Source organism: Salvelinus sp. IW2-2015, linkage group LG4q.1:29 (assembly GCF_002910315.2).
Source record: "Salvelinus sp. IW2-2015 linkage group LG4q.1:29, ASM291031v2, whole genome shotgun sequence".
In the NCBI taxonomy this organism is placed as follows: Eukaryota; Metazoa; Chordata; class Actinopteri; order Salmoniformes; family Salmonidae; genus Salvelinus; species Salvelinus sp. IW2-2015.
The window spans coordinates 59,407,573-59,464,991 of record NC_036842.1 but is presented as its reverse complement, the minus strand read 5'-3'; the positions used below and the strand labels follow the sequence as shown (position 1 = coordinate 59,464,991).

General features: G+C 40.0%; 2 protein-coding genes across 2 annotated transcripts; one reads left to right on the top strand and one right to left on the bottom strand.

Moving 5' to 3' along the window:
• The first annotated feature begins 6,490 nt into the window (after positions 1 to 6,490).
• Positions 6,491 to 7,314, top strand: LOC111962257 (mesoderm posterior protein 1-like). Its single transcript, XM_023985208.1, has one exon. The coding sequence runs from the start codon at positions 6,526 to 6,528 to the stop codon at positions 7,312 to 7,314; it is 789 nt and encodes a 262-aa protein (XP_023840976.1). The 5' UTR covers positions 6,491 to 6,525.
• Positions 7,315 to 8,175: 861 nt separating this feature from the next.
• LOC111962256 (aminopeptidase Ey) lies at positions 8,176 to 34,928 on the bottom strand. The gene is made up of 40 exons (XM_023985205.2): positions 34,235 to 34,928; positions 33,985 to 34,127; positions 33,730 to 33,878; positions 33,437 to 33,563; positions 33,026 to 33,180; positions 32,660 to 32,773; positions 32,341 to 32,484; positions 32,089 to 32,154; positions 31,802 to 31,867; positions 29,950 to 30,131; positions 29,665 to 29,741; positions 29,332 to 29,465; positions 29,181 to 29,236; positions 28,921 to 29,068; positions 28,700 to 28,791; positions 28,423 to 28,533; positions 27,903 to 28,070; positions 27,530 to 27,670; positions 27,317 to 27,398; positions 27,035 to 27,190; positions 24,476 to 25,011; positions 21,604 to 21,746; positions 20,956 to 21,086; positions 20,604 to 20,730; positions 20,347 to 20,501; positions 20,130 to 20,243; positions 19,816 to 19,959; positions 16,427 to 16,492; positions 16,136 to 16,201; positions 15,510 to 15,685; positions 13,776 to 13,852; positions 13,503 to 13,630; positions 13,362 to 13,417; positions 13,117 to 13,264; positions 12,911 to 13,002; positions 12,703 to 12,813; positions 12,380 to 12,547; positions 11,376 to 11,516; positions 10,667 to 10,748; positions 8,176 to 10,437 (listed from the first exon to the last, which is right to left on the bottom strand). The coding sequence occupies exons 1-40, from the start codon at positions 34,885 to 34,887 to the stop codon at positions 10,285 to 10,287; spliced, it is 5,778 nt and encodes a 1,925-aa protein (XP_023840973.2). The 5' UTR covers positions 34,888 to 34,928; the 3' UTR covers positions 8,176 to 10,284.
• Positions 34,929 to 57,419: the final 22,491 nt, after the last annotated feature.

Here is a 57,419-nt window from a genome sequence, read left to right as displayed (position 1 = left end):
TCACTATGTAATCAACTCTGCATCACTATTGTAAACAGTATAAAACTAGTTAATCAACTATGTAACAGTATCAACTATGTATCAACTATGTAACAGTATCAACTACTTATCAACTATGTATCACATGTATCAACTATGTTATCAACTATGTTAACAGTATCAACTATGTATCAACTTTATAATTGGTAACAGTATAATTATGTATCAACTGTGTAACAGTATCTTACTATGTAACAGCATCAACTATGTATCAACTACGTAAACGTATAACTATGTAACAGTATCAAATATGTATCGAACTATGTATCAACTATGTAACAGTATCAACTATGTAACAGTATAAACTATTTATCAACCATGTAGTCAACTATGTATAACTATGTAAACAGTATCAACTATGTAATATATCAACTATGTATCAGCTATGTAACAGTATCAACTATGTATCACAACTGTAACACGTATCAACTATGTATCACTATGTAGCAGTATCAAACTATCGTATCAACATGTATCAACTATGTATCAACTATGTAACAGTATCAACTATGTATCACTATGTAACAGTATCAACTATGTATCAACTATGTAACAGTATCAACTATGTACAGTATCACACTATATCCCATGTATCAACTATGTAATCACTATGTAACAGTATCAACTATGTAACTATATCAACTATGTAACACTATCAACTATGTATCACGCTATGGATAACCGTATCAATCATGTAACAGTATCAACTATGTATCAACTATGTAACAGTATCAAACTATGTATCCAACTATGTAACAGTAATCATACTATGTATCAACTATGTATAACTATGTAACAGTATCAACTATGTAATCAACTGTGTAATCATGTACAATCACTATGTATCACTATGTAACAGTATCAACTATGTATCAACTGTAACGGATTTCCTCTTCGTCTGAGGAGGAGTAGCAAGGATCGGACCAATGTGCAAGCGTGGTAAGTGTCCATAATGAAGATATTTAATAACTCAACAGAACACTGAACAAAATAACAAAGTACAAACAAACAAACCGAAACCAGTCCCGTATGGTGCAAAACACTAACACAGGAAACAACCCCCACCAACAAATAGAAAACAGGCTACCTAAATATGGCTCCCAATCAGAGACAACGACTGACACCTGCCTCTGATTGAAGATCCATACTAGGCCAAACACATAGAAAATATAACAACAGAACAAAACATAGAAAAAACAACCTAGAAGTGCCACCCAACTCACGCCCTGACAAACTAAAATAAAGACATAAAAAAGGAACTAAGGTCAGAACGTGACATCAACTATGTAACAGTATCAACTGTATAACTATGTATCAACTATGTACAGTATCACTAATGTAACAACATGTAAACTAGTATCAAACTATGTATAACTATGAAGTATCAACTATGTATCAGCTAAAGTAAGCAGTATCAACTATGTATCAACTAAGTCTCAATTATGTATCCATTTTGTAACAGTATCAACTATGTAACACAGTATCAACTATGTATCAACTATGTGTCAACTAAGTTATCAACTATGTATCAGCTTTGTAACGTATCAACTATGTATCAGCTATTTAACAGTATCAACTATTTGTCAACTAATGTATCAACTATGTATCAACTATGTATCAACCATGTTATCAACTATGGTATCAACTATGTAACAGTATAACTACAGTTGAAGTCGGAAGTTTACATACACCTTAGCCAAATACATTTAAACTCAGATTTTCTCAAATTCTTAGGTCAGTAGGATCACCACTTTATTTTAAGATTGTGAAATGTCAGAATAATAGTAGAGAGAATGATTTATTTCAGCTTTTATTTCTTTCCATCACATTCCCAGTGGGTTAGAAGTTTACATACACTCAATTAGTATTTGGTAGCATTGCCTTTAAATTGTTTAACTTAGGTCAAACGTTTTGGGTAGCCTTCCACAAGCTTCCCACAATAATTTGGGTGAATTTTGGCCCATTTCTCCTGACAGAGCTGGTGTAACTGAGCAGGTTTGTAGGCCTCCTTGCCGCACATGCTGTTTCAGTTCTGCCCACAAATATTCTATAGGATTGAGGCAGTAGGATTGAGGCTTTAACAATTCCTGACTGATGTCTGAGATGTTCAATATATCCACATCATTTTTCTTCCTCGTTATGCATCTATTTTGTCCCTCCTGTAACACCAGTACACCAGTCCCTCCTGCAGGAAAAGCACCCCACAAATTATGCTGCCACCCCGTGTTTCACCGTTGGGATGTGTTCTTTGGCTTCCAAGCCTCCCCTTTTTCCTCCAAACATAACGATGGTCATTATGGCCAACAGTTCTATATTTGTTTCATCAGATCAGAGGACATTTCTCCAATAAGTAAGATATTTGTTCCCCATGTACAGTTGCAAAACCGTAGTCTGGCTTTTTTATGGCGGTTTTGGAGCAGTAGCTCCTTCCTTGCTGAGCAGCCTTTCAGGTTAATCGATATAGGACTCGTTTTACTGTGGATATAGATACTTTTGTACCTGTTTCCTCCAGCATCTTCTCAAGGTCCTTTGCTGTTGTTCTGGGATTGATTTGCGCTTTTCGCACAAACGTACATTCATCTCTAGGAGACAGAACGTGTCTCCTTCCTGAGCGTATGACAGGCGTGCGTGGTCCCATGGGGTTTATACTTGCATACTATTGTTTGTACAGAATGAACGTGGTACCTTCAGGCGTTTGGAAATTGCTCCCAGGATGAACCAGACTTTGGAGGTTTACAATTTTTTCTGAGGTCTTGGCTTGATTTCTTTGATTTTCCAATGACGTCAAGCAAAGAGGCACTGAGTGTGAAGGTCGGCCTTGAAATACATCCACAGGTACAACCTCCAATTAACTCAAATGATGGCAATTAGCCTATCAGAAGCTTCTGAAGCCATGAACATCACTTTCTGGAATTTTCCAGGGTGTTTTAAGGCACAGCCAATTTAGTGTATGTAAAACTTCTGACCACTGGAATTGTGATACAGTGAATTATAGTGAAATAATTTGTCTGAACAATTGTTGGAAAAAATTACTTGTGTCCTGCGGAAAGTAGATTTCCTAACCGACTTGCCAAAACTAATAGTTTGTTAACAAGACATTTGTGAGGTGGTTCTAGTGACTCCAACCTAAGTGTATGTAAACTCCGACTTCAACTGTATGTAACAGTATCAACTATTGTAACGCTTTGTAAGCAGTATCAACTATGTATCAACTATGTATTAACTATGTATCAACTATGTATCAGCCTTTGTAAACAGTATCAACTATGTATCAACTATGTATCACCTATGTAACAGTGTCAACTATGTATCAACTATGTAATCAATATGTAAACAATATCAACATATGTATCAACTATGTACAACTATGTATCAACTATGTATCAACTATGTTTAACTATGTAACATATATCAACTATGTATCAACTATGTAACAATATCAACTATGTAACAGTATCAACTATGTATCAACAATGTATCAACTATGTATCAACTATGTATCAACTATGTATCAACTATGTAATAGTATAAACTATGTATCAACTATGCATCAACTATGTAACAGTATCAACTATGTATCAACAATGTATCATCTATGTATCAACTATGTAACAGTATCAACTATGTATCAACTATGTATCAACTATGAAACAGCTAGGTATCAACAGCTATGTTTCAGTATCAACTTCTGAGTGGCGCAGCGGTCTAAGGCACTACATCTCAGTGCAAGAGGCTTCACTACATTCCCTGGTTCAGTTCCAGGCTGTATCACATCCAGCTATGATTGGGAGTCCCTTCGGGCGGCGCACAATTGGCCCAAGTTTGGCCGGGGTAGGACGTCATTGTAAATAAGAATTTGTTCTTAACTGACTTTCCTAGTTAAATAGAAACGATGTAACAGCTAGGAATCAACAGCTATGTATCTGCCATGCATTAGATATTTAGCTATAATCTATGCATCAGCTATGTATCAGTTATGTATCAAGCCGCAGAGAGACAAACTGATCCTCTGGTCAATAGAGACACCGCTTTGGCACCTCTCAGTCTGGAGAGAGAGTATGATCCCTTATCTTAACAACCCTAATGTGAGAGAGGATGAGCTAGGATATGCATATCACTGGAGAGGTGAGGTGTTGGATATCTGAGGAATTAAAATGAAGCGCCTGTTTCATCAGCTTGCCAAGGGCATTTGATGTGTTAATAGAAAGCTTAAACCAGCCAAACACACCAACAAAGGAAAATAATTAGACTTATGTTGTTTACCTGAAATATACAATTCACCATGCAAGCTGGAAATAAAACTAGTTCACGTTGATTTGCTAATCAACCTAAGATCATAAAGATGGCAAGATTTTCTTATGCTTATCCCTTATTCTGATTAAAGGGGCCATCATCACATGTTAGAAATCTCCTTTAGAGTTGAGAAGTATATACAAGAAAATAAAATAAAACATACAAGAATATACAAAGCAGAGATATGATTATTACGTGTCACTCCTTAATATTTCATCATTCAAAATTGATAATACAAAAAGTTATGAGTGTTAGAAAATGTAACACACACACTCACAAAGTCATGGCAAAGAACTATGTCTCATATTTTGGCTTCACTAACCTCAATGAACTAGCCAGTAGCTAAACACTCATAATATTACAATTGCAATACATTCAGAAGGGTCAGATTTAGAGTTTATGCTGAGGTTATGAGATGAGACGGGAATGTTACCTTCTGACCTGTTCTTCAGTGCATCTGTCAGTTCTGTCAGTGCCACAGAGGTGTCTCCTCAATCACCATGCTTCCTTTCAAAAACAGAATGAAATCAGTCAGTAGAGAGTCAACTACTCGAGTAGTTTTAATTCTACCCATTCTCCTTTTTTTATTACCAAATGTGGCTCTACTGTGGAATGCGGGCATTATGTTATATTATATATATTATACTCACTGTAGAAATTAATAAGAACCATTGGTTGTGTTGCTGTGAGACACACTGTGTGTGTGTGTGTGTGTGTGTGTGTGTGTGTGTGTGTGTGTGTGTGTGTGTGTGTGTGTGTGTGTGTGTGTGTGTGTGTGTGTGTGTATTCTGGCCATGTTTTAGGTCTCATCATCACAGCTCTACACCTATGAGGGAAGGGGATAAATGTGACTCTCTTCTGTGGGAACATTCTCTTATGACCAGTTCCACAACCACTGCAATCCACACTCCCGGGGTGGGAAAGGTAGAGGTGCCAAATAGCACCTCAGGCCCAGAAACACAGCTAAGACCACAAAAACACAATGTTATTTCTGTGCACAGGGTTTATGAATATGGAAAAGGAGTTAGAGGTTGTTTATGATAAAATTACTCTTTCCAAAAGTTATCATTAGAGCCCAGTTTCAAGTTTTGTATACAGACAATTACTATCGACTAGTTTTCACCCACATGTGTGATATCACATTGAGACATCCCCAGACAATTATTTATTTTTGCATTCAGTGACTAATTCAATTGCTGCATAGAAAGTCACCCATCACCTTGATCTTGGCAGAGCCAATCTCTTCAGAACAACGACTCACCATAAATTGTGATACGACATTTAATGTACTCAGCATGAAGGGAGAAAAAACAACAATATGGTTGGCAAATAATAATCAAAACAGCTATATTCCCTCTGTTTCCCAAGGCAGTGTAGGAGTTGTCTGCCTGTCTAAACAGAGGAGAGGTGTGAACTTCACACATTACAGCTGGCACACTTCTTTAACCAGTGAGGGCTGCTGAGAGCCATGGGACTATTGGTCATTGAGAATGATAAGATTCTGCTGAAGGCCGGCAATGTGTTGTGTAGATATAGGATAGTATTTGGGTTTTTATATTTATTTGCATAATCTCCATTCCAAAACACAAATATAATAATTATAACTGTTTTTAACAGTTCCCACCCACTGGGCACAGACGTCAGTTCAACGTCTAGTTTTGATTTACATTTGGTTGCGTTTCACTGTGAAATCAACAACAAAAAATGTAAGTTGGTTGAAAAAAAAAGGCTTTTTGCAAATCCAATCAGTTTTCCACATTGATTCAGCGTCATCACATTGCTTTTTTTTATGGTGTGGAAACAACCTTCAGTCAACCAGTTTTTGTCCTCTGTGCATATTCAAAAGCTGCCCAAAATTGTAATAATCAATACATTCCTATCCGATACTGCCCAATTTAGTGAATTGTTCAAAACAATAATCTCTCCCACCATGAATTCTTGAACTTGATGCAGATTTCATTCTAATCTGCCTGCCACCTAACACCTGGCTCTAGGATGGTGTTTCCCAGGGACCCCGTAAGTCTAGTGTGATCTGTACTTGGGCACTTTGAAGTCCAGGCACCCTGAAGGTGCCATATCACACCTGCCTGTAGGATAAATTGGGGAGCAGCTCTGGGGTCCTCCAGTACTCCTCACAACCTCTCCAAGGACAGACAGACTGAAGATATTCATAGGTCAGAAAACACTGCAGTAATGGATTCCGTTGATTTCTCTAAACTCTTGTTTCTCCAGGCTGGAGAGCATCTGCTGGACAGTGATGGCTTTCTGAAGCCGAGCTGTCCCAGCTCCGACTCTGGTTATTACAGTGCCTGTAGTAGCCTGTCACCTGCCTCCTCCATTGACTCCTTCTGCCTCTCTCCCCCTTGTTTACAGTGGGGAGGTGGTCAGGAGAAGGACGATTCCAACGCTTCAGGCTGCATCAGCCATGTTGCCAAAAGAAAGAGGATAGAAAAACTCCCAGCTCAGGAGAAGAGGTCTAGGTCCAAGTTCCCTGGGAAGAAGCGGGAAAGCGCCAGCGAGAGGGAGAAGCTGAGGATGAGAGACCTGACCAAAGCCCTCAACCACCTCAGGACCTACCTGCCCCCGTCTGTGGCTCCGGCTGGACAGACTCTGACCAAGATCGAGACCCTGCGCCTCACCATCAGGTACATCTCCCACCTTTCAGCCCAGCTAGAGCTCAGCGAGAAGGAGCCATGTCTGAAAAGAGAGATGGAAACCACACCACGCCAGTATATGCCACAATGCCCTCAGGGAAGCTCCATGTCTGGACAATGGTATCAGGAGAGACTACAGGGGAACATCCAGAGCAATGATCAATACTGTCTGCCACTGGTCACATCATGTACCAACAACACAGAGCCACAACCAGACTACCTGACGTCAGCAGTCTCCTATCAGGACATGACCTTATATCCGGTAAATATGCCTCTATATCACCTCTATAATAGTGTCTGTAATCTTCTTATTGATATTATCCAATAGCAAACCATTGCTTCTGTTGAGAAAGAGCAATTTATAAAGCAGATAGTTTGTATCCCATGTCCTCTTTGAATTCTACATTTTGTCTGAAACTAATAAGAATGTACTCTCTTCTACAGATGTACAACCAGGTGTTCCAAAGTGACATCAAGTCAATTGATATGGCCTACTACCAATAATGAGTGAAGAGGTGAACACACCTGAAGATACAGTGCCTAGATCAGAGACATTATGGACACAAACATTTACCTAAATATCTATTTATAAACTGTGATACTGACAATTGTTGATTGTTTCAATGAAAGTGATGATATGTATGTAGCTATTTATGAGATTATATTTTTTCTAAATCTAATTTATGTGTGTCTTGGATCCTATTTTTAATAAAAACAGACAATAATATTGCTGTGTATTTTATTAATTGAATAACTAAACAAACTCGAACATGTTTTGGCCTTCAGTAAGCATAATTACAATTTATGAAATTTATCCATTGACTGATGAATATGATGAATAGTTCAAATGTGGCTGAGATTAGTAAACAGGCCTACAACATTGTTTGTTTCGACTTTGTAAACGAGTGATATACCTTGAACCTTGATGCAAATGCTTGATGATGAGGATAAAACATCTGATAAAGTTAACTCTAACACATTAGGCCACCAATCCCGTGCAAGGACTAACCTAAGGTAGGCTAATTCTGCACAAATATTATGCCATTTGTAATCGTATAGTATCCCTGAATCATCCTGCATCGCCAAACAACCTTCGCGCTCAGCTCACCTCAGCCTTGCCCAATCTATTAAAAAAAAAAAAAAAACATTACTGTAGCCAAATATTCGATGAAAATGCTTTGCCTTCATCCTGCTTTCTCAATAGATTGTTTTATTTAGGACATATATGATTTTCATTGCAAACCAGAGATGAGATCTTTGCCAGCTGGGATCCCATGTGGTGCAGTGGTCTAAGGCACTGCATCTCAGTGCAATGAGTCATTACAGTAGCTGGTTCAAGCCCAAGCTGCATCACATCCGGTTGTGCTTGGGAGGCGCACAATTGGCCCAACCTCGTCCGGGTTTGGCGGTCATTGTAAATAACAATGTGTTCTTAACTGACTTGCCTAGTTATTTAAAGGTTGAATCATTTTTTAAATGAGAGATGCTTTTTTTATACAGTAGGCCATATTCCTATTGTATCCGACAAAAAAAAAGGCGCCCGGTAAGATGAAAATAAACTTGAGTTAACTATTGACAGATCTGCATATTAGGCTACAGCAGGTCGCATAAACCTAACGTAGCAGTCGCAAAAGAAAACGCCTGACCCTAGTTTTTGGTTTTCAGCGGAAAAGGAACCTAGGTTGAATTAGCTGTATCCCTGAAAAACGAATACATCCGGTTGTTGGAAACTAATTGTAACTGCGTTTCTTCCTCAAGCGTTGAAGACGGAACGAAGCTGACGTATCACTAGACGTTGGAGAGCGCCGCCTTATGGCACTCCCCATCACGGCCGGATGTGATACAGCCTAACATCAATAGCTATACAAAATATATACAATAGTATCTAGTCATGGTACAAAAGTCAAATTTGCTATATTATTCTATCACTCCCCTCACAACCTTTTTAGTATGTGTATGTAAAATGTTAAAAGGCCTAACTAATAACTTTGTGTACTGGATGGTAGATCAAACACATATTCAATCTTCCTTACACAGGGGTGTTAATTGAACCATCATAGGACTTGTAAGGGTTTCAGAGGATTATCAGGGGCTGGAAGTTGAGCTAATTGACAATAAACTTCATTTCTTCCTGGCCTGAGTAAACAAATGAGACCTATAAGCCCAGCAAAAGCCCTCTTTTGTTATTCATTCGGGTACAGACAGCACCATGTTTACTCAAATGAGTAGCTTTTTCTGGGTGAAATATCTTCGTTTCAGATTCCACAAGACTGATCTACAGTAGCCTACATTAATCCAATATCAAGATGGCAGTCATGAGGTATGTTTTTCTGTGCACAGCCATTATATACTGTAAATTGCTTGTAGAGTAAACCTTAAAGAAGGGGTGGGTGGTCAGACTAGGCAGGTGAAGCTTAAATCCCTGCATGTGCTGTGGGTGAGTCAAGGTGACAGCTAGTCCCCCTGCTGTCCATGTGTCCTGATTCCCAGACAGTCAGTGGCAGAATGTCACACTCTGCATCTGTCTCTTTCCCATCTACTTGCTCTTGCCAACACTTTGAAGGCCATTAACATGACAGCTTGACAACCGTTTTGTAATGGACAGGTTGATTGTTTTTCAACAAAATAGCATACAATAGAAATTATTTATCTGAAACTCTAAAATAATAGAAGTTCATAGACACTCATAACATTATTGTGCTCTGGGAAATTGCAGTATGGTCCACAGAGAAAATGATGGTATATTGACTAAATGTTATCACCAGGAAGTTGCTGACCTTACCCCAACTGATTTCTGATTTAAAAGCCCAGTGCAGTCAAAAACGTGATTTCCCTGTGTTTTATATATCTTTCCACACTATGACGTTGGAATAATTCTGTGAAATTGTGAAAATTATGACAATGCCCTTTTAGTGTAAGAGCTGTTTAATAAAAAGACCGCCTGAAACTTCTGCCTGTTTTGGTGGGAGGCGGTACATTAGTTAACAGACCAATTAGAGAGTTACAAACCTCCCTGCCAACAGCTAGTTTTCAGTATTCCCATCACCACTCCGAGCACACTGTCAGTCCTAGCAAAATTCTTGCTTGGGAAATTGCTCTTATTTTTGACCATTTTAATTGAAAACAATCACAGCAACGTACTTAATTGTGACCCAGAAATGATTTGTTATTTAGATAAAAACTACTGCATTAGATGTTTAACATACAATTAAAACCCAGCAAATAATCCAAGCACTTTGTCTGCCATAGTAAAATAACATATTTAAGTCTGTTGGACAACCAAAGCATTGAGGAGTTTTTAGGCAATCTCACTCAAAAACCAGTCCCACACTTTCTTCTTGTTCTCATCCACCCATTTGATATTGGCTGTAGTTCTCTCAATGGCCTGCTCCAAAGCCAAGGTCCCTGAGCCAAAACCAATCTTAGAGTTGTCCTCCTTGAATTTCTGGAGCTGACATCATGAAAAACAAAATTACATTTTAGTCTTAGTAACTATTCCCCAGGTCATTGGTGTGAATGAGAATGTGTTCTCAATCAACTTACCTGGTAAAATAAGGGTTGAATTAAATAAATACAAATGTAGTCAGTATAATTCTTAATAAAGTAAGCTATTTATTAACAGTACAGCTAAAGAAAGTACTGTATACCCAGTCATTGAAACACTTCAATTAAAACATTACCTGCTCAAGTTCAGCTTTAGTTGAGAATCTCATTGTCACACCACTTATAAGATTGGCAAATGAGAAGGATCCAACACCATACCTAGGAAATATGACAATTACAAGTTAATAATGTCCATACACAAACCAAGTATACACTGAGTGTACAAAACATTAAGAACACCTGCTCTTTCCATGACATAGACTGACGAGGTGAAAACTATGATCCCTTATTGATGTCACTTGTTAAATCCACTCCAATCAGTGCAGATGAAGGGGAGGAGACAAGTTATAGAAGGATTTTTAAGACTTCAGACAACTGAGACATGGGTTGTGTATGTGTGCCATTCAGAGGGTGAATGGGCAAGACAAAATATGTAAGTGCCTTTGAACGGGGTTTGTTAGTAGGTGCCAGGTGCACCGGTTTGTGTCAAGAACTGCAACACTGCTGGGTTTTTCACGCTCAACAGTTTTGTGTGTGTATCAAGAATGGTCCACCACCCAAAGGGCATCCAGCCAACTTCAAACAACTGGGACACATTGGAGTCAACATGGGCCAGCATCCCTGTGGAACGCTTTGGACACCTTGTAGAGTCCATACCCAGACGAAATGAGGCTGTTCTGAGGGCAAAATAAGGGGCAACTCAATATTAGGAAGGTGTTCCTAATGTTTTGTATACACCCTGTATTTGATTTACTGATATAAGTGCCTTTTGGGGGTACAACTTACTGTGTGAACATGTACTCCCAGTTCTGTGTCACAAAGTCCCAAGCCAATGTTTGGCCTTCAACATTACTGGAGATGTACACGATGACAGACGTTGCATCCTGCTTACGGATTTTGTCTGAATCCAAAGTGTATCTCAGGTACCTGAATTGAGTCCATAGAGTATTGATACGTTTAGACAGATTGTTATAATTGACTGTATTTGTCAATATGAAGACAATGGAAAGCAAAAACAACAGTTCAATATGATACAGTGCATTCGGAAAGTATTCAGACCCCTTGACTTTTTCCAAATTTTGTTACAATACAGCCTTATTCTAAAATGGATTAAATAAATACAATTCCTCAGCAATCTACACACAATAGCCCATAATGACAAGGCGAAAACATTTTTTATTTTTTTTTACAACTTGATTGGAGTCCACCTCTGGTAAAGTCAATTGATTTGACATGATTAGGAAAGGCGCACACATCTGTCTATATAACATCTCACAGTTCACAGTGCATGTCAGAGCAAAAGCCAAGCCATGAGGTCTAACCAGAGCCCAGACTTGAACCCGATCGAACATCTCTGAAGAGACCTGAAAATAGCTGTGCAGTGACGCTCCCCATCCAACCTGACAGAGCTTGAGAGGATCTGCAGAGAATAATGGGAGAAACTCCCCAAATACAAGTGTGCCAAGCTTGTAGCATCATACCGAAGAAGACTCGAGGCTGTAATCGCTGCCAAAAGTGCTTCAAAAAAGTACTGAGTAAAGCATCTGAATACTTATGTAAATGTGATATTTTTATTTTGAATACATTTGCAAACATTTCTAAAAAAAACAATTTTGGCTTTGTCATTGTAGGGTTTTGTGTGTTGATTGATGAGGGGAAATAAACATTTAATCAATTTTAGAATAAGGATGTAACGTAACAAAATGTTGAAAGAATCAAGTGGTCTGAATACTTTCCGAATGCACCGTATGTCTAATAGTATCCTCACAAAATAACCAGATGTAACCTACTTATTCAGAAGTTCATGGTCCTTAGTACATGCCAGAGATGACATCAGTTTGTCTGCATTGCTGGCAATAGTGGCAGTCTTGAACATGTTCCAACCAAAATCCCACTCTGCAGCCCCGCCTGCTGCAATGGCACTGCAGTACACTGTCATCCTCAAATTAGGATGTATCCTGGTATCAAATGTTTTACATTGTTGTTACAGGGTAGTATTCTTTGTTGTTGAAAACCACACAAAAATTCCAGATATACGGTAGTATAGGCTAAATTATTGATACCAGACACTTCCTATAGTTCATAAATTAATGGATAACCAATATGAACTCACAGATTGTTGTCAGGGTCAGCCATCCATTGACTGAACCAGCTTTTAGTCAGATTCTGACACTCAACCAGTCCACTGCTACAGGCAATCCTAATGGCATTCACCTGGTTGTACCTGGAAGTGAAAGGTATTCCTTGTTATTATAAAGCCTTATACTCCTTTCAGACCACATCAAATACACCATATCAATGCTCTGGGTCATTCCACTCACTGCTCATTATGCCCATCAGGAACCTTACTCCAGTCTGCAGTAATAGTCTTGAAGTGTTGAAAAAGGGGTGTCACTAGATTCCTCACATAATGCTATGACAAGGACAGAGAATAAGATGCTACGTATGTATTAAAGTGAGATCAGTATATCTATATAAGTCTCGAAATATCTCATGTGTAATTGTCACCAATTAAATGACATTCTACCTGCATAGTCCCATAGACCTCAGTGCGATCAAACATGAGGTAAAAATAATCCAAGTTGTTCAGAGCCGACTCCCACGGTATATATTCAATTTCTTTGGAGAGGTATTTTGTCGTTTTCAGAGCTAATGTTGTGGTAATGAACTTTGCCCTGTGTAGGAAATAAGGTTTAGAAATACAATCACCAAAATATGATGCACACAACACTTTGTGACATTGTGGTGGTTCAAAAACGTCGAAACTCCAACCTTGCTAGATTAAAAGCATCATCCACAAGTTGTGCCCTGTTGATAACTGGTATGACCTGGAAGAAAATAAATCAGACTCTTATCAATGTTTTATTGAAGCAAAATAACAGTAACATGTGATGAGTCAGTTTTTCATTTTACCTGGTGATTGGTGCTCAGTTGGACGATGAGACGCTGCCAGTTGCCACGGTCATAGTTAACCCTGTAGTATCCAGTCACATTGATGTTTGCTAGTACCCAGTGACCACTTTTCAATTTATTGTTTAGTGCTGGGGGAGGAAATGAATTCATGACAGTGAAGCTACGGAGAGTACATCAAATCTGCATGTTATTTCATAGGACTATTTTATGTGTTCATATTCGTCCACAGTTTTCTACAGACGGCACTAGTTAAGAGGTTTTCTGTATCCGTACCCTCTTTCTCAAGCAGCCATATCTCTTTCTGAAGCACTCCTGCTTCCATCCATTTGATTGGTACTATCCACTCGTACCTAGGCACCAAAATGAACTGGGCTTTTTTATTATATTATATATAATATTCTTCATATGTAATACATAAAAATGCAATGACCAATCATTACATATACAGTGCTTTCGGAAAGTATTCAAACCCCTTGACTTTTTTTTAGGTTACAGCCTTATTCTAAAATGTGTTTTTCTCCCTCATCAATCTACACACAATATATCATAATGATGAAGCAAAAATGAAATATCATATTTACAGAAGTATTCAGACCCTTTACTCAGTACTTTGTTGAAGAACCTTTGGCAGCGATTACAGCCTCAAGTCTTCTTGGGTATGATGCTACAAGCTTGGCACAATGGTATTTGGGGAGATTCTCCCATTTTTCTGCACAGATCCTCTAAAGCTCTGTCAGGTTGGATGGGGAGCGTTGCTGCACAGCTATTTCCAGGTCTCCCCAAAGATGTTCGATCGGGTTCAAGTCTGAGCTATGGCTGGGCCACTCAAGGACATTCAGAGACTTGTCCTGAAGCCACTCCTGCGTTGTCTTGGCTGTGTGCTTAGGGTCGTCCTGTTGGAAGGTGAACCTTTGCCCCAGTCTGAGGTCCTGAGCGCTCTGGAGCAGGTTTTCATCAAGAATCTCTCTTTACTTTAATCCGTTCATCTTTGCCTCAATCCTGACTAGTCTCCCAGTCCCTGCCGCTGAAAAACATCCCCACGGCATGATGCTGCCACCACCATGCTTCACCGTAGGGATGGTGCCAGGTTTCCTCCAGACGTGACGCTTGGCATTCAGGTTTCATCAGACCAGAGAATCTTGTTTCTCATGGTCTGAGAGTCTTTAGGTGCCTTTTGGCAAACTCCAAGTGGGCTGTCATGTGCCTTTTACTGAGAAGTGGCTTCTGTCTGGCCACTCTACCATAAAGGCCTGATTGGTGGAGTGCTGCAGGGATGGTTGTCCTTCTGGAAGGTTTTCACATCTCCACAGAGGAACTCTAAAGCTTTGTCAGAGTGACCATCGCCTTCTTGGTTACCTCCCTGACCAAGGCCCATCAACACTGCTTGCTCAATTTGGCCGTGTTGCCAGCTCTAGAAAGAGTCTTGGTGGTTCCAAACTTCTTCCATTTAAGAATGATAGATGATACTGTGTTCTTGGGGACCTTCAATGCTGCATAAATGTTTTGGTTCCCTTTCCCAGACCTGTGCCTCGACACAATCCTGTCTCGTAGCTCTACGGACAATTCATTCGACCTCATGGCTTGGTTTTTGCTCTGACATGCACTGTCAACTGTGAGACCTTATATAGACAGGTGTGTACCTTTACAAATAATGTCTAATCAATTGAGTTTACCACAGGTGGACTCCAATCAATTTGTAGAAACAGCTCAAGGATGATCAATGGAAGCAGGATGCACCTGAGCTCAATTTTGAGTCTCATAGCAAAGGGTCTGAATATTTATGTAAATAAGTTATTTCTTTTTTTTGTGTTCTATACATTTAACCAACATTTCTAAAAACCTGTTTTTCCTTTGTTATTATGGGGTATTGTGTGTAGATTTCTGAGGAAATTGTTTTATTTAATCCATTTTAGAATAAAGCTGTAACATAACAAACTATGGAAAAAGTCAAGTGGTCTGAATACTTTCTGAAGGCACTGTATGTCTCTCCAGACCAGTCAGACGTACTTGAAGTCAGATGGTGGTACACTCCCCACGGAATCAGGGTCCAGTAAGAAGTGCTGCTGGGTGATCAGTCCAGTGGCTGTGTTTATGGTGACCACTGGAAAGCCCATCTGAAGGACCCAGCGGTTCATGATGTCATGCACTGTACCAGGAAGTTCCATGTCACTGGCGTCTACTGCCTAGAGAGGGAGACACACAGGAGAACGATTAGAGATAGTATTATGTTCCCTGAACCATAGGAGGGCAGCATTTTCATAAAACTACAATTCAGAAGTCCACATTCTCATTGATATGACTGTAAATAGAATGTGAGCTCGGTCAGTATCATTTGCTGCTGTAAAGGCACACATAATATCCAGGCTGTATCACATCTGGCCGTGACTGGGAGTCCCGTAGGGTGGCGCACAATTGGCCCAGCGTCGCCGGGTTTGGCCGAGGTAAGCCATCATTGTAAATAAGAATTTGTTCTTAACTGACTTGCCTTGTTAAATAAATAAATACATATTCGCCACATTCTGACGGAATGTGTAGTACTGCCACAGATGAATCATTAATTCCAACAGTACAAAGTAACTAGCTGAAAATAGGACTAGCCAATGCACGCTATTGATTGTTTCTAAGGGACTTACTCGTTGTAGATGATCCCAAAGGTCTGTCCCCACTGTGTTGTTGTAGGCAAAGTGATTCAGGTAGCTCTAGAGAAAAATATGTATTCTGCACTTAGAACCATTAATCATAGGCAATATATTCTACAGTTAATAATGAGAAATTGACTTCCAAGGGATCTACTCACTTGTTTTCCTCTCACACACTACACAAACAGCTCTCCTTAATGCTTAACATAACTATGATAAATGTGTATCATATCAAGAGAAGATCCTGGGCTGTAGCAGTGCCTTGGGACAGTAAGAAATACATACACTTAGTCCTTGGACGAAGACTGGTTCAGTTAGAAAATCTGACAGCATTCTCAACACTGATGCCCCCTGTAGAGAGAGTACAAATGGCTGAAAACTAAAATGCTTTCAAAACAGAAATAATTAAACAGAAATTGAAGAGTATAGGTTGTAGAACACTATCATTCACAACACTACATTAACACATTTATTTTATTTAACCTTTATTTAAAAAAAAAATGTATTCGCACCCCTTTAATTTTTCTACATTTGTTGTGTTACAGCCTGAATTATTTTTTGTGTGATTTTTTTGTGACTGGCAAAAGTCAGATGGTGGTACACTCCCACATATTCAGAGTCCAGTAGGAAATGCTTGTGTGTGTGTGTTTATGGTGACCACTGGGAAGCCCATCTGAAGGACCCAGTGGATCATGATGTCATGCACTGTACCAGGAAGTTCCATGCCACTGGCATCTACTGCATAAATCCACAATGTCAAAGTGGAATTATGTTTTCAGAATTTTTTCAATTCAATTAAAAATGAAAAGCTGAAATGTCTTGAGTAAATAATAATTCAACCCCTTTGTCATGGTAAGCCTAAATAAGTTCAGGAGTAAAAATGTGCTTAACAAGTCACATAATAAGTTGCATCCACTCACTCTGTGTGTGGTAATAGTGTTTAACATGATTTTTGAATGACTACCTCAACTCTGTACCCCACACATGCAAATATCGTGCATTCAGAAAGTATTCAGACGCCTGGACTTTTTCCACATTTTGTTACATTACAGCCTTATTCTAAAATGGATTTAAAAAATAATAATTCTCCTCAATCTACACACAATACCCCATAAGGACAAAGCAAAAACAGGTTTTAGAAATTTTAGCAAATGTATTAAAAATAGAAAACAGAAATATCACATTTACATAATTATTCAGACTCTTTACTCAGTACTTTGTTGAAGAACCTTTGGCAGTGATTACAGACTCGAGTCTTCTTTGGTATGATGCTAAAAGCTTGGCACACTGGTATTTGGGGGAGTTTCTCCCATTCTTCTCTGCAGATCCTCTCAAGCACTGTCAGGTTGGAAGGGGAGCGTTGCTGCACAGCTATTTTCAGGTCTCTCCAGAGATGTTAGATCGGGTTCTGGCTGTGCCACTCAAGGACATTCAGAGACTTGTCCCGAAGCCACTCCTGTGTTGTCTTGGCTGTGTGCTTAGGGTCGTTGTCCTGTTGGAAGGTGAACCTTCGCCCCAGTCTGAGGTCCTGAGCGCTCGGGAGCACGTTTTCATCAAGGATCTCTCAACTTTGCTCCGTTCATCTTTCCCTCGATCCTGACTAGTCTCCCAGTCCCTGCCTCTGAAAAACATCCCCACAGCATGATGCTGCCACCACCATGCTTCACCGTAGGGATGGTGCCAGATTTCCTCCAGATGTGACGCTTGGCATTCAGGCCAAGGAGTTCAATCTTAGTTTCATCAGACCAGAGAATCTTGTTTCTCATGGTCTGAGAGTCCTTTAGGTGCCTTTTGGCAAATTCCAAGCGGGCTGTCATGTGCCTGTTACTGAGGAGTGGCTTCCGTCTGGCCACTCTACCATAACAGCCTGATTGGTGGAGTGCTGCAGAGATGGTTGTCCTTCTGGAAGGTTCTCCCATCTTCACAGAGGAGCTCTGGAGCTCTGTCAGAGTGACTATCGAGTTCTTAGTCACCTCCCTGACCAAGGCCCTTCTACCCCGATTGGTCAGTTTGGCCAGGCGGCCAGCTCTAGGAAGTGTCTTGGTGGTTACAAACTTCTTCCATTTAAGAATGATGGAGGCCACTGTGTTCTTGGGGATCTTAAATACTGCAGACATTTTTTGGTACCTTTCCCCAGATCTGTGCCTCGACACAATCCTGTCTCGGAGTTCTACGGACAATTCCTTTGACCTCATGGCTTGTTATTTGCTCTGACAACTGTGGGATCTTATATAGACATGCTAACCTTTCCAAATCATGTCCAATCAATTGAATTTACCACAGGTGGACTCCAATCAAATTCTAGAAACATCTCAAGGATGATCAATGGAAACAGGATGCACCTGAGCTCAATTTTGAGTCTCATAACGAAGGGTCTGAATACTTATGTAAATAAGGTATTTCTGTTTTTTATAAATTTGCAAACATTCTAAAAACCTGTTTTCGCTTAGTTTAAAAAAATAAATAAAAATTAAATATCCATTATAGAATAAGGCTGTAGCGTAACAAAATGTGGAAAAAGGGAAGGGGTCTGAATACTTTCCGAATGCACTGTATCTGTAAGGTCCCTCAGTTGAGCAGTGAATTTCAAACACAGGTTCAACCACAAAGACCAATACCTTGCAAAGAAGGGTAACTATTGGTAGATGGGTAAAAAATAGCAGACATTGAATATTCCTTTGAGCATGGTGAAGTTATTAATTACACTTTGGATGGTGTATCAATACACCCAGTCACTACAAAGATACAGGTGTCCATCCTAACTCAGTTGGCCAATGGTGACGTTAAAACAGTTTCAGCGTTTAATGGCTGTGATAGGAGAAAACTGCGAATGGATCAATAACATTGTAGTTACTCCACAATACTAACCTAAATAACAAAGTGAAAAGAAGGAAGCCTGTACAGAATACAAATATTCTAAAACATGCCACCTGTTTGCAACAAGGCACTAAAGTAATACTGCAAAAAATGTGACAAGGCATTTCACATTTTGTCCTGATTAGAACGTGCTGTGTTTGGGGCAAATCCAATACCACACATTACTGACTACCACTCTTCATATTTTCAAGCATAGTGGTGGCTGCATCATGCTAAGGGTATGCTTGTAATCGTTAATGACTGATAGGTTTTTCAGGATAAAAAAGAAACGTAATGGAGCTAAACACAGGCAAAATCCTAAAGGAAAACCTGGTTTCGTCTGCTTTCCACCAGAAACTGGGAGATGAATAAACATTTCATCAGGACAATAATCTAAAACACAAGGCCAAATCTACACTGGAGTTGCTTACCAAGAAGACAGGGAATGTTCCTGAGTGGCAGAGATACAGTTTTGACTTAAATCTACTTGAAAATCTATGGAAAGATGGTTATCTAGCAATTTCCAACAGCCAATGTGACAGAGCTTGAAGAAATTTGGAAAGAATAATGTGCAAATGTTGCACAATCCAGGTGTGGAAACTCTTAGAGACTAACCAAGAAAGACTCACAGCTGTAATCTCTGATTTTCACTTTGTCATTATGGGGTATTGTGTGTAGATGGGTGAGAGTTTTTTAATGTAATTCATTTTGAATTCAGGCTCGAACACAAAATGTGGATTAAGTAAAGTGGTATGAACACTTTTCTGAGGGCACTGTACATTAATGTTTTGACTGAGTTCGTATTGTCTTATGTTTACCTTGCTGTAAGAGATGACATCAAACTGTTCACTGATTTGCTCAGGCTTCTGGATGTCATCGTCTTTGGAGGACAGGGGGTGAGAGGAAGCCAGGGCATCCACTGCAAACACCCTGTGCACATCATCAAGAACTATGAGATCTTTCTGTGGAGGAGAAAGATAGGGCTGTAGTATACTGTACATGTTGTGACTTTCAGTGACTGCTTGTACACAGAAAGGTAGATTACTAGTCACATTTGGCACCACTATCACCTTTTTATCAAATGCTAACGGGAGTGGATGGATGTGTGTCTTGTCTTAATGGGAAACCTTACCACGTTCCAAGTGGATTCAGCGTAATCAGCCCCAAGATATGACACGTAGGATGCAAAGCCCTCATTCAGCCAGACTTCATTCCACCATCTCAGAGTCACTAGATTTCCAAACCACTGACAAAAAGAAAGACCATGACAGATAAAAATGAAATTAATGTTTGAATTCATCTTTTTAAGAACGAGCAATGATAGTCTGATTCCCTGGACTGTATCCTACCATGTGTGCAAGTTCATGTGCAATGATGGTGGCTGTTCTCTCCTTGTTTCCATTGGAGGATGTTAAAGGATCGTAAAGCAGATTTGTTTCCCTGTAGGTAACTAGTCCCCAATTCTCCATGGCCCCAAAATAGAAGTCCGGAAGGGCAATCTGGTCTATACAGGGATGTTTGAAAAGAAATTCAAAAATTATTTTATTTTCCAAAACAAATCATGATGATATCATTTGCAAATCATGTGGTCAATTTAAAATCTTACCTGATTTGGAGAGAGGGTAGGTGGTATTGTAATAAACCTCAAAAAAGGACAGGATTGGTCCTGTTAGATTGAGCGCATATTCTCCATGTCCTTTACTGATGGCTTTTCTACGAGCCCAGATCCGAATCTGCGCGGACAGGCCAGGAGATTTATTCCATTCACAACTTACTGATGTAAACACTTACAGTACACTTTGTACTGCAAACACCCACCCAACATGGACAAGAACCATCACTGGTTAGATTACTGTTGAGAAAGTACACAATACATCCACAGACTCAACAAGAGCGTACCTTGTATGATTGTTGTTACTGCAGTTGAAATTATGCAAAAATTGAGTTGATTTCATTACCAGAATATCTCCCTCCTGAGCGCTGATAAATGAATAGTCACAGACAATCAGGGCCAGTAGGTAGGTTGACATGCTCTTGGTTGGCTCAAATCTGGTCTGTGTGACAGCCTCTGTGTATACGGTGGTGTTAACTATTTTTAAAGAAGATCAGAAACAGATTGTCAGGACAATATGATCCCTTGAAAGAAGGGCTGTCAAATGGTTTCAGTATAAACAGTAACATAATACAGTATTTAGTTTAAAGGTGCAATATGAAGAAATCACTCCGCCATTTCCTGGTTGCTAAAATTTGAATAGTTTGCCGAATTTCAGTTTATGTGACGAACAAGCAATGCATAGTGTAGAGAATCATTGCACCATCTAAACCGCTGTGAAATATATTTTCATTAACCAAAAATATTAGATTTTCAGCTGTTTGAAGCTGGTGTACAAAACCGAAAGTAAAAGACGCAAAAATGAAATTTAAGATTGGAAGCATAGAAACAGCACGCATAGAACATATCTACAGCTTTTTAGACCTGCTTTCATAACTTATATTTCTATGTGAATTTGGTCAGGTCGCCCAAAAAGTTACATTTTGCAGCTTTAAATACTTTGATTCCTGGAAACTAGGGCTATGTTTGGATGCATATAGCCGTTTCAACTAACCTTGCTCCTTGCCGTTTGACAGGGCCACAGTCCCACGGGGATGGAGGAGTGTGATGTGGAAGACGGCTTTCCTCGCAGGCTCATCAAAACAGGGGAAAGTTTTCCTGGTGTGAGTAGGGTGCATCTGAGAGGTAGCCACAACCCTGTGAAGGACAAACATAGTTTGATTATTACTGAGTCTGTGCATGGAAAAATCAAGAGTATAAGGTGTACCACCATTGAGGTTATACCATTTAGACATACATTCATATTGAAGACAAGATTCATGATATGCATAATATTACGTAGCTGAGTATCTGTGTATTGTTGTTCAAAGGTTGGTAAACAAACAGCGTCTGGGACATTTTAAAGGGAAGACTAATCACTCACTCCTCTAAAGCTACTTCCTGTTTGACTGTGGGAGAAAAACTTCAGGTTCCTGTTTTTCAGTGGAGACCCACCTCTTGATTTGTACATATTTACGATACACAATTTTGCTGAATGTAAATGATTAGAAACGATTGAGTTTATTTAACCTATTAGAGTTTTCAATGCAGTATGACACTCAGTGCTGAAAAGTTTTGTGAGAAATGGAAGAAAATATTAAACATTTAAGTCATGTAGCAGATGCTCTTATCCAGAGTGACTTACAGGAGGGGAGGGGAGGGGGGGTTACTAAGCTATATGGAATTGTTTTAAGAAAGTCATACCAAGGATCATTTAGCTATTTGATTATGAATGTTAAGACCCCTTGAAGTATCAATTTATTTTTGGCCTTACTGCTATTAGCCCATAGAAACACATTGAATAACAGATAACAGTCCCAAAAAATATCAAAAGGAAGTTTGTTCTGAAGTGTCTCTCCTATATCTGAGAGACGTGAGATAGATCAGGAAACATTTGTTTGTTTTTTACATGTATTTAACCCCATATTTTTGGCATTAAACAGTCTCAATATATACAGTGCCTTCGGAAAGTACTCAGACCCTTTGACTTTTTCCACATTTTACAGCCTTATTTAAAATAATAATAATAATTTAAAAAAATGTAATACTCAGCAATCTACACACAACACCCCATAATGATAAAGTGAAAAACTGTTTTGTACAACTGTAAAACAAATGTTTTAAAAATAAAAACAGATAAACCTTATTTACATAAGTATTCAGACCGTTTGCTATGAGACTCAAAATTGAGCTCAGGTGCATCTGGTTTCCATTGATCATCCATGAGATGTTTCTACAACCTGATTGGACATGATTTGGAAAGGCACACACCTGTCTATACAAGGTCCCACAGTTGACAGTTCATGTCAGAGCAAAAACCAAGCCATGAGGTCAAAGGAATTGTCCGTAGAGCTCCAAGACAGGATTGTGTCGAGGCACATATCTGGAGAAGGGTACCAAAAAATGTCTGCTGCATTGAAGGTCTCCAAGAACACAGTGGCCTCCATCATTCTTAAATGGAAGAAGTTTAGAACCACCAAGACTCTTCCTAGAGCTGGCAGCCCGGCCAAATTGAGCAATCGGGGGAGAAGGACCTTGGTCAGGGAGGTGACCAAGAACCTGATGGTCACTCTGACAGAGCTCTAGAGTTCCGCTGTGGAGATGGGAGAACCTTCCAGAAGGACAACCATCTCTACAGCACTCCACCAATCAGGCCTTTATGGTAGATTGGCAAGACGGAAGCCACTCCTCAGTAAAAGGCCCACTTGGAGTTTGCCAAGTCACCTTAAGACTCTCAGACCATGAGAAACAAGATTCTTTGGTCTGATGAAACCAAGATGGAATTATTTGGCCTGAATGCCAAGCGTCACATCTGGAGGAAACTGGCACCATCCCTACAGTGAAGCATGTATTTTTAATACTTTCGCAAAAATTTATAAAAACCTGTTTTTGCTTTGTCATTATGGGGTATTGTGTGTTTATTGTGTGTGTAAAAAACGATTTAATCAATTTTAGAATAAGGCTGTAACGCAACAAAATGTGGAAAAAGTCAAGGGGTCTGAATACTTTTCGAAGACACTGTACTTCCATTCATTTTTTCAGACCTTCAGATGAGTCTTGTGAGGCCTGTGGGCAACCTAGAGCAAAACAACTGACATGTCACCTTTGCACAGAGGGGTCATATTAATGTGTAGCCCAAACGGTTTGGACGCTACAGACAGAAGTTGGCAGACCGGTTGTACCGACTCCTGATACTTGTGGAGGTCGTAGAGCAAAACAGAGAACACCATCGTGTTCGAGAGAGTCTCGGCTTTCCATAGATGGGTCATAATAGTTTGTAGGCCAAACCAGACGCTACAGACAATTTTGTGAGAAGACCGATTTCCGGGATGTCTCATGGTCTGACAAGCACCGTTCTAACTCTGTCACCTTTCACCACATATTTTATTTTTATTTTACCTGTATTTAACTAGGCAAGTCAGTTAAGAACAAATTCTTATTTACAATGACGGCCTAGGAACAGTGAGTTAACTGCCTTGTTCAGGGGCAGAACGACAGATTTTTAACTTGTCAGCTCGGGATTCAATTCAGCAACCTTTTGGTTACTAGTCCAACGCTCTAACCACTAGGCTACCTGCCGCCCCAATGCAGAAGATGCAGAAGTGCGACATAGATGGATGCGGTCGATTGAGACAAAAATGCAAAAATTTCTATAGCTTAAACTGACAGATTTTTATGTTGATTGTTGTATTATGCTAATGAGATTTTCGTGCAGGCGCAGACATCAACCTTAGGGGTTTAAGTGTCTTGCTCAAGAGCACATCGGCATACATTTAATCTAGTTGGCCCCGGGATTAGAAACCAGTGACCTTTCGGTTACTGGCCCAACACTCTGACCCACTAGGCTACCTGCTGCTATTATCATAATGAAGATTCAATTGACTCACTTTTTAACTCCATCTTCTTCATATTCACTCCTATAGAAACCTGCTAGGTCATCAGCCAGCTCCCCAACAAACACTGTGTCCAGCTGGTAGGATTCTCCAACAGCTAACTTGCCATTCAGTTCCAATACCAGGAACTGAGTTGTTGGCTGTAGCCAGGATTTCTTTATGGTTGGTGCGGGTGTGCTACCGAGAGCAGACAGTTTAGCCAGATGGTCATCACCCCACTTGGTGTAGTTCAGCTTGTTGGAGTGTATGAGGATCAGGTCTGTCTCCTTCACACATTGGAAGACCACATAGGATTTCCCTGTGAAGATGTAGAGGCCTTGTGCGTTGACGGTGAGTCGAGGCCACAGGGTTAGGTTGTAGTGYTCAGGCTTCAGGGTGTCTGGGAGACGGTATTTGTCCCATGGAGCGACGACCTCTACGCTCTCTGTCAGTGCAATAGCCCACAATGTAACGATGGTCGCCACAGAGAGGACTCCCAGCACAATGCAGAGAATAAAGAACTTGCTGATTTTGCAGGATTTCTCCATGTCCTAGAGGAGTCTCAGCACGCACTCAGTGAGAGGGCTGAGCGGATACCAGTGCTTCCCTTCAAAATGAATGGATGATCTATTTAGTAGTAGCTTTTGTGGGTGGGGAGTTGCTGAAAGAAGATGATAAGAGAGAAAAATGGGCGGTAATAACTTTTTATTGTGTTGTTCCATAAGCAACTGGCATTTTTACACATTCATCGATCACCATTTCAGGGATGACCAGGGTTTGGTAGGTTATTTTCTAAATGTAATCTGTTACTAGTTACCTGTCCAAAATTGTAATCAGTAACGTAACCTTTGGATTACCAAAACTCTAATGTAATCTGATTACATTCAGTTACTTTTAGATTACTTTCCCTTTAAGAGGCACTAGAAGAAGATAAAAATGTATGTTACCAATTGAACGACATCTATTGCAGGATAAATCAATGTTAAAGTTTACATAGCTGGCCATATATGGATGTTACATTTTACTTTATGGGTTGGTTATGTAGGCTTCTTCTAACCCATAGCTTTCTACTACATTAAATGATATCTTTACATTAATATATGTATAATTTATAAGTCCAAAAATGGATGTAGCAACTACAGATTGCCCCTTTTAGTCTATCAAAAGTGTGTGAGTTTGAGCATGTGTCCATTAGGCCTATGGATGTATTTTTTATCAGCATGAATTAGATTGAGTAACAAAAACCCTACATTTATTCCAAAGGCTGGGATCCGCACTATGCAGCTGTTGCAAGAGTTCATTTTTTGCTCTCCACTGGTTTCAAAACCAATGATTGATAGGCAGCTTAAGCTTCTTGAATTCAACCATTATTGGGTTCAAATACACATTTTGATTTGTGAACCGCCATCCACAACAATCACGATCCAACCAAAGGCGCAAATAGCTAAATCAGAGAGTAGCAGTGTGATTTATATCAATGCGCTATGTACAGTACCATTCAAAAGATTGGACACACCTACACATTCAAGGGTTTTTCTTAATTTTTACTATTTTCTACATTGTAGAATGATAGTGAAGACACAAAATGGTGAAATAACACATGAAATTATGTAGTAACCAAAAAAGTGTTAACCAATTTAAAATATATTTTATATTTGAGATTCTTCAAAGTAGCCACCCTTTGCCTTGATGACAGCTTTGCACACTCACAGACATACTGTCACAGATCCCTACGGAACTGTGTCATTACGCACACCTGGTCCCCATTTCCCTGATTGTAATTGTATAAATATGCCCTTTGGTTCACCATTGGGCTGTCGATTAGTGTTCCAATGTCCGTTGGTCGTGTGAGTACCTGTGCCTTGTTGTTTTGACTTTCTTGCCGCTTGTATTGTGCAGATGATTACGGGTCTTGTCCCGTGTGGTATCATTGTGCGCTGGTGTTATTTATTCGAGGTACTCCTCGCTCTTTTGTTTGGGTTTCAACCCTGTTTTGTCTACGTGTTTGTTTGGTCTTCGTCCCCGTGCCTTTAAATGGCACGATGTAATTTGGGAATAAAAAAAAAAATACTATTACGCATTCCTGCACCTGTCTCTCGATCCTTCATACCAGCGTGACACACAATAGTTTTGTAGGAAAAGTGCAAAATACTTCTAGGCAACCCATTGATTTTTTTTTTTTACACACTTTCTATTACTATTTCCTTGTAAGGAGAACCGTTTATTTCCACTAATGCAAAATTACATAAGATGCAGTGTAAAACAAGTATATTATTTCCACAACAACAAACCAGTGTTTTTATAACAAATCAACATTGTAGATAGTTACTGTCTTCAAATATTGACTTAAGCAAAATATACTATGATAAAAAATAAACTTCCCCAAAAAGTTATGCAGGCATGTATCAAAATGTCTTTAGTCTTTGCTAGAAAAATAACATTTCAATTCATACATAGTATTTCTGATTAAACGGCAGGATAGCTGTAGAATCAAAATGGTCCTTAACCGTTAAAGAGATATAAAACATTGAACATAGCTTTTGGATAGGTGTTTGTTTCTCCATGTAACCCTTATTCTTTAGGAACCTCTGTTTTAAACCATGCCTGCACTGAGTCCTTGTTCTCCGCCACCCATTTGATGTTAGCTGTTGTCCTCTCAATGGACTGTGAAACTGCCAAGGTACCTGAGCCAAAGCCAACCTCAGAGTTGTCCGCCTGGAATTGCTTGAGCTGTGGCAGCGAAGAGAAACATGAACTTGTATTGTGTAGAAACCTCAATATTCAAGGTCGACATAGTGTCCAATACAAATATGTTGAGCAGTACGTGCTGAAAAATCCCCTAAACTTTAATTTTACCTGTTTGAGCTCAAATTCTGTTGAGAACCTCTTGGTCACACCATTGATGAGGTTGGAGAAGGAGAAAGATCCACCACCGTACCTATGACAGAATAAGAGGTAAAGCTAAAGATCAACATCTAGTGAAGAGTTAAATCAAATATCAATGTGACAAATAATTACTTTGAAAATGAAACAATCAAAACAATGTGTGTTTTAAAAGCTCAAACTCACTGAGTAAAGATGTAACTCCATCGGTCTCTCATAAAGTCCCAGGCCAGAGACTGGCCCACCACATTGCTTGCAATGTAAACAATGGTAGAGGTAGCATCCTGCTTGCGAATTTTGGTTGCATCCAGGGTGTATTCCAGGTACCTAAATGTGGCATGGAGGTACAAAGACAATATGAGGCATTGAAGCACCTCATATTCATGTCAAACACACAAGTCTCTTTCACGCATTGTTTTAATATTTCTCCTTTTGATGCCAGACAGAATCAAGGATTTGCTGCTTATTGAATACTCTGACACTTACAGGAGGGCTAATAACAGATTGCAATTTTAGGTTAACATTACTATATTTAGTCTGGCCTGAAACTTGAACTCACTTGTTGAGTAGCCATGGCTGCTTGGTACAGGCCAGGGCAGATCGAAGCTTGTCTGCCTCAATAGCGATGGTGGCAGCCTTGAACTGATCCCAACCAAATTCCCACTCCGCAGCCCCCCCTGCAGCAATAGCACTGCAGTACACTGTCGTCCTCAAGTTGGGGTGTATCCTAATAGGAAAGAAAATATCTAAATATTTCAGCATCTATCATGTTGTGTGGTACTCAATGTTTGATATTTACTGTTACAGGTGTAGGATCTTAATTTGTAATGAAGGAAAAACATTTATAATTAAAACATTTACWAATTTACACATTTAAAACACTAAATGCTTCTGAAGTTTGTCATTTCCATTTTGAAATTTCAGATGTCATTTTCCCTTAGGAAAAATGTATCAACCCCTACAAAAATTATAATCCACATAATTTACATTTCCTGTTGCTGCAGGATTATTTTCCTACTGTAGAAAACTGGCTCAGATTAAGATCCTACATCTGTAAGGGTATTCAGAAATGAACTCACGGATTGTTTGCAGAGTCTTTCATCCACTGACTGTACCAGCCTTTAGTCAGAGTCTGGCACTCTTCCATACCAGTGCTGCAGGCCACCCTGATGGCATTCACCTGGTTGTACCTGAGGGTGTAAAAATACAAGTAAGGGGATTGTCTTGGCCTTCATATAGTTAGGTAAGCCATAGTGATATTGTGAAAATGATACTTTTGTTTGGACATGGCTGGGTAAAAGCAAAAATAAAATTGTATATTATAATCAAGAAATGTAAGGCTATTGATCTACTCACTGGTCCATATGTCCAGTGGGTACTTCTGTCCAGTTTCCAGTGATATTCCCAAAGTGCTTAAAAAGTGGTTCTATTTGATATTTTAGGTAAGTCTAAATGATCAAAACAAACATGAGAAAAAGTGTAATTTCCAATATTTTTTTGTTTAGTATACTGCCCATAATATTATTTGTAACATGCTTTTTATTTTTTAGCATTGCTTTTCTAGATAATAAACCAACCTGCATATCCCCATAGATTTCACTCCGATCAAACATGAGGTAGAAAAAGTCCAAGTTGTCAAGAGCTGACTCCCACGGCATATATTCCCTTTCACTTCTGAGATACTTCGTTGTTCGCAGCGCTAATGTTGTGTCGATATATTTTGCCCTTGACAGAGAAAATATACAACTGAATTGAGAATCCTTTTAGGCCTACTATTTATGAATCAAATGCCAAGTATTACTATTTAAACCCCGCATACAGTCAACTATGTACTCACCTTGCAAGGTTAAAAGCATCATCCACCAATTGAGCTCTGTTGATAACTGGAATAGACTATGCAAAGACATTACCATCAACATTAGCATGAATGACTGTTTCTGTAATTTGATGTTTATTTGGAGAATAGATAGTTTTCATCAATGGCTGACCTCATGATTGCTGCTCAGTACAACGAGGAGACGTTCCCAGTTGGCGTTATCATAATTAACCCTATAGTATCCAGAGACGTTAAGGTTGGCCAGTATCCAGTTGTTCTCAGTGACTGTCATTTCAGGCTTATTAGCTTAATATTTAGGGACAAAAGCAACATGTCAGTTTCCAAATCATCATATTATTTCTAAATAATGCTATTTGATAAGATTCTCTTGGCTGTACTGTAATCCCTAGCTTTTGCTCATCTCCATCCATTAACTGTTTATTGCTTTAAATATACCACAATACATTTGACAGGTTCCCAAATCGTCAGTGGTTGTAATGCATACCAGTTTTGTCCTCTAGCCATATCTGTTGATGTACAACTCCTGTGGTCATCCACCTGATTGGTACTATCCACGTATAACTGGGGAAAGACATTATCATTAGGTTATTGTGCGCTATACAGTTTTTCTATTAGTATTGATTAAGGTTATGAATGATACTGTGACACTCATAAAGGTGTTATGACTGGTTCAGAAAGGTGTTATGTATACCCCCCTATAGTAAAGTGCTACCTTTTGTTTAATCCTCAACTTAGTTTGCAATTATTCATCATTTTCATTCAGACGTACTTGAAGTCAGATGGTGGTACACTCCCTGCAGTGGCAGGGTCCAGAAGGAAGTGCTGCTGGGTGATCAGTCCAGTGGCTGTGTTTATGGTGACCACTGGGAAGCCCATCTGAAGGACCCAGCGGTTCATGATGCTGTGCACAGTTTGGCCTGTGGGAAGTGACGTGCCAGTGGAATTTACTGCCTAGAGACAAAGGAAAGAAACGTTAAGGTTAAAACAAATACATACAGTACCAGTCAAGTGTGGACACACCTACTCATTCCAAGGATTTTCTCTATTTTTACTATTTTCTATATTGTAGAATAATAGTGAAGACATCAAAACGATGAATTAACACATGGAATCATGTCGTAACCAAAAAAGTGTTAACCAATTTAAAATATAATATATTTGAAATTCTTTAAAGTAGCCACCCTTTGCCTTGATGACAGCTTTGTACACTCTTGGCATTCTCTCAACCAGCTTCATGAGGTAGTCAAGTGTGCCTTGTTAAAAGTTAATTTGTGGAAGTTATTTCCTTAATGCGTTTGAGCCAATCAGTTGTGTTGTGACAAGGTCGGGGTGGTATACAGAAGGCCCTATTTGGTAAAAGACAAAGTCCATATGGCAAGAACAGCTCAAATAAGCAAAGAGAAATGACAGTCCATCATTACTTTAAGACATGAAGGTCAGTCAATTTGGAAAATTTCAAGAACTTTGAAAGTTTCTTTAAGTGCAGTCGCAAAAACCATCAAGGACTATGATGAAACTGGCTCTTATGATGTTCGCCACAGGAAAGGAAGACCCAGAGTTACCTCTGCTGCAGAGGATAAGTTCATTAGAGTTAATTGCACCTCAGATTGCAGCCCAAATAAATGCTTCACAGAGTTCAAGTAACAAATGCATCTCAACATCAACTGTTCAGAGGAGACTGTGTGAATCAAGCCTTCATGGTCGAATTGCTGCAAAGAAACCACAGCTAAAGGACACAAATAAGAAGAGATTTGCTTGGGCCAAGAAACACAAGCAATGGATATTAGACCGATGGAAATCTGTCCTTTGGTCTGAGGAGTCAAAATGTGAGAATTTTCCAACAGCCATGTCTTTGTGAGATGCAGAGTAGGTGAACAGATGATCTCCACATGTGTGGTTCCCACCGTGAAGCATGGAGGAGGAGGTGTGGGGGTGCTTTACTGGTGACACTGTCAGTGATTTATTTAGATTTCAAGGCACACTTAACCAGCATGGCTACCACAGCGTTCTGCAGCGATACGCCATCCCATCTGGTTTACGCTCAGTTTGACTCATTTGTTTTTTAACAGGACAATGACCCAACACACCTCCAGGCTGTGTAAGGTCTATTTGACCAAGAAGGAGAGTGATGGAGTGCTGCATCAGATGACCTGGCCTCCACAATCACCTGACCTCAATCCAATTGAGATGGTTTGGGATGAGTTGGACCGCAGAGTGAAAGATAAGCAGCCAACAAGTGCTCAGCATATGTGGGCACTCCTTCAAGACTGCTGAAAAATCATTCCAGGTGAAGCTGGTTGAGAGAATGCCAAGCGTGTGCCAAGCTGTCATCAAGACGAAGGGTGGCTACTTTGAAGAATTTAAAATATAATTTGATTTGGTTAACACTTTTTCGTTTTACTACATGATTCCATATGTGTTATTTCATATTTGTGATGTCTTCACTATTATACAATGTAGAAAATAGTAAAACTAAAGAAAAACCCTTGAATGTGTCCAAACTTTTGAATGGTACTGTATATATATGTATGTGTATATATATATATTATTGTTGATAGGAGTTTCATCAAGTTATCACTACTGTTTCAGCGTTTGATTATGTAATAAGAGAGAAAACGTACCATTTGGAGGTGATCCCAGAGGTCAGTATACACTGTGTTATCATAGGCAAACGTGTTCAGGTATGTCTGTGGGAGAATAGGGGAAAGAATATACAGAAAGGTTATTCAGCAACACAATAAACATACATAATTGCTTTGAACTTATAGATGCATTGACACATTTTACTACATCTACCCTGTACTTACTCTTCTCTTATGACAGCCAGAGACAACCATTTTTGTTCTACCACCTGCAGTACAGTGTTACTCAGGATTATATTAATAATATGATAATATACTGTACATACTCCGAGTCCTTTGGAGAAGACCTCTTCAGACAGGAAATCAGAGAGCATTCTCAACACTGATGCTCCCTGTGGAACGCCACAGAATTCAAATGACGATACATGATATAGCTACAACTAAAACAAATATATATTAATCATGGATAGATATTTAATATCTGCAACACAATTAGTCACAATTTATGATTTTATTTATGTTGATATCAATGTTATTTGTTCTTCAAAGATCATGGCAGAGAAAATACTTGAGTGTACCTTGCTGTAAGAGATGGCATCAAACAGTTCACTGATTTGCTCAGGCTTTTGGATGTCCTCCTCTTTGGAGGACAGGGGGTGAGATGAGGCAAGAGCGTCTACTGCAAACACCCTGTGCACATCACCCAGAACTATCAGGTCTTTCTGTGGAGGGAAAATACATGATTATACAATGAGGGAGACCTCTCCAGTCCACTCCATGTGGACAATTGATATGCATTGTCTTCATAATTTGTTCAGCCAAAGAAAATAATATTAATGACAGAAAGCTGTCCAAATGAAGGTCTGAGATGAATAGAAAAATAGTTGAAACACTTACAATGTTCCAGTCAGGCTCTGCTTCATTTGCCCCAAGATATTCTACGTAAGATGCAAAGCCCTCGTTTAGCCACAGGTCATTCCACCACCTCAGTGTCACAAGGTTCCCAAACCACTGAAGAGAAGAGATTCATGTTACTTACAAGACCATTCAAAATAAAACAGGTTGACTTCAATCCAAAGTAATCAGCTAACATAAGACAAGATAATATACAGTAGGTTATGAATTGCTAAAACATACAGTAACTGCATTTACTTACAAATGTCTAATCAAGTTAGCCAAAGTACATGACCCAGTTAATCGTTTTATGAAAACACAGGGAGGTACAGTATATTGTATGTACAATACTGTATGTAGTTCACATACCATGTGGGCCAGTTCATGAGCAATAATGGTGGCGATCCTTTCTTTGTTTGAATTGGAGGACATCTTAGGGTCGTACAAGAGGGCTGTTTCTCTGTATGTAATGAGTCCCCAGTTCTCCATTGCTCCAGCATTAAAGTCAGGCAAAGCAATCTGGTCTGGAAGAAAGAATCAGCAAACAAAAAGGATGACACATTCTCAGCCATATACGGTACTATAGAGCTACAATAACTCCATGAATAAAGAGTTAACAGATGCCATATAAGAGTTAAGAACAAAATAGTTATTACGTTTTAACAGTAAGTAATTGACAGCATACGGCTTCCCATAAAGAAGTGTCTGAAACCTATAAAGAAATCTATCATCTAAAACCTTATCAAGATGTAAGAAATTCAACTTCTATAAAACCCTTACCTGACTTTGGCAGAGGGTAGGTGGCATTGTAATATTTTTCGAAGAATTTCAGGATGGGTCCTGTTTTGTTGAGGGCGTACTCGCCTTGTCCATCAGCGATAGCTTTTTTGCGGGCATAGATCCGGATCTGAAAACAATTTAGCAGCATTGCACTTCATACTGTATATCACAAACACAGTTATATCCACATAGACTTTATGACACTTGAACATTATGAGCTTTTTCCTTGAATGTGACAAACGGCAACATGGGACTGAACTTAGTTATTCTAAAGAATAGGTCAAATACATTACCAGAACATTGTCTTTTGTGCTGTTAATATAGTCGTAGTCACTGACAATAAACGCCAACAAGTATGTTGACATTTTTTTTGTTTCGTCGAAAGATGTCCTCCAAACTCTCACAGACCCCTCGGGCCCCATCTCATTGACTTCAACAGGAGCTGAGCAAGAATTAGGAAAACAAGAGCGGACAATAAGATGTTTTGATAAGAGTCATAATGCAGCATTTCTGAACCAAAGCGTTCTTTAAACATTCACAGTACAGACCATGCTCCATGCCGTTGGACAGGGCCACTGTCATCGGGGGGTGGAGGAGTGTGATGTGGAAGATGGCTTTCATTGCAGGCTCATCAAAACAGGGGAAGGCTTTCCTGGCATCTGTGGGCTGCATTTGAGTTGTCGCAACAACTCTGAGACAAACAGTACAATGGTTCAGAATTGTTTCGTCAAATATAGGTGTAATCCATCAAGTCAATCTACATCAGCATTACAGAGTTTAAGCTTCATTACAACTTACTTTTCCTCTCCTTCCTCTGTATATACACTCCTATAAAAGCCTCCCAGGTCATCAGCCAGCTCCCCAACAAACACTGTYTCCAGCTGGTAGGATTCTCCAACAGCTAACTTGCCATTCAGTTCCAATACCAGGAACTGAGTTGTTGGCTGTAGCCAGGATTTCTTTATGGTTGGTGCGGGTGTGCTACCGAGAGCAGACAGTTTAGCCAGATGGTCATCACCCKAKTTGGTGTAGTTCAGCTTGTTGGAGTGTATGAGGATCAGGTCTGTCTCCTTCACACATTGGAAGACCACATAGGATTTCCCTGTGAAGATGTAGAGGCCTTGTGCGTTGACGGTGAGTCGAGGCCACAGGGTTAGGTTGTAGTGYTCAGGCTTCAGGGTGTCTGGGAGACGGTATTTGTCCCATGGTTCATTTGAGGGCGCAGTTGTGGGTATGACAGGTGTGGTGACCTGTGGCTTGACAGTTGACCCTCCAGGTGTGGTGACCGGTGGCTTGACAGTGGAACCTCCATTAGTCGGACTGACAGCCTCGTTTTTGGCTACCTCTTGAGAATAAACGACTGCCAACGCAATGATGGTGGCCACTGCCCCTGCACCAAACACAATGCCCACCACCCCAACAAACTTACTGATATAGAAGCCTCCCCCCATGTCCAACTGGCGTAAAACTACACAGCAAAAGAGATGATGTGGTGTCTGTGCAGTTATTTATATAGCGGTACACCAGTGGACTCTCCTCCTACCAGGACTAATGGCTCAACCATTAACACGACATAGCTCTGGTGGGCAGAGACACACAGTTACTTCTAGGGGTCACAGATCTAGGTTCATTTTATTTATTTAACCAGGATTGTCCTCTTAGTAACAATTGCCACTGCTTGACAGGAGGTCTTAAAAAAAGGTGGAAAAAGAGAATTGAAGGCAAATTTTGAGACAGTACACTATTCATGTAATAGCAACACCATTTAATACGGTCTAACAAAATATTACACATTGTAAATAAACCACTTAATCCAATTCATCATACATAGAAATGCAGTCTTTTAGATGTTGAAAGCACGTTGTTGTGGGTATTAGGTGTCTTTAGACATGCTTGGTGGTAGTTTCTTTGCACAATCAAGCTATATTACCTCACCAGGTAAAGTCTTTACCACAGCTTCAGTAAAACTACATTTGATTGGTATGAAGCCAGAATACATAATAAAACTGTTAAAGGATAACTTGTTATTCGTTACATGCACAAGTATTATCTTGTATTGTTAGTAATAGAATTATCCTCACGTGGAAGGCCTCCGACAAATGTCATAACAGTCCTTGTTCGTCAAGTTTTGACATAATCATTACAGAACGTCATATGCAGTGAGTTGATTAGATAAAGAGCGGAAAAGCTTAGCCAAGTCTCAGACCTGGATAGAACTCGAGGAGACTAGCTACTACTAGTGATGTGTATGTGTTTCATTTGTTTCATTTGTTCAACTGTGCAATCAAGGCTCATAAGCACTATACAGGCCTTTGTTTTCTCATAAGATAGAAGTATTAGAACAAATGAAACACCATGCAATCAAACCAGCTCAAGGACAATCTGTACAACACATCTTTATGATGCATTCTATGGTGCCTTATCTCACAATAGTTTCAGATATTAAAGTCAGGTTATTCCAGAGTCCATAAAACCTCACCTTGGGTATCGTTTAATATCTACCTTGGGTGTTACCCATCTCAGCATTAATTTGATAAAGGGAATTTCAAAATACAAAGAGATCTAATTGTCCAGGAAACATGTTTAGACAGGAAGCCCAATTCTGACCAATCAGATCAGCTCTGAAAAAGAGCTGATGTGAAAAGATCTGATGTGATTGGTCAAAAAAAACAATTGGGGGTAAAAATATCAGAATTGGGCTGCCTGTCCCTTACGGAAAATCCACATGAAGTAATTTAATGAGCTAAATGTAAAAATAACTTGATTTCACAGGTTATAAAAGGAACGATATAATGATTGTATCTAATGCTGCAGTCAACCATGTGCGAAGTGGGAATTTACCACTTACAACTGGGAAAACGCCACTTGAACGGCTCTCCAACTGGTAATTACTAGTGGGAAATGTATCATCCCTGACTTCTCCCACATGCTAACCTAACCTCAACAGCAGTTTCAGAAGTTAAATGTAACAAAACATTTGTAAAAAGTTATGTTTTTCTTAACTCTTTAATTGGTTTACATGCATGATATCTGTACTTTTAGTATGTTTGACGCAGCTTGTTGGCCAATTCCCAACGATTTCAGAGGACGTGAATGCATCCAACAAGTATTTATCACTTCAACTGGTAATTTCCCATATTGTTACGAACGCAGCTTTATATATATACACACTATATTCGGTAGAAAAATGTACTATTATATTAGATTATCCACACATGTACTCTAAAAAGGTATCGACCAGTATCATGTGAGTTTCTGTGTACCTCTGAAGGTACGTGTACCCGTCACAGTTTAATATGAACCCCTTTTAACGCCACCCAGCACAGGATTTAATGTTCGAGCACACAACCAACACAGAAGACCAGGACAGGTAAGTATGCGCAAGGTAAGTTTTATTTTAAATTCGTGGGCATAACATGGATCAGACCCCGTTACCCCACCTCCCACAGCAGACCGTATGATTTCCCGGACTTTGTCGACACAGAGCTTCCCCTCAGGTAGGTTACCCTCCCCCTTAATCCCTCAGGTAAGTATCAGGCATGCGAAAGTGACCCTGCAACACACAGAATTATTCTGATACAGCACTGCAACAATATGATAAAAAGCACTACAAATCTCACTCACACTGAATTCGGAATTATCCGAATTATTCTGATAGTTATTCGAAGGGAAGGCACTGCAAACAATAATGTGAAAGGCACTACAATTTCACTCTAGTGCTGCACACAATATGGGACCAACCCTTGGCCGTGCTCTACTCCGCCAACCCCTCTAAAGGACCCTCTACTGCTATGGGACAAAACAGGCAGGGAGAAAGACCGACAACATATAAAGAGGCTGGGGATAGGTTATTGATTTCTTCTTTTTTTTGTGGTATCCAATTGGTAGTAGTTACAGTCTTGTCTCATCGCTGCAACTCCCTTTCGGACTCGGGAGAGGCGAAGGTCGAGAGCCATGCGTCCTCCGAAACACAACCCAACCAAGCCGCACTGCTTCTTGACACAATGCACATCCAACCTGGAAGCCAGCCGCACCAATGTGTCGGAGGAAACACCGTACACCTGGCGACCTGGTCAGCGTGCACTGCGCCCGGCCCGCCACAGGAGTCGCTAGTGCGTGACGAGACAAGGATATCGCTGCCGGCCAAACCCTCCCTAACCAGGACAACGTTGGGCCAATTGTGCGCCACCCCATGGGCCTCCCGGTCGCGGCCGGGTGCGACAGAGCCTGGGCTCGAACCCAAAGTCTCTGGTGGCACAGCAGCCTTAGACCACTGCGCCACCCGGGAGGCCCCTGGTTATTGATTTCTAGGGCCCAACGAGAACCATATCCCCACAAAAATAAAATACATGTCTTTGTCTGGAGATATCCAGATCCGCACAGCTCCCTGTCCTGGAACGTTCCCATGTCTGAGACTCTGCTCGGCGACATCACCGATGGCCCCGCTGAACGATTGGGAGACAGACGCCAGGGAAACCTGCCGACATTAGTGGCTTTCAGTGGCATGGCAAAATGGCCGAGAGACAGAGTAGTGTAAGGGGAACACAGGAAGAATCACGTCCCTTACTTGGCGGAGCTAAAGCTACTAGATGTGCATTGTACCAATGCCCCTCTCGGTCCTCTGCTCTCGGATCAGCACTCAGCTCCGCAGCCCCAGTTCGTCGTCAGCCCAGCCGCCCACTTCCTCACTCAAATTCGTCAGTAAGACTTCTCATCCTGCAGACAATGGTCCAGTGCAATCACACCCAAGACATGGCAACTTATATAGGGGCCCAATCCCAACGGAGAGACATTCTCTGCTCAAGTCCCAGCAGACAAACAACACAGAACAGGGCTTTTGAAGGAAATGACAGCCAATCCCCAGCTACCTGTGTGATTAGCTAACTCCCTGAAGGTACATTTGATCACACCAGTTCCGCCACCCACTTATCCACTGATCTACCAATCCATCTCGTGACATATCTTAGACCTTTTTTACATACCAGGGAACGACACTGTACGATAACCATACTCTTATTTTTGAGAGTATTTGGATATATGTTCTTGGTAAAAAATAAATATATAACATCTGGAGGCACTGCTAAGCCATTAATGCACTCCAGACCAAAAGCTCGCAAGTTTAAATCCCGAGAACATTTATAAACACTTAGGGCTTGATTCTATCATATCTGCGCTAGCGGACACCTCTATAGTGGTTGTTTCGGAGGTAGAACTGCATTAGAGCAGTCAAATCTACAAGTGTCTCCCGACATTATACCTGAAGCGGAAAATGCCATTAGCTGCACGAAGCTGCATTAAGAGAAATCCAATGCAGCCTGGTTTAAAAGTTGGAACACTGTCATGTGATATGTAATCTACACCTCGATAAGACTGATAGAAATCCACATTATTTTCTTAAATGATTTTCAACAGTATTGTAGTTATCTGTATCAACTCATAGTTACAATGCAATAACAAGATGTACCTAGTAGTAATTCTGTGTAACAACAAATTCTTGTTACCACGCTTGTGACGAATGGGCAAGTTTCCACTAAATTCACCAACATATTGTTTTGCTTCTTCTCAGCTGCATCCAATTCATTAACAACTGTGACAAAGGTTGGGATCCCTTGTGAATGTGCTGGGTGTCTGAGAGATTATAGCCTATGCTCAATAGGCTCTAATTACTTACCCATGGATGTGCACTGTTCAAAATATATCTCCAGTCAACTTTATTAGCACTTGCCCCCAAATTAAAGTGTACCATCTGGGTTAACATGGTTAAGCTTACAAAAACAGATCTATTTAATACGAGTGTCATCCCAGATGTGGAATAAGACACTATTGTAAAGCATAGTACATGTAATGTTTGCTTAAGTACAATGTAAATACTAGTTGTTACACAGGATTTAGCTAGGATTTGGTTAAAGTGAAGTGTATCTTCAGGGGTACTTACTTGTTTCAAGCTTCGGAAGTGCGATCCAAGTGGGAGAATAAATACACTAGTACACCAGAGTACATGTAATATCTGCATAAGTACAATGTAATTACTAGGTGTTACAAAGGATTTAGCTGGTTAAAGTGAAGTGTATATTCAGGGGTACTTACTTGTAATTATAGCAGTGGCGGTAGGTGCATGGCCTTATTTCTATTACAGCATATTGGATGACTGTCATTCATATTCCATTCACCCAGCTCAATGTAACGTTGATAGGTTTAGGCTACTACATGATACTTTCCCTATACCCATCAGGAAGTTGCTACAACCTAGCCTATGAATGAAAGTTTACAACGTACGCTAGGTGCACAGGTAGAGAGACATTTGAGTAACCAAGGTGACAGACATTGACACATTCAATGCGCGTCGCGCACTCTTGCCTGCATCTAGCTGATCTAGGGTGTCATACAGTTACAAATGAGAGTTTCTATTGGACAAATTCAGAGATGTTTATCCCCGTTTCGTTCCATTTGCTTTCGTTTAATGAATGTTTTTCAACAGAATTGGTGGAATGAATACACCCCCGATCACACGCAAGCACTGTTCACTTTCATAGCAGCCACATACAGACAGCATGAACCATTTAATCATTGTATAATTTTCTCGCATTTACGCTCTCTTCCTCTCACCTTTTTCCTTCACTTGTGGACTTCAGTGCACAACGCATCAGCTGTTTTAGACCGGGCAACAACAGCAAAAAATCCAAGCCAAACCTTCATCGTGAGAACCACGAGCCTCCTAGGTTTTGTATTGAAGTCAATGTACCCAGAGGAGGACGGAAGCTAGCTGTCCTCCCGGCTACACCATGGTGCTACCTACCCTACAGAGTGCTGTTGAGGCCTTGTGTTTTAATAAATTATTTGGTGACGTAAATATATTTGATATACTTTTATCTAAAAAGGATATTTTTTTAAATGTTTCTGGAATTCTCTGGGGAAGATGGTCCTCCCATTCCTTTCTATATAGTTACTACTCTTTACCAAATGAAAATACCTACAAACAATAGATGAGCTTCTTCTTCAGTCAGCTTTATTGCTACATGTAAAAAATACTTTACATTTCTTACTAAATATTTAGGATTTTTATTGTTCGATTAATAATTTGATAAATTAAACAAAGATATAACATAAAAATAACTATTCTAGTGGTGACTCAAGTCTATAGCCTATAGAATGGTGAGTAACCTAATAGCTCATTTAGAAAAACGAGATTGTCTTTTTCTCGCTTTTTTAACATTACAGGTAACATGGAAATCGACAACTCTGTCTCTGTCTTAATCTGTTTATTTCTGGTAAACATTTTCCCGTCCTAGAGTCTGAGACCTTGTAGAAATATGTGGTAGAGAAGAAGAATGTATGACAATTTAGCATTAGACAGTACATTACCCTATACTAGTTATCATCATCATGCTTTCAATAGTTTAGGCCAATATTTAGCTAGGCCTAGCAAGCTAACAAGCTAGTTATTGTGTTATCCAGCTAGCTATAAAAGTGCATGTTAACACCAAAGATTTTTATAACTAACTCAAATCTGTTAGGGAACGCCTACTCTGAAGTGCGTGTGGGCAATAACTCAGTTCGCCCTTGCACTCCTTGTAAACAACGCAATTTTTTAAAACTTTGGCAAAGAGGAAACAAAACGCAGTCCACTTTGTTTGTTACAGATTCTAGTTTGAGAACATAACTATATTGAGATCAAATGTTTAATATTCCACTGTTGTGGTTAATCGTTATTGTGGCTAGCTTCACACATACACTACATGACCAAAAGTATGTGGACACCTGCTCGTCGAACATCTCATTCCAAAATCATGGGCATTAATATGAAGTTGGTCTCCCCTTTGCTGCTATAACAGCCTCCACTCTTCTGGGAAGGCTTGCCACTAGATGTTGAAACATTGCTGCGGGGACTTGCTTCCATTCAGCCACGAGCATTAGTAAGGCCAGGCACTAATGTTGGGTGATTTGGCCTGGATTGCAGTCGGTGTTCCAAATCATCCCAAAGATGTTCGATGGGGTTGAGGTCAGGGCTCTGTGCAGGCCAGTCAAGTTCTTCCACACCGATCTCGACAAACCATTTCTGTATGGACCTCACTTTGTGCACGGGGGCATTGTCATGCTGAACCAGGAAAGGGCTTTCCCCAAACTGTTGCCACAAAGTTGGAAGCACAGAATCATCTAGAATGTCATTGTATGCTGTAGCGTTCAGATTTCCCTTCACTGGAACTATTGGGCCTAGCCCGAACCATGAAAACAGCACCAGACTATTATTCCTCCTCCACCAAACTTTACTGTTGGCACTATGCATTAGTCCATGGAAACCCATTTCATGAAGCTCTAGACAAACAGTTATTGTGCTGACATTGCTTCCAGAGGCAGTTTGGAACTCGGTAGTGAGTGTTGCAACCGAGGACAGACGATTTTTACGCGCTTCAACACTCGTGTAGCCTACCACTTAGTGGCTGAGCTGCTGTTGCTCCTAGACGTTTCCACTTCACAATAACAGTACTGACAGTTGCCCGGGGAAGTTATAGCAGGGCAGAAATTTACCAAACTGACTTGTAGGAAAGGTGGCACCCTATGACGGTGCCACGTTGAAAGTCACTGAGCTCTTTAGTAAGGCCATTTTACTGCCAATGTTTGTCTATGTAGATTGCATGGCTGTGTGCTCGATTGTACACATCTGCCAGCATTGGTTGTGGCTGAAATAGCCAAACTTTTGTAAATAGCCGTACTTTTGTATATATAGTGTAGGTGAGACCGACTAGTTGGCTAGCGAGTAGCGACCATATCATAGCTATTTGTCAGCTTTAGGTTAGGTAACTTAGCTAGCTAGTCAAGGTTAGAAAACTAGCTAGCTAGCGTGCTAGCTAATCTAATAAAGAAACTACAGAAAATCTATTCTGTAGAATGTGCTATGGTAGCTAGCTAACTAGCCAGCTTAGTTGGTAGGCATAACAAAAATGACAGCTAATGTTTGCTAGCTAGATAGCTACATTTGCTAGTTACAGTTTGCCAGAGCCATATATCTCCAACACTAGGCTAGGTAGCTGGCAAATGCTAGCTAAATAGCTAACTACTTAAGCTAAATTGTCCAGCAGAATTCATGTATCCCCAAAAAATAGCTAAACAAATTGTATGGAAAACGTCATTTCTCTCTCCTGTCTTGACGTTTTTGTTTTGTCTACGAACACTTTGTTTTTATTTTGCAGCAATCTCTCATGTCTGGATTTTGCACACTGACCTTTGGAGTTTAACAGTGGTTGGCATCCAATACGTTGCATTACCGCCCACATACTTCTCTGCAGCTGCCACCACAAGACCTACTTTCTGTGATTTACATTTTCTGCGGTACAGTTGATAACCATTGCTATGAATGCTAAGATCCAACTTTACTGAAGCATATATCACTTGTTGGCCTATTCCTCTACTACTCACAGGGATCCTCCCAGGATCCCTCACCCTTTGACCCATCGTCCTCTACTTTCTTCACTGCCTCAGCATACGACACCTTCTCTGACTCTAGCCACCTCAACCTGCCTTTATTGCACCGGACACTTCCCATCCCCAGCAACATGGGCACCCCTACAGTTGACACACACAACTTTATCCACCAAAACGACACAGTCCTCTATCCCATATCCTCCTGCACACTTCCCACATCATAGAATCTTCCTCTTACAAACTGCTGCTACATGACCATAAATGTGGCACCTGAAACACCACAGTGGATTTGGCACAGAAGCTTTAACAGGATAACTGATATATTTTAACATTACTTTTTTGGGTAAAGACTGCATCAAAACTCAATAGGACTAACAGTGATTCCTCTGTTTCACCATGCTCACCACCGGGTCTGCGTCGCCAAAAACGGCGGGCATCACAAACACCAGGAATCTTCAACTTCAATTACTCCATTTCCACACTTAATGCTACCCCAGAAAGCACTAATTTCAATGGTGCCCTGTTCCTAAGAGCAAAGCAAGAAACAGACCTTGACCCAAGTTGCGTGACATGAAGCGCCTGCTCCCTCTGGTCAGAAGAAACACAAATAAATATCACAAGTCCACTACAGGTCACCTTCACTGATTCAACTGCACCCAACTCCTTTCTCACCCACCCCAAAACCACAAATCCACTTTCTCCTAAAATGTCACTAATACTGGACCAGATTCTTCTTTATCATGTCCATTGATGCCATGCTCAGGTTCCGAGCTTTTCAACACACCTTCCACCTCACTTAACTCATTCACTTCCATTTCACCTCAAGAATTCTGTCTGGTGCTCGGCTTACTCTGTTTGCACTTGACACCAATCTTCTTCGACACCCCATCTCCTTTTTTATCTCCATCTTCCTCAAATTAAAATCCAACCTCTGCTCTCCTCATTCTTTTCGACTTCTTCGTATTTTTTCCCTTAAATTCCTCCTCAGAAATGCATCTTTCTGTGTGCCTTTCCCAATATTCTTCTTCTCCCGACTTTTCTTGTGGCCTGGTGACATCTCGAGGTAACTCCATCTCATAATCATCCTGCTCACCTCGGAAACTTGTCTTCTCCGGGCACTGACATTTTGAGAGCCTTCTGTCCACTTGCAACTTTCAACAACAAACGGCCAACTAAAAATCATAAATCCGTCCACACTGACTTTGTTCTCGACCCTGTTCTTTGTGAATTGTCACATGAAATCAGTGTCAACACAAGGGGACATGCCTTAATTTTTTGTCATTATGCCTTAATAAATAATTGCACCAATGCAAGAGTGTGCAAAGTTGTCATTAAGGCAAAGTGTGGCTACTATGAAAAATCAAAAATATATTTTGATTTATTTAACCTTTTTTTGGTTACTACATGATTCCATGTGTGTTATTTCATAGTTTCGATGTCTTCACTATTATTCTACAATGTAGAACATAGTGAAAATAAAGGAAAACCCTTGAATGAGTATGTGTGTCCAAACTTTTGACTGGTACTGTATATATGTGAACCATTAACAAACTAGTTTTTGCCATTGTGTTCATAGCTTCCATTAATTTGAAATTAAATCTTTACCTTGCCCTGGGCATCAGACTCCAGAACTCTTTATTGCAGAGTTGTGTCAATGAGGTGATCGGTTCTTAGTTGGGTTACACATAATGTTGTTTGTGCAGGCTGAAAATGGTGTGTTGGGATGCTATCAGCAGTTGTGTAAACTAAAGTACCAGTACTTAAAGATGCACTCCAGGATCTTAACCGCAACAAATTTGTAACATATAGTACAAATTGGATACCTAACATATTATACGAATTGCACAACAAACAACATTTCTTTTTTTATCTAACCACTCTCTCAATTATTTGTTTTGCAATACGTAACATATCATACGCAATGGATGACGTAGTACACAATTTGATGATGTAGTACACAAAAAATGGGGACCACTTTTGTCTCATGAGCATCAATTTAAAAACTAGCTGAAATTATACAAAAGTTTGAGAGTGCATCTTCAAGTAATTTTTTTGTTGGTATATGTACTTTACTTTCCTATTTATATTTTTGACAACTTCCACTACATTTCTATAGAAAATAATGTACTTTTTACTCCATACATTTTCCCTGACACCCATAAGTACTCATTACATTTCGAATGCTTAGCAGGAAAGGAAAATGGTCTAATTCACAGACTTATCAAGAGAACATCCCTGGTTATCCCTACTGCCTCTGATCTGGCATTTGTTGCAGTGGCTCTCCATAAATTAGAAAAATAAGAAAATTGTGCCGTTTGGTTGAATGTGAAATTATTTATACTGGGTGACTAACTTTTACTTCAGTAATTTTCTATTAAGGTATCTTTACTTTTCCTCAAGGATGACAATTGGGTGATTTTTCCTCCACTGGCTTTCGGTACACTATAATTACAAGTACCCCTCAAGATACACTTAATTTTAACTAGCAAATCCTTTGTAACACCTAGTAATTACATTGTACTTATGCAGATATTACATGTACTCTGGTGTACTAATGTATTTATTCTCCCACTTGGATCGCACTTCCGAAGCTTGAAAACAAGTAAGTACCCCTGAAGATACACTTCACTTTAACCAGCTAAATCCTGTGTAACAACTAGTATTTACATTGTACTTAGGCAAACATTACATGTACTATGCTTTACAATGGTGTCTTATTCCACATCTGGGATGACACTCGTATTAAATAGATCTGTTTTTGTAAGCTTAACCATGTTAACCCAGATGGTACACTTTATTTTGGGGGCAAGTGCTAATAAAGTTGACTGGAGATATATTTTGAACAGTGCATATTTTGAACAGTGCACATTTACGGGTAAGTCTTTAGAGCCTACTGAGCATAGGCTATAAACTCTCAGACACACAGCGGATCAACAAGGGATGCCAACCTTTGTCCCAGTTGTTAATGAATCGGATGCAGCTGAGAAGAAGCGAAACACCAAGTTGGTAAATTTAGTAGAAACCTGCCCATTTGTAACAAGCATGGTAACACGCATTCGTTGTTACACTTCTGTAATTACTGACCGCAACTACTACCAGGTACATCTTGTTATTACATTGTAACTATGAGTTGTTACAGTTAACTACAATTTTTGTTACAGTGCATTACACATGTAATAAGGACCACTTACAAGGAAGTGTTACCATGTAGGTATTTTCTTGCCAATAAATCTGTGGCCGATCTCTGTCATGGCCACAGCCCTGGTAACAAAGCAGGACATTCAGGTTGATGTCATCTAAGTGTGCTAACCAATGTTGAGGAAATTTCAGGTACAGTTAATTTTAAAAAGAAACCTAATTCCTAATTATCCTGACTACAGTATGATGTTGTATATTTACTGACAAAATACAGTTCAGCTGTAGAAATACATTAAAAGTTATTTTCACTATGTTCACCCCAACCCGGTAGCCGGTAACTTACTATAAAATTACAAGAACATGTGAAAACGTGTTTTTGGAACACTTCACATGTGACTGCGTGTTTTTGAAACACAAACGTGCAATAAATGTATTATCGCTGTTCAGCTAAAATATGATCACGTGAAGTGTTCCAAAAACACATGGTTTCACATGATTTCACATGCGCAAAACATGTTGAAATGTCACATGAAACATGTGATTTTCCACATGTGAAATCAGGTGTTTTTTCCGTAAGGGGTGTGAACGCAGGCAAGAGCGTTGGAGTGTGGTACATCGGAAAACGCTTACAGAAGGTCGATTGTTTTATGAGAATTCTTTCCTGTATGACTCTGCACATTTAATCTAACCACTCTCTCGACCTTTGATATCTTTAAAGATAGATACCCATATCTATTTTTGTATCACAGGAAGACCGGGAAGATCATCATGGACTTGTCACTTTGCTGATCCTATATAACTACTGATGTACACACCTTTTCTGTTCATATACTGTCTGTACACTCCATTATTTGTATATACATATTTATATATATTATATGTATAGTGCCTTCAGAAAGTATTCACACCCCTTGACTTTTTAAAAATGTTGTGTTACCGCCTGATTTTAAAATGGATTAAATTGAGATTTTGTGTCACTGGCCTAAACACAATACTCTATAATGTCAAAGTGGAATTATGTTTTTACACATTTTTACAAATTAATAAAAAATGAAAAGCTGAATTGTCTCAAATCAATAAGTATTCAATCCATTTGTTATGGCAGTCATAAGTAAGTTCAGGAGTAAAAATGTGCTTAACAAGTAACATAATAAGTTGAATGGACTCACTGTGTGCAAGAATAGCATTTAACATGACCTTTTAATGACCACCTCATCTCTGTACCCCACACATACAATTATCTGTAAGGTCCCTCAGTCGAGCAGTGAATTTCAAACACAGTTTCAACCACAAAGACCAGGGAGGTTTTCAAGTGCCTCGCAAAGGGCAACTCTAGGTAGATGGGTAAAAAAAATAAAAGCAGACATTGAATATTCCTTTGAGCATGGTGAAGTTATTAATTACTCTTTGTATGGTGTATCAATACACCCAGTCAATTCACCGATACAGGCATCCTTCCTAAATCAGTTGCCAGCGAGGAAGAAAACCGCACAGAGTGTAATACCTGTGATTGGAGAAATCTGAGGATGGATCAACAACATTGTAGTTACTCCACAATACTAACCTAATTGACAGAGTGAAAAGAAGGGGTAAAAGAAGCCTGTACAGAATAAAAATATTCCAAAACATGTATCCTGTTTGCAATAAGACACTAAAGTAAAACTGCAAAAAATGTGGCAATGTGTTATGTTTGGGGAAAATCCAACACAATACATCACTGAGTGGTGGTGGCTGCATCATGCTATGGGTATGCTTGTCATCGGCACGGACTAGGGAGCTTTTTAGGATAAAAAAAATTATGAAATAGAGCTAAGCACAGGAAAAATCCTAGAGGAAATCCTGGTTCAGTCTGCTTTCCAACAGACACTGGGAAACACAGTCACCTTTTAGCAGGACAATAACCTAAAACACAAGGCCAAATATACACTGGAGTTGCCTAGTTACAGTTTTGATTTAAATCGACTTGAAAATCTATGGCAAGACTTAAATGGCTGTCTAGCAATAATCAACAACCAACTTGACAGAACTTTTGTAAGGGTGTGAACTGGCGGCAGAGAAGTCAGACGAAGGAGAGAAATAACTGTGTTTCCAATGGCGCAGTTTATTTACAAAAAACCCACCGGAAAACATAATAAAAATCAATGGGTAACATAACCCGACGCACACCAGTACAGACGTACACATACACTTACAATAAACAATCACTGACAAGGACATGAGGGGAAACAGAGGGTTAAATACACAACATGTAATTGATGGGATTGGAACCAGGTGTGATGGAAGACAAGACAAAACCAATGGAAAATTAAAAATGGATCAGTGATGGCTAGAAGGTCGGTGACGTCGACCGCCGAACACCGCCCGAACAAGGAGAGGGACCAACTTCGGCGGAAGTCGTGACAGCTTTATGAATTCTAAAAAGAATAATTGGCAAATATTGTGTGTGCAAAACTCTTACCCAGAAAGACTCAAGGTTGTAATTGCTGCCAAAGGTGATTCTAATATGTATTGACTCAGGGGTGTGAATACTTATGCAAATGAGATATTTCTGTATTTAATTTTTTATAAACTTTGATTTGATACGAAGATATGGTGGGAAGATATGTACAGTATCAGTGCTACATGAGATTAGATATTTACCTTTCAAAATAAACCTTTAACATATTTTCTTTTGGGAGGGGATTTGACCTGGTCATAAGGTATGGGCTTTCAGATCATGGAAACGGTTTCTCAAGTTACGTAAATGCCTATAATTCTGTGTAACCTTAGGCCAAATGATGTCAAAGCTGGATAAAACGTGAAAACTCTATTGCCCTCCTCCCTCCCCACCCTGAAACAGTGTATTAGTACATAGAAGGAGAGGGGAATATTTTCTACAATGTTACTCTTTACTGCTTGTTGTCAAGGGAAATCTGTATGGAAGATGTAAGGTCTGACGTTCAAATTCCGTATTATCTTCAATAGCAACAGGGACCTGACTGGGTGAAAAGGCACTGCAGCACTAAATGATGTGCTAATGATGAGCTATGACATCATCTCTTTCAATGTAGCACTCAGCTGTATACATTCAAAGGTCTGAGGATAATGGTTAATATTTTGTCTATTATATGTAATGACTTAAAAAAAAAACCTGTACACACATCAAAGTGTTGCTGAATAACAACTCTTAAAGTTAGCTATAGAGTTTCACAATCACATACATACACACATACTCACACACCATTAATAGAGTAAGCACAAGTAAAAACATGAAATGTATCATACAGTCCCTATCTTCATAGGTGCCAACTCACACCATTTGCAGACCTTTGGCACTGGGAGTGAAGGCGGTCCCCCTCAGATAGATGTGGACAGGAACAATGCTGTCAAAGTTTGATGCTCTGTTCCCAAGGGGTTAAATGTACTTCCAAACTATTGAGAAATGCCACTATCAGTAAGATGACTGCACAGCCACTGACTACAGCACTGATTGCCCTTGTTTGGGTAACAGACTGGACCAAAATGTGGTCATTGCGTCAAATTGCTATGTTTCTAATAACCATTTGCAGTAAATGACTTTGGCTGTTGCCCTTAGCCTGCCAGGAGCTCAATAACAAATAGCCTTTAATACAACTGTAGGACATCCATTAGACCTGCTGTAGCCCCAAATGTGGGTCGGGCAAAGCTAAGCTTCAGTTGATTACAATTACACCCATGCCGTATGAAAACGTGTGTTTAACAACATCAATGCTGCATTGTAAATGACTTTTCACCAATCATGATAAAATATGCGTAACGATATTCTTGGTCCTCCTCTGACAAGGAGTAAGAAATGTCGGTCCAAGATGCAGCGTGGTGAGTATTCATATTTATTAGAATACTTGAAACAAACAAAACAAAATAACGAATAACCTAACGAACACAAAACAGTCCCGTATGGTACAGAAACAGGAACAATCACCCACAACCCACAATACAAAACAGGCTACCTAAATATGGCTCCCAATCAGAGACAACGACAAACACCTGCCTCTGATTGAGAACCATATCAGGCCAAACACATAGAAATAGACAAACTAGACAAACAACATAGAATGCCCACTCAGATCACACCCTGACCAAACAAAACATAGAAACATACAAAGCAAACTATGGTCAGGGCGTGACAATATGTCAAAAGTATGTTCCATTCCCAGTAACAACTTTTCTGTCTGAATTTTCATGGGCTGCTTTGTTCACATATTGCATATCATGTCAATGTTAACATAAGATCAACTTAATTGTAAGCAAAGAGAAGCTTGGCAATTTGATGTTGATGTCACCAGAGGATTTCAGAGGAAGGCCCAAGAAATTGTCAAACACTCCAGCCACCAAAGCCAGTGCTACCGTACAACAAGTTGTACCAGTGCACCAAGTCTGGAGCCAACAACACCCTGAACAGCTTCTACTCCCAAGCCAAGCCATAAGACTGCTAAATAGCCAACCAAATGGCTACCCGGGCTACCTGCATTGACCCTTTTTTTAACAAACTCTCTTGCACTGACTCTATGCACACACACTCACACATACTTACACTGACAACCCAACTCACACACACACACACACACACACACACACACACACACACACACACACACACACACACACACACACACACACACACACACACATACATACTACATACGTCCACACAAAAAGTTTTTATAAAAATGTATCTCCAATTTCGATCTTGTCTCATCGCTATAACTCCCCAACGGGCTCGGGAGACGAATGTCGAGTCATGTAATGTCCGAAACATGACCCGCCAAACCGCACTTCTTAACACCAGCCAGCTTAACCCGGAAGCCAGCCGCACCAATGTGTCGAAGGAAACACTGTTCAATTGATCACCGATGTCAGCCTGCAGGCACCCAGCCCGCCACAAGGAGTCGCTAGAGAGCGATGAACCAAGTAAATCCCCCCCGGCCAAACCCTCCCCTAACCCGGACGTCGCTGGGCCATTTGTGCGCCGCCCTATGGGACTCTCGATCACGGCCGGTTGTGATACAGCTCGGGATCAAACCGGGGCTGTAGTGACACCTGTAGCACTGCGATGCAGTGTCTTAGACCGCTGCTCCACTCTGGAGCCCCTACGCCCACACAAACTTAACATGTGCACACAGGCATACTGGCGCCACTCCCACTCTTTCCCACTCACCACATACACTGCTGCTACTGCTCCACATACTGTATGCTGCTGCTACAGCTCAGTCTATTACCTATCCTGTTGCCGAGTCACTTTACCCCTACCTACGTATACATAGCTACCTCAATTACCTTGTACCCCTGCACATCGACTCAGTACTGCTACTCCCTATATATCCATGTTATTTTTACTCCTTATTGTTATTCGTTATTCACTGTATATTTATTCCCTGTGTCACTATTTCTATTTTATTTTATATTTCTTTATCTTTAGCTCTGTATTGTTGGAAAAGGACCCGTAAGTAAGCATTTCACTGTTAGTTTAAACCTGTTGTTTACGAAGCATGTGACGAATAACATTTTATTTAATTTGATGATTTGACCAATATTGCTCTTGCGAAGGAATTCTGGAAGCTTCATGTTCTCCACTGCAGACACTGTTAAGGATGGGGCATCTGATCATCCCTTGAGAAACAGAAAACACTCTAGAAAGTTCATTGGCATCATTTTTGCAAAAGGGACATTTGCTTACGCACATAACCAGAAGACAATGAATATAAAAGAGAGGCATAGTAGATGTTTGTCATTCAACAAGAGATTACTGTAAGGCACTGTGACCTTTGACGCACTAAAGGTTTTATGGCTTTCTGGAACTTCAATTTGTTGTCCAGTAATGTGATACTGACTGTATAATGCAGCAGCATCACATCACGGGCCCACCTGGTCTTATGATCACAATACTCTAGCTGCGCATGTACCAAACAGGCTAAAGAGGTGTGTCAAGGTCCACATCTGTTCTGCACGATTTCAGCAATGAAAAGCCAAGGCCAAGAGGCACAACAGCATATATAACTAAATAACTGAACTTTGCAACCCTTGTTTTATTATCTCGACCATGAGTTCAAAAACAAGCACCTATGTTGTTCTTTCAAAAGTGTGAAAACAGTATGATCAGTGTACTTTGTACTAATTGACTTTACCCAATTGGTGTTCTGTTAGCCCTCCTTATTATCTCTGGTTACTGTAAATTGTATAGTGATCACTGCACAGTAGATATGTACACTCAACTCCTGATAAATGCAATGTCTTGGGACGCTAGTGGATGTAAGCACTAAATTGGAGCATGCAGATATCCAAAGTAATTATAAAGAATGTACTAAAATTGACAGGACATACAGTTCCTTCAGAAAATATTCATACCCCTTGACTTATTCCACAATTTGTTGTGTTACAGACTGAATTCCAAATGGATAAAGTTGACGTTTTAGTAACATAATAAAGTGAAAACATGTTTTTAGAAATGTTCGCAAATTGATTGAAAATTAAATACAGAAATATCTAATTAATGTAAGTATTCACACCCCTGAGTCAATACTTTGTAGAAACACATTTCACAGCGATTTGCATGATAGCATGTTTGCAGCCACCACTATGCTTGAAAATATGGAGAGTGGTACTCAACAATGTGTTTTATTGGATTTGTCCCAAACATAGCACGTTGTATTCAGGACAAAAAAAGTGAACTGTTTTGCCACATTTTTTGCAGTATTACTTTAGTGCCTTATTGCAAACAGGATGAATGTTTTTGAATATTTGTATTCTGTACAGGCTTCCTTCTTTTCACTCTGCTATTTAGGTTAGTATTGTGAAATAACTACAATGTTGTTGATCCATCCTCAGTTTTATTCTATCACAGCCAATAAACTCTGTAACTGTTTTAAAGTCACGTGGCCTCATTGTGAAATCCTTGAGCGGTTTCCTTCCTCTCCGGCAACTGAGTTAGGAAGGAGGCCTGTATCTTTGTAGTGACTGGGTGTATTGACACATCATCCAAAGAGTGAGCCCATGCAACTTATTATGTGACTTGTTAAGCAAATGTTTACTCTTTAACTGTTTTAGTCTTGCCATAACAAAGGGCTTGAACACTTATGTTTCAAGACATTTCAGCTTTAAATTTTTATTAATTTGTAAACATTTCGAAAAACACTTTTCCACTTTGACATTATGGGGTAATGTCTGTAGGCCAGTGAAGAAAAAAACCTCTTCAATCCATTTTAAGTTCAGGCTGCAACACAACAAAACGTGGAAAAAGTCAAGGGGTGTGAATACTTTCTGAAGGCACTGTAGGTTATAATCTTCATTGAGTTATTCATCATTTGAAGATTACCTTTCTACATTAAAACCTCTACGGGATCAGTGTCCACCCCGCGGGACGGTTGAGCTAACGTAGGCTAATGTGATTAGCATGAGGTTGTAAGTAACAAGACCATTTCCCAGGACATAGACATATCTGATATGGGCAGAAAACTTAAATTATTTTTCATCTAACTGCACTGTCCAATTTACAGTAGCTTGTTTGAGGAGAGTGCACAGTTATGAACTTGGAAATGTATTAATAAACCAATAAGGCACATTTGGGCAGCCTTGATAGTGGCCAAAATCTAAATTGCGCCTAACCTGGAGTAGTACATTATGGCCTTTCTCTTGCATTTCAAAGATGCATGTTTTTTTCTTTGTATTATCTTTTACCAGATCTAATGTGTTATGTTCTCCTACATTAATTTCACATTTCCACAAACTTCAAAGTGTTTCCTTTCAAATGGTATCAAGAATATTCATATCCTTGCTTCAGGTCCTGAGCTACAGGCAGTTAGATGTTTTAGTCTTTATCAACTGTCTCCATAAAACCTGATGAGTTAAGCAGGGATGTAAAGATCACTCTCCAGAAAGTTCATCTCCTGTTCATAATTTTGCCTAATAGTGACAGACTATTGGGGGTAGGGACACAGTATATTGAAGATTAAACAGCTATGAATATCAATGCAATGTTATCTACCAGTAATATTTATTATAAAATGGCACTGAATAGTGACACCAATAGACAATTGTAGTTGATACAGTTAGACAATAGTTATATCTTTAATTAACCAAATGCAGCACCTTGATACTGACTGGTGTTTTTAGTGTTTTTAGAAAACTGTAGGAATAAAAAWTTTTAATCACTCTTACAAATGTTCCAGTATGCCAAAACTTTATTTATGAAACATTGGTTAGACTTTATTATGATAATAATAGACTACACTTGTGTAATATCACACTGTAATAAAATGAAACAGAAGGTTAAAAAACATCAAGTTGTCTAACGTAGTGGGGCCTAGCTTTAGTATTTGTGTAAAGACTTCTCCAATCCATTTAATTTGCACTTTTACAAATGAAACCCGAGTCAGAGGAGTAACATTTCTGTCTGCTGGACATTACACATTCCTAAGGCTTTTGCACCACCTGGTGGGAGTTGACGCTTTCTGCACAGAACCCAATAATTTGTCGTCAATTATCAATCAGTGCCATTGAGTAAACTAAACATTTTCTTTTAGCTAAATCGTGACTGAAAATTGTATTTTGTTGCGAACAGATTAGGCTGTGTGAAGTCATTTCACTTTGTTTGTTTTCTGGTTGGAAGCTCTCAGCATTCAGCTCAGAGTTACGTCCACCATCCCAAGGTTAGTTCATATTTTGACAGACATCTACCAATTGCTTTGCAATGACCCAGTGTTACAAATTATGTCTTCTATTGATTTTGCAGCATACTCTGGCATACCCTTCAGGCTAGGAAACACTGTCACTACCGATAAATTCACAATAATTGAGAATTTCAATAATCATTTTTCTACGGCTGGGCATGCTTTCCACCTGGCTACCCCTACCCCGGTACACAGCCCTGCGCTCCCCACAACAACTCGCCCAAACCTCCCCCACTTCTCCTTCACCCAACTCCAGATAGCTGATGTTCTGAAAGATCCAAGTTAACAAACAGATTACCGACCATTTCGAATCTCACCGTACCTTCTCCGCTATGCAATCTGGTTTCAGAGCTGGTCATGGGTGCACCTCAGCCATGCTCAAGGTCCTAAACGATATCATAACCGCCATCGATAAAAGACATTACTGTGCAGTCGTATTCATCGACCTGGCTAAGGCTTTTGACTCTGTCAATCACAACATTCTTATTGGCAGACTTAACAGCCTTGGTTTCTCAAATGATTGCCTCGCTTGGTTCACCAACTACTTCTCCGATAGAGTTCAGTATGTCAAATCGGAGGGCCTGTTGTCCGTACCTCTGGCAGTCTCTATGGGGGTGCCACAGGGTTCAATTCTCGGGCCGACTCTCTTCTCTGTATACATCAATGATGTCGCTCTCGCTGCTGGTGATTCTTTGATCCACCTCTACGCAGACGACACCATTCTGTATACCTCTGGCCCTTCGTTGGACACTGTGTTAACTAACCTCCAGATGAGCTTCAATGCCATACAACTCTCCTTCCGTGGCCTCCAACTGCTCTTAAATGCAAGTAAAACTAAATGCATGCTCTTCAACTGATCGCTGCCCGCACCTGCCAGCCCGTCCAGCATCACTACTCTGGACGGTTCTGACTTCTGAATATGTGGACAACTACAAATACCTAGGTGTCTGGTTAGACTGTAAACTCTCCTTCCAGACTCACATTAAACATCTCCAATCCAAAATTAAATCTAGAATTGGCTTCCTATTTCGTAACAAAGCATCCTTCACTCATGCTGCCAAACATACCCTCGTAAAACTGACCATCCTACCGATCCTCGACTTTGGCGATGTCGTTTACAAAACAGCCTCTAACACTCTACTCAACAAATTGGATGCAGTCTATCACAGTGCCATCCGTTTTGTCACCAAAGCCCCATATACTCCCCACCACTGCGACCTGTATGATCTCGTTGGCTGACCCTCGCTTCATACTCGTCGCCAGACCCACTGGCTCCAGGTCATCTACAAGTCTCTGCTAGGAGCGATCACACACCTCCCAACCTAGTGAGATGCGCCGCATCAGTGGAAGGTGGATGAAAACATCATTCTTTGGGGATGCTTTTTCTGCAAAGGGGACAGGACGGACTGCACCGTATTGAGGGGAGGATGGATGGGGCCATGTATCGCGAGATCTTGGCCAACAACCTCCTTCCCTCAGTAAGAGCATTGAAGATGGGTCGTGGCTGGGTCTCCAGCATGACAACGACCAAAGCACACCAGCCATGGCAACTAAGAGTGGCTCCGTAAAGAAGCATCTCAAGGTCCTGGAGTGGCCTAGCCAGTCTCCAGACCTGAACCCAATAAGAAAATCTTTGGAGGGAGCTGAAACTCCGTATTGCCCAGCGACAAGTCCCCGAAAACCCTGAAGGATCTGAGGAAGATCTGTAGGGAGGAGTGGGCCAAAATCCTCTGCAGTGTGTGTGCAAACCTAGTCAAGAACTACAGGAAACGTATGTCTCTGTAATTGCAAACAAAGGTTTCTGTACCAAATATTAAGTTCTGCTTTTCTGATGTATCAAATACTTATGTCATGCAAATAAAATGCAAATTAATTACTTAAAAATCATACAATGTGATTTTCTGGATTTTGTTTTTAGATTCCGTCTCTCATAGTTGAAGTGTACCTATGATAAAAATTACAGACCTCTACATGCTTTGTAAGTAGGAAACCTGCAAAATCGGCAGTGTATCAAAATACTTGTTCTCCCCACTGTACATACACCTTAGCCAAATACATTTAAACTCAGTTTTTCACAATTCCTGACATTAATCCTAGTAAAAGTGCCCTGTCTTTAGGCTTAGTTAGGATCACCACTTTATTTTAAGAATGTGAATTGTCAGAATAATAGTAGAGAGAATTATTTATTTCAGCTTTATTTCTTTCACCACATTCCCAGTTGGTCAGAAGTTTACATACACTCAATTAGTATTTGGTAGCATTGCCTTTAATTGTTTAACTTGGGTCAAATGTTTTCAGGTAGCCTTCCACAAGCTTCCCACAATAAGTTGGGGTGAATGTTGGCCCATTCTCCTGACAGAGCTGGAGTAACTGAATCAGGTTTGTAGGCCTCCTTGCTCGCACACGCTTTTTCAGTTCTGCCAACAAATTTCTATAGGATTTAGGTCAGGGCTTTGTGATGGCCACTCTAATACCTTGACTTTGTTGTCCTTAAGCCATTTTGCCACAACTTTGGAAGTATGCTTTGGGTATTGTCCATTTGGAAGACCCATTTGCGACCAAGCTTTAACTTCCTGACTGATGTCTTCAGATGTTGCTTCAATATTTCCACATAATTTTCCTTCCTCGTGATGCCATCTATTTTGTGAAGTGCACCAGTCCCTCCTGCAGCAAAGCACCCCACAACATGATGCTGCCACCCCCGTGCTTCACGGTTGTTTGGTGTTCTTCGGTTTGCAAGC

Excerpts from the sequence above, each read along its gene's own strand:
- LOC111962257 (XM_023985208.1), top strand. The coding sequence starts at position 6,526 with ATGGATTCCGTTGATTTCTCTAAACTCTTGTTTCTCCAGGCTGGAGAG.